General features: G+C 43.6%; 2 protein-coding genes across 2 annotated transcripts in view; both read right to left on the bottom strand.

Moving 5' to 3' along the window:
* Nucleotides 1-11,144: 11,144 nt before the first annotated feature.
* LOC124042170 (inhibin beta A chain-like) lies at nt 11,145-34,910 on the bottom strand. Its single transcript, XM_046360560.1, has 2 exons — nt 33,678-34,910; nt 11,145-13,913 (listed from the first exon to the last, which is right to left on the bottom strand). The coding sequence occupies exons 1-2, from the start codon at nt 34,168-34,170 to the stop codon at nt 13,081-13,083; spliced, it is 1,326 nt and encodes a 441-aa protein (XP_046216516.1). The 5' UTR covers nt 34,171-34,910; the 3' UTR covers nt 11,145-13,080.
* A 19,820-nt stretch (nt 34,911-54,730) lies between these two features.
* Nucleotides 54,731-71,282, bottom strand: part of LOC124042169 (myosin heavy chain, fast skeletal muscle-like) — a 26,592-nt gene continuing 10,040 nt past the window's right edge. The window contains exons 13-41 of the mRNA XM_046360559.1: nt 70,896-71,014; nt 70,586-70,735; nt 70,321-70,491; nt 69,790-70,093; nt 67,719-67,783; nt 67,538-67,625; nt 67,304-67,421; nt 67,045-67,168; nt 66,033-66,169; nt 65,370-65,625; nt 64,949-65,191; nt 64,419-64,595; nt 64,192-64,337; nt 63,951-64,041; nt 61,355-61,744; nt 61,107-61,233; nt 60,351-60,469; nt 60,007-60,203; nt 59,702-59,885; nt 59,403-59,568; nt 58,630-58,754; nt 57,992-58,300; nt 57,581-57,784; nt 57,346-57,471; nt 56,930-57,100; nt 56,534-56,638; nt 56,343-56,438; nt 55,167-55,298; nt 54,731-54,850 (exon numbers count right to left, since the gene is read on the bottom strand). Coding sequence (XP_046216515.1) covers nt 54,830-54,850; nt 55,167-55,298; nt 56,343-56,438; nt 56,534-56,638; nt 56,930-57,100; nt 57,346-57,471; nt 57,581-57,784; nt 57,992-58,300; nt 58,630-58,754; nt 59,403-59,568; nt 59,702-59,885; nt 60,007-60,203; nt 60,351-60,469; nt 61,107-61,233; nt 61,355-61,744; nt 63,951-64,041; nt 64,192-64,337; nt 64,419-64,595; nt 64,949-65,191; nt 65,370-65,625; nt 66,033-66,169; nt 67,045-67,168; nt 67,304-67,421; nt 67,538-67,625; nt 67,719-67,783; nt 69,790-70,093; nt 70,321-70,491; nt 70,586-70,735; nt 70,896-71,014 — 4,661 coding nt within the window. The 3' untranslated portion in view covers nt 54,731-54,829. The remainder of the gene's footprint in view (nt 54,851-55,166; nt 55,299-56,342; nt 56,439-56,533; nt 56,639-56,929; nt 57,101-57,345; nt 57,472-57,580; nt 57,785-57,991; nt 58,301-58,629; nt 58,755-59,402; nt 59,569-59,701; nt 59,886-60,006; nt 60,204-60,350; nt 60,470-61,106; nt 61,234-61,354; nt 61,745-63,950; nt 64,042-64,191; nt 64,338-64,418; nt 64,596-64,948; nt 65,192-65,369; nt 65,626-66,032; nt 66,170-67,044; nt 67,169-67,303; nt 67,422-67,537; nt 67,626-67,718; nt 67,784-69,789; nt 70,094-70,320; nt 70,492-70,585; nt 70,736-70,895; nt 71,015-71,282) is intronic.

The raw sequence follows: 71,282 nt of genomic DNA, 5'->3' as shown, positions 1-71,282 counted from the left end.
ACAGGAGGTTAGTACAGGAGTACAGGAGGTTAGTACAGGAGGTTAGTACAGGAGGTTAGTACAGGAGGTTAGTACAGGAGTACAGGAGGTTAGTACAGGAGTTTATTACAGGAGGTTAGTACAGGAGGTTAGTACAGGAGTACAGGAGGTTAGTACAGGAGGTTAGTACATGACTACAGGAGATTAGTACAGGAGGTTAGTACAGGAGTACAGGAGGTTAGTACAGGAGTACAGGAGGTTAGTACAGGAGGTTAGTACAGGAGTACAGGAGGTTAGTACAGGAGTACAGGAGGTTAGTACAGGAGTACAGGAGGTTAGTACAGGAGTACAGGAGGTTAGTACAGGAGGTTAGTACAGGAGGTTAGTACAGGAGTACAGGAGGTTAGTACAGGAGTACAGGAGGTTAGTACAGGAGTACAGGAGGTTAGTACAGGAGGTTAGTACAGGAGTACAGGAGGTTAGTACAGGAGTACAGGAGGTTAGTACAGGAGGTTAGTACAGGAGTACAGGAGGTTAGTACAGGAGTACAGGAGGTTAGTACAGGAGTACAGGAGGTTAGTACAGGAGGTTAGTACAGGAGTACAGGAGGTTAGTACAGGAGTACAGGAGGTTAGTACAGGAGTACAGGAGGTTAGTACAGGAGTACAGGAGGTTAGTACAGGAGTACAGGAGGTTAGTACAGGAGGTTAGTACAGGATGTTAGTACAGGAGGTTAGTACAGGTGTACTACTGTAGTACGTCACTTACACTGGTTAGTACAGGAGGTTAGTACAGGAGGTTAGTACAGGAGTACAGGAGGTTAGTACAGTAGTTTATTACAGGAGGTTAGTACAGGAGGTTAGTACAGGAGTACAGGAGGTTAGTACAGGAGGTTAGTACATGACTACAGGAGATTAGTACAGGAGATTAGTACAGGAGGTTAGTACAGGAGTACAGGAGGTTAGTACAGGAGGTTAGTACATGACTACAGGAGATTAGTACAGGAGGTTAGTAAAGGAGGTTAGTACAGGAGTACAGGAGGTTAGTACAGGAGGTTAGTACAGGAGTACAGGAGGTTAGTACAGGCGGTTAGTACAGGAGGTTAGTACAGGAGTACAGGAGGCTAGTACAGGAGGTTATTACAGGAGGTTAGTACAGGAGGTTAGTACAGGAGTACAGGAGGTTAGTACAGGAGGTTAGTACAGGAGTACAGGAGGTTAGTACAGGAGGTTAGTACAGGTGCGTCAAAGCTGGGAGACTGAAAAAAAACAGCTTTTGTTCAACAGCCGTCACTAACACTGTAATTCTGATCTCAAGGCCATCAGACTGTTCAACAGCCATCACTAACATAGAGAGGCTGCTGCCAACATACAGACTCAACTCTCTGTCTCCAAGGCCATCAGACTGTTCAACAGCCATCACTAGCATAGAGAGGCCGCTGCCAACATACAGTCTCAACTCTCTGTCTCCAAGGCCATCAGACTGTTCAACAGCCATCACTAGTATAGAGAGGCCGCTGCCAACATACAGTCTCAACTCTCTGTCTCCAAGGCCATCAGACTGTTCAACAGCCATCACTAACATAGAGAGGCTGCTGCCAACATACAGACTCAACTCTCTGTCTCCAAGGCCATCAGACTGTTCAACAGCCATCACTAACATAGAGAGGCTGCTGCCAACATACAGACTCAACTCTCTGTCTCCAAGCCATCAGACTGTTCAACAGCCATCACTAGCATAGAGAGGCTGCTGCCAACATACAGACTAAACTCTCTGTCTCCAAGGCCATCAGACTGTTCAACAGCCATCACTAGCATAGAGAGGCCGCTGCCAACATACAGTCTCAACTCTCTGTCTCCAAGCCATCAGACTGTTCAACAGCCATCACTAACATAGAGAGGCTGCTGCCAACATACAGACTCAACTCTCTGTCTCCAAGGCCATCAGACTGTTCAACAGCCATCACTAACATAGAGAGGCTGCTGCCAACATACAGACTCAACTCTCTGTCTCCAAGCCATCAGACTGTTCAACAGCCATCACTAGCATAGAGAGGCTGCTGCCAACATACAGGTCCTAATCACAAGCCACTTTAATGAATACATTGATTTAATAAAGGTATCAATAGTCACTTTTAAATAATGCCACTTTAATGATGTTTACATATCCTACATATCTCATACTGTGTTTCAAACCATCTGTGCCGCACGGCCATCGCTCGCCCATTAATTTATATGTACATACTCTTCTTATTCGGCAGCGTAGCCTAGTGGTTAGAGCGTTGGACTAGTAACCGGAAGGTTGCGAGTTCAAACCCCCGAGCTGACAAGGTACAAATCTGGCGTTCTGCCCCTGAACAGGCCGTCATTGAAAATAAGAATGTGTTCTTAACTGACTTGCCTGGTTAAATAAAGGTAAAATAAATAAAATAAAATTATTCCATCCCTTTAGATTTGTGTGTATAAGGTAGTTGTTGTGAACTTGTTAGATTACTTAGATATTAGATATTACTGCACTGTCGGGAACTAGGAGCACAAGCATTTTCGCTACACTCGCATTAACAACTGCTAATCATGTGACCAATAACATTTTGATTTGATATCACCTACCTGAACGCATTGAGTTGCACTCTGGATAAGACTAAATCAACACGATGAAAATGAACATTTGTATAAAACTTGCATCATGTAAAGCGCCTGGACCTGTTAACCTTTCAACTCAATTAATCAATTAAAAACTCAATGAATAAACTCATAAACCCCAATGACTGTGATGTTAAAGGGGATGTTCAGTATTTTACAATATTTTTTTTACATTTTTTTTTATCCTCGATTAAATCAGATCGAGCATTATTAACCTGCGCTGGCTGAAGTCCGTGGTATCTGGTGTCACAAGATTAGGATGGGGGTGGGGAATTATAGAGTATCAGTCATGTTTATTAGGATGGGGGGGGAATTATAGAGTATCAGTCATGTTTATTAGGATGGAGGGGATTTATAGAGTATCAGTCATGTCTATTAGGATGGAGGGGATTTATAGAGTATCAGTCATGTCTATTAGGATGGAGGGGATTTATAGAGTATCAGTCATGTTTATTAGGATGGAGGGGATTTATAGAGTATCAGTCATGTTTATTAGGATGGAGGGGATTTATAGAGGATCAGTCATGTTTATTAGGATAGAGGGGGGGATTTATAGAGTATCAGTCATGTCTATTAGGATGGAGGGGATTTATAGAGTATCAGTCATGTTTATTAGGATGGAGGGGATTTATAGAGTATCAGTCATGTCTATTAGGATGGAGGGGATTTATAGAGGATCAGTCATGTTTATTAGGATGGAGGGGATTTATAGAGTATCAGTCATGTCTATTAGGATGGAGGGGATTTATAGAGGATCAGTCATGTTTATTAGGATGGAGGGGATTTATAGAGGATCAGTCATGTTTATTAGGATGGAGGGGATTTATAGAGGATCAGTCATGTTTATTAGGATGGAGGGGATTTATAGAGGATCAGTCATGTCTATTAGGATGGAGGGGGATTTATAGAGTATCAGTCATGTTTATTAGGATGGAGGGGATTTATAGAGTATCAGTCATGTCTATTAGGATGGAGGGGATTTATAGAGGATCAGTCATGTTTATTAGGATGGAGGGGATTTATAGAGGATCAGTCATGTTTATTAGGATGGAGGGGATTTATAGAGGATCAGTCATGTTTATTAGGATGGAGGGGATTTATAGAGGATCAGTCATGTCTATTAGGATGGAGGGGGATTTATAGAGTATCAGTCATGTTTATTAGGATGGAGGGGATTTATAGAGTATCAGTCATGTCTATTAGGATGGAGGGGATTTATAGAGGATCAGTCATGTTTATTAGGATGGAGGGGATTTATAGAGGATCAGTCATGTCTATTAGGATGGAGGGGGATTTATAGAGGATCAGTCATGTTTATTAGGATGGAGGGGATTTATAGAGTATCAGTCATGTCTATTAGGATGGAGGGGATTTATAGAGTATCAGTCATGTCTATTAGGATGGAGGGGATTTATAGAGTATCAGTCATGTCTATTAGGATGGAGGGGATTTATAGAGGATCAGTCATGTTTATTAGGATGGAGGGGATTTATAGAGTATCAGTCATGTTTATTAGGATGGAGGGGATTTATAGAGTATCAGTCATGTTTATTAGGATGGAGGGGATTTATAGAGTATCAGTCATGTCTATTAGGATGGAGGGGATTTATAGAGTATCAGTCATGTCTATTAGGATGGAGGGGATTTATAGAGGATCAGTCATGTTTATTAGGATGGAGGGGATTTATAGAGTATCAGTCATGTCTATTAGGATGGAGGGGATTTATAGAGTATCAGTCATGTTTATTAGGATGGAGGGGATTTATAGAGTATCAGTCATGTCTATTAGGATGGAGGGGATTTATAGAGTATCAGTCATGTTTATTAGGATGGAGGGATTTATAGAGTATCAGTCATGTTTATTAGGATGGAGGGGATTTATAGAGTATCAGTCATGTCTATTAGGATGGAGGGGATTTATAGAGTATCAGTCATGTCTATTAGGATGGAGGGGATTTATAGAGGATCAGTCATGTTTATTAGGATGGAGGGGATTTATAGAGTATCAGTCATGTCTATTAGGATGGAGGGGATTTATAGAGTATCAGTCATGTTTATTAGGATGGAGGGGATTTATAGAGTATCAGTCATGTTTATTAGGATGGAGGGGATTTATAGAGTATCAGTCATGTTTATTAGGATGGAGGGGGGATTTATAGAGTATCAGTCATGTTTATTAGGATGGAGGGGGATTTATAGAGTATCAGTCATGTCTATTAGGATGGAGGGGATTTATAGAGTATCAGTCATGTTTATTAGGATGGAGGGGATTTATAGAGTATCAGTCATGTTTATTAGGATGGAGGGGGGATTTATAGAGTATCAGTCATGTTTATTAGGATGGAGGGGGGATTTATAGAGTATCAGTCATGTCTATTAGGATGGAGGGGATTTATAGAGTATCAGTCATGTTTATTAGGATGGAGGGGATTTATAGAGGATCAGTCATGTTTATTAGGATGGAGGGGATTTATAGAGTATCAGTCTAATGGTTGTGTACACAATAGAATGTCACGCATTCAAGCGTTTTCATTTCTAACGTTTCAGCTGCGTGGGATTATAATGTGGGGTGGTTTCATTGCATCCAATGGCAGTGTCTGCAATAAAGATAATAATAACAATAATGCACAAGTAGCTGCTTGTGGATTTGACAGCTCTAACACAGTCAGGCACTGCCAAAACTAATCTAGCCGCTAATCTAGGCTAATCTAGACGCTAATGTTCGATGGTTTCTCACCCTGAAAATAGTCTATGGGCAAGGAGAAACTAAAATCCATGGTTTGGTTTTCTTTAAAACTGGAAACCTCAATTGGTTAAACTGACACGTTATTTTGGGTTTTAACAACAAGAAAGAAGTTACTGTTTTTCCACGAGTCTTAAAGCACAGCAGAAACCACACTGCTAAATGCTACTCTCCCCTGTTTTCATCAACAAAACAAAAACAAAATGGTGCTGGGAGCAAACAGTGGCCCGGTTTCCCCTACTGCGGATTCAATCTTTAAACAGCAATTACTAACTTCAGCTAACTTTAGTGATAGGGGTATGCGGCGAACATCAGCTTGTTGTTAGTTGCTTTGCTACGTGGAAACAAATCTTCTCATTTTTTTGTTGAGTTTTCTCACCAGATAAAGTAATTTAATAAATACGTCAAAATTGAGGTGTATTGGCCTCCCGAGAGGCACAGTGGTTAAGGGCGCTGTACTGCAGTGCCAGCTGTGCCACCAGAGACTCTGGGTTCGCGCCCAGGGTCTGTCGTAACCAGCTGTGACCGGGAGGTCCATGGGGCGATTTACAATTGGCCTAGCGTCGTCTGGGTTAGGGAGGGCTTAGCCGGTAGGGATGTCCTTGTCTCATCACGCACCAGCGACTCCTGTGGCGGGACTGGCACAGTGCGCGCTAACCAAGGTTGCCAGGTGCACGGTGTTTCCTCCGACACATTGGTGCGGCTGGCTTCCGGGTTGGATGCATGTCCTCCTCCTTACAAGGGGGTATCAGGGAGCATGTCCTCCACCTCCTTACAAGGGGTATCAGGGAGCATGTCCTCCTCCTTACAAGAGGGTATCAGGGAGCATGTCCTCCTCCTACTTACAAGGGGGAATCAGGGAGCATGTCCTCCTACTTACAAGGGGGTATCAGGGAGCATGTCCTCCTCCTCCTTACAAGGGGGAATCAGGGAGCATGTCCTCCTCCTCCTTACAAGGGGGTATCAGGGAGCATGTCCTCCTCCTCCTTACAAAGGGGAATCAGGGAGCATGTCCTCCTCCTTACAAGGGGGAATCAGGGAGCATGTCCTCCTCCTCCTTACAAGGGGGTATCAGGGAGCATGTCCTCCTCCTCCTTACAAAGGGGAATCAGGGAGCATGTCCTCCTCCTTACAAGGGGGTATCAGGGAGCATGTCCTCCTCCTTACAAAGGGGAATCAGGGAGCATGTCCTCCTCCTTACAAGGGGGTATCAGGGAGCATGTCCTCCTCCTTACAAGGGGGAATCAGGGAGCATGTCCTCCTCCTTAATTTACATGTTTTTTTATTTCACCTTTATTTAATCAGGCAAGTCAGTTAATAACAAATTCTTATTAACAATGATGGCCTACCCCGGCCAAACCCTAACCCGGACGACGCTGGGCCAAGAGGGTATCAGATGGTATCAGGGAGCACTCGAGTCTCTTGTCCTTGAAGCTGTGGAATGTTTGCTACTCTCCTTGTTTATGATCAGACAGCCCTGCGACTAAGGCTCAATGTCATTCACAAGCATCCAGCTGACTAGCCTTGTGGCAGGGCCAGTCTGTCTGCCAGGAAGTGTCTCTCTCGGGTTCCAATCTCTACTTTGTGTCCATGACTGATTGCGTCTGCATTTTCAACCCTTCTCCCCAATCATGGGTTTAAAAGCATTGGATTTGGAGTAAGCATTGGCTGGAGGGAGTCTCTACCAAGTCCATGACAGGAAGTATGCAAGTGCACAGGATATAGTCTTGACGGGACAGTGTCTTAACCTTCTTACCTTGAAATTAGTCCATGAATGATTTATCACAGCCATCAAATGTATGTGTATAGTAGTTTGTCTTGTTAGCATATAGCTTACGTTAGCACCTAATTAGATTTCATGAATCACTCTAGCCACTGTTGGTGCCATAGCTGTGAAGTTCTCGTCAGGATCCGACCGTGTTCACAAATGCAGCCGGAACAGGAAAAGCATCATTGCCTCCACAGCTGGTCCACTTCCTCCTAAACCAAAGGCAGTCAGCCAATATACGATTTCTATTTTCTACAAATGTGTCTACACCAGAATAAAGTATACTGTGCATGGTGCTATTGGTCCTGGACTAAACAGCATGCTGCATGAAGAATCTCTATTGAAGTAGCTTCACCAGCAGCAGAGGAGTGTGAGTAAAATCACTGGAGAAACCAAGCCAGGAAATAAGCCATATTACAGCCTATGTGTTGTGATAATTGCGTTGTTTGCTCTATAACCTGTTCATATGCCTTCCCCCCGTTATGTGTAGGCCTAAGGCCCGTGAAAACTAGAATAAATCCCCCCGTTATGTATAGGCCTAAGGCCCGAGAAAACAATAATAAATTCACCTGTTATGTATAGGCCTAATGCCCGAGAAAACTAGAATAAATTCCCCCGTTATGTGTAGGCCTAAGGCCGAGAACTGGAATAAATCCCCGTGTTATGTGTAGGCCTAAGGCCCGAGAAAACTAGAATAAATTCCCCCGTTATGTGTAGGCCTAAGGCCCGAGAAAACTAGAATAAATTCCCCCGTTATGTGTAGGCCTAAGGCCCGAGAAAACAATAATAAATCCCCGCGTTATGTGTAGGCCTAAGGCCCGAGAAAACTAGAATAAATTCCCCCGTTATGTGTAGGCCTAAGGCCCGAGAAAACAATAATAAATTCCCCCGTTATGTGTAGGCCTAAGGCCCGAGAAAACAATAATAAATTCCCCCGTTATGTGTAGGCCTAAGGCCCGAGAAAACTAGAATAAATTCCCCCGTTATGTGTAGGCCTAAGGCCCGAGAAAACAATAATAAATTCCCCCGTTATGTGTAGGCCTAAGGCCCGAGAAAACTAGAATAAATTCCCCCGTTATGTGTAGGTCTAAGGCCGAGAAAACAATAATAAATTCACCCACACCTTTGTTTCATCACAAAACCCGAGAGCAACATCTGTCCAGTGGAGTCCACAAAGCATATTGCATGTTACAAACAGTTACATGACCTACAACACGGTCAATCAAGTTAATGTTTCCTACATTATCGTACTACTAAACAACTATTGATTTAGAACACCAGAGTGTTACCGCAAGTCACAAAGATAACAGGCGCTGCCTCCACTATTCCAGCACCATTTCAAATTTCAACATATCAATATCATCAAATCACCTATGCTTAGTCTAATAGTTACAACTATTTATTTCAATCAACGTAAGTTAAATATCATGTGTCTGTCCATGGTTGTCCATGGTCCATGGTTGTCCATGGTTGTCCATGGCTGTCCATGGTCCATGGTTGTCCATGGTTGTCCATGGTTGTCCATGGTTGTCCATGGTTGTCCATGGTTGTCCATGGTCCATGGTTGTCCATGGTTGTCCATGGTTGTCCATGGTGTCCATGGTTGTCCATGGTTGTCCATGGTTGTCCATGGTTGTCCATGGTCCATGGTTGTCCATGGTTGTCCATGGTTGGCTGTCCATGGTCCATGGTTGTCCATGGTTGTCCATGGTCCATGGTTGTCCATGGTTGTCCATGGTTGTCCATGGTTGTCCATGGTCCATGGTTGTCCATGGTTGTCCATGGTTGTCCATGGTTGTCCATGGCTGTCCATGGTTGGTTGTCCATGGTCCATGGTTGTCCATGGTTGGCTGTCCATGGTTGTCCATGGTTGTCCATGGTTGTCCATGGTTGTCCATGGTCCATGGCTGTCCATGGTTGTCCATGGTCCATGGTTGTCCATGGTTGTCCATGGTTGTCCATGGTTGTCCATGGTTGTCCATGGTTGTCCATGGTTGTCCATGGTCCATGGTTGTCCATGGTTGTCCATGGTTGTCCATGGTTGTCCATGGTCCATGGTTGTCCATGGTTCTGATTTATGTGTGTGTTGACTCACCCTAGAGAAACGTCAATGACATCATATCCTTTCTATTGGTTAAACAGTCTATGAGTCTGTCATACAGTACACCCTTTTAGTTTTTTGTTATCCTAGGCTACCTGGCTAAAATACTTGCTCGCTAGCCTACCTTCCTTTCATAGGCAACGATGAACCAGCTCGTTAATATTAACCTTCTCCATCTAGCTACATATTAAACGTCCATCCTCTCAGGCCAGGGGAACAATTTCTGAATTTATGGTTGGATCAGAATCCCCTTTATAATCATTGGCCAGTATGGAGAATGAAGTAAAACATCCAAATCCCTATCTCCATCCATGGCTAATTTAAAAAAGGGAACATTTTAGCTAGCTAGCCACGGGAGAACACCAACACAATGAGATGCAGAAGTTCAAGTTCTTTCTGTCAATGATGTCATGTGATTGGTGTGAAGCCTTTTAAACTTTTTTTTTTTGGTGCACAAGGACCCTTCAGTTATTTTTTAAATGTTTTAAACAAGGGAGGCCAAATGCTCACTGGCTTCCCTTACATTCAGTGCTACAGGTGGCAACAATGTAATACTCAATTTGACCAGACAGCATCAGATACATGGGCTACACATACAGAGACAGAGGGGCGCTGTTTCCCTTTCTCGGATGCTTTCTCTGTTGAGATACATTATGAAACACAGAGAGACCAAAGATAAATTATTTTACATGTTTTTTTCTTGGTATTTGTTTGTGGGGGGGGGGCTGTCTTCCCTTGATATCCATGAATACACCCCACTTCTTACTAGGCTTCACCTGTGTTTCGGTACCTGGCTTTATGAGTACAGCCCAGGACCTCCACATCCGGCTTCCTCACCTGCGGGATCGTCTGAGACCGGTCACCTGAAACTGTGGGTTTGCACAACTGAAGAATTTCTGCACAAACTGTCAGAAACCATCTCAGAAGCTGAATTGCATGCTAGTTGTCTTCACCGGGGTCTTTGACCTGACTGCAGTTCAGCGTCATAACCGACCTTCGATGGTCACTGGCCTCGTCGTGGATGAATCCCAGTTTCAACTGTACTGGACAGATGGCAGACAGTGTGTATGGTGTTGTGTGGGCAAGCGGTCTACTGATCTCAATGTTGTGAACAGAGTGCACCATGGTGGCGGTGGGGTTATGATATGGGCAGGCATAAGCTACGGACAACAAACACAATAGCATTTTATGGCAATTTGAACACAAATAGATACCGTGACGAGATCCTAAGGCCCATTGTCGCGCCATTCATCCGCCGCCATCACCTCATGTTTCAGCATAATGCACGACCCCATGTCACAAGGACCTGTACACAATTCCTGGAAACTGAAAATGTCCCCGTTCTTCCATGGCCTGCATACTAACCAGACATGTTACACATTGAGCATGTTTGGGATGCTCTGGATTTATGTGTACGACAGCATGTTCCAATTCCGGCCAATATCCAGTAACTTTGCATAGCTTGAAGAGGAGTGGGACAACATTCCCCAGGCCACAACAGCCTGATCAACTCTATGCGAAGGAGATGTGTCGCGCTGCGTAAGGCAAATGGTTTGTCACGCCAGATACTGACTGGTTTTCTGATCCACACACCTACCTTTTTAGTTGATTTTTTAAAACTTCTGTGACCAACTGATGCATATCTGCATTCCCAGTCATGATGAAATCCATGGATTAGGCCCTAATGAATTTATTTATCAATGTATTGATTTCCTTGTATGAACTGTAACTCAGTAAAATCTTTGAAATTGTTGTTGCGGTTATATTTTTTTTGTTAGAACCATTTAAAAAACGAAAGCATTCTGATGTTTCCATGACTGCGTTATAGATCCATTTCCGGGATGCTTGAAGTAAAGTGTTACTGAAAATGTAAATGAAACACAATACAGAACTTGTACAACTCATTGTGTTTAATAATGAAGCAACAATTTCTGCCAAATAAATTATATAAAAACATATCCACAAGTGACATTTGTGGTTTGTACAACAAAGTAATATAACACCTCATGTTCAGTAAGAGTACGTAAAGTTGTCCAAATGTTTTCAGAGTCTTCTCTTTTGTCAAAGGAAGAATAATTCACCAAATTAAAACACATTCAATGATCTTTATATATTTGTTATTTATGACATTTCATGTTATACAGTATGTTTATTATCATATTTGTTACATGTCTACAACTACACTGTTCTCCAATTTCAATTTGTCATTTAGAACAAGAAAAATGGCAGTGAAAGAATTGTTGAAGAAAGAAAATTATGGGAAAAAAATCATAATAATTTAACCGTCGGATTTTATTTGTATTTTTGTTAAACTTTTAAGTGTAAGTTTCATGGTGTTCCTACATCAAAGTGTTTTTTGTCTTTGTCATCACTAGTTGTTAGGAATATTAATCGAGAGGCTTCAGTAGAGATTGTCCTTCTGGTAAACTGCTCAACTTGAAAGCTCATGGTGCTCCTATCTTTGGTGTTACTTTGATTGAGAGACTATGATCTGTAACTGTAGTGTGTATATGAAGAGTTTATTTCCAAAACAATGTTATATCCACCAATTTGTTCACATTTGTGTGTTTTTTTTTCATCAGAAATAATTGTTTATGGGTACCTTCACGTGTAAAACAATGACTGTTTATGAATATATATATATATATATATATCTCCATTATTTAGGTGGAATGGAACTTTCAGATCCTGTATATTTGACTGTGATATGTGGTTGTCTCACCTAGATATCTTAAGATAAAGTCACTCTGGATGAGAGTATCTAAAAGGTCAAATGTAAATGTTTTACACACACATATTACATACATCATATTACTCTACTGATTTGTATTGTTTCATATATTTAAGTATTGATGTCATACGTAACATGTGTACAGTTCATTATAAATATATATATATATATATATACATAAAAACATAGTTATTTGTTCCATTTGACTGTGTAAAACCTAGCAATACTACTTTTAGCTAAACTACATGATTATTTGTCACTGAAATAAACCATCAAGTGATAGATTTCTGTCATGGAACTCCATGCCATGATTAGGATAGACTCAACCGCATTTCTTTCAAATATACAACTTCTTTTTTACAGTGTTGGAAAAAAAACTCTTCATATGTTTTTGCTTGAGAAGTTTGTTTCTTTTCATCTGTTTGGTGTTTTACCGTCAATGCGATCAAGTTGGCAAGAATGTTGGTATAGTGCAAATTTCACCATTAATAATTGTTTTTCATGTAAAAAAAACAAAATAGTTCAGAAATATTAATAATAATTAAAAAAAAACCTTGTTATTAATTATAAAAGTGTTTGGCTCCAGTAGCTGGTCAAACCTATTTCTTTCAAGTATCTCTCAACAGTAACAATACAAAACAACTGAAACAAAGAAGCACATTTGAACAAAAACAAACAAAAAAAAAACATTTGCAAAAAAAAGTCTTCCTTTTATACAAATGAAAAAATAAATCAAAACACCAATAATGTGTAAAGAGACATTAAAAAGCCCACACGGTAATACTTGATCAGTTGCATAGGTTTTTCTTTCAGGGAAAATTGTTCCCAAGTTCATTGTCGTGCAGAGAAGCAGGAATCACATAAGTAGTCCCACTCTTGCTCTCCATTCAACAAAAATATATTCTGTATTCCCTTTTTTAAAATCTGAAATAGAGACTTCACAATTTCCCGTCGGATAATCAGACAAAACGGACAGATGAGTCAGTCAACAATTATTTTACATGATTCCCCCCAAAAAAGGTATTGTTTTTGTTTGAAGGGATAAACGGCCCAACGGGTGTCTTCTTGTTATTGGTGAGTCTATATATATATATATCTGCTCTCTATCATTGTCTCTTATGAGCAGCCACACCCGTCCACAATCATGTTCTGGATATCCTTCTTGATGATCTTCTGCTCCTCGTTGTAGTAGAGCATAGACATGGCGCGTAGCCGCGTGGGCACGCAGCACGACTGGGTGTTCTGGAAGGGCGCGTAGCCCCGCATTCGGTAGTGGTTGATGACAGTGGAGTGGAAGGACAGCGAGGAGCCCGTGATGCTGGCCACATGGCTGGGGCAGTCGCCCTCGCAGTAGTTGGCGTGGTAGCCCGGCGGCGCGATGATCCAGTCGTTCCAGCCGATGTCCTTGAAGTTGACATAGAACTGCCGCTTGCAACAGATGTGCATCTTTCCATCGCACTCCAGGCCGCGTTTGACGCGTCGGCGAGCGTGTTCCTCCATGCCGGGCCGCAATACGACCATGAGGAAAGGCCGGTGGGATTGGTCCCTCTCCCGTCCTGGTTGCTCGCCCTCGGTGTGGACCAAGATGGGTGTGGCGCCCGCCTCAGTGCACTGCGGGCAGGAGACTCGTAGATCGATAACGCTGCCACCGGTGTCCAGGAGGGACTGGATGCTGTGCGACACGGGGAGCGTGTGCCAGCCGCTGCGCCTCGTGTCCACCATCTTCTCAGACACCAACTCCTCCTCCTCGCCCTGGGTCTCGTTGAAGGCAAAGCCTGGTGCTTTGGTCTTCTGCTGGCGGCGCTGCAGAAGCTGTATGTTCACCTTGCCCCTGCCTCGCCCTTGCCCCTTGGCCAGCTTGAGGAAGAGCCACACGTTGGCCTGCTCCACCACTGAGAGCTCACTGCCCTCCTTGGAAATGTCAAAGGTCACAGCGGATGTAGTGTCGCCTAGAGGAGAAGAGGGAAAAGGTTGTTTATTCATCACAATGAGAGCAATGCTTCAAATGTGCATAATCATTTTTGGTTAGACGACGCAGGTTTTTCTTTGTTCTTCTACAATAAAACCTAGTATGTTTAAAAGAGGCTGTACAGGAATGTAATTGCTGACTGGAGGTGTGCCCCTCTTTGTCCAAAAATGTAATTTCTGGACGAATCTGTGTGTCTGTCCATTTAGGGGACTTCTTTTGGCTTAAGAGCACCCCTAGAGGCAAAAGCCCCATAGCCTCCTTAAATATATTCAAATGCTTACTCTAAGTTTCAAATAGAGCTATAGACTGAAGGAGAGATATTGTACATGCTTTTGACCATAGACAGTCCATTCTATTCCAAATCCATACTCTGTTTGTACAAGAATGCATTTGTTCAAGGTCTTCCGTGTCTGACGAGGTTTGGCTCGGCTTTATCTTCCCCAGTCACTCTGTTTAGTTAGGAAAGCAACGGGCGTCAGGTTACACTTTATAATAACCTCCTAGTGACTTTCATTAATACGTCTTTATAAATACTTGTGTAGAATTGAGTCCTGGAGATGCAGTGATTGGACTAGTGTATGATGTCCATATTAGGACATCCTCATGGATACCAGACATTTATTGTCTGATATTGTACACAGTTGCCCCTAATAAAAATATTTTATTTTAATTTTTTTATATCGGTTATAATAAATGTTTCCAAAAAATATATAATATAGAGAGCTACCATGAAGTCTCTCTGGCCAATGGTCAACGTTGTGCAATCCATCACCTAATAACACACATCTCCAACACACCCTCATTGCTCATTAAGCTCATTAAGAAACGCTAGCGGCCATGACTGAAGTCAAACAAGAGTTGTCTTGGGGGTGTGGTTTGATGTGGGTGTGTTATTTGCACATATCGTACCCTGGCGGAGACTGTTGTTTGTCCCCCCTGAGTCACCGTAGCAACAACATAGCCACCTCCTCAAAATAGTCTGAATTAATTTAGGATAAATTAAGAAGTCTGTGATTACAATAATTTTGACACTTTTGCAGTGGTCTTAGTCTCGCAATTTTACACTTAACTAAGGTGTTTGGTGTAGTATTTATCATGCTAAAAAATATGCATGCATTCTAGTCAAGTCTGGAAAGTCGGGAAAATCTGTCTGCGCTCTCAGGACTGATTTCTGAGAACAATAACACGTCTACAACTTCCTCATCAGCTGTCCAACTATCGTAAATAAGCACAAGCTTCAGGCTGTTTATCAGTGCCCAAAATCACTAGCTCGCTAGCTAAGTTCCAACTCAATAAAGCTAGCAAGTAGTAGTTACTGTAGCAGACACATTGAACAGCCAGGCCACGATCAGTTTATCAAGTCACTGGCGAGTAACGACGTGTGTGCTTAGGTGACGTTTTTCAAATATATATTTTTTACAACTTTCTCACTATCTATTACCAAAGTGTGCGTCTGTCTGGCAGTGTCCGTGCATAGCTGGTTCTCTGTGGTTTTTGTCGGTTTTGGAGAAACATGTCCTGGGAATCTCATTGAATTTAATCACAAACAAACAGGAGTGTAGTGTAACACCTAGTGTAACTAAACAAAGACAAACAGTCTGTCAAGGTTGGTCGGAATTATTCAGTACTTTTGGGGGATTTATCTGTTAATTAGGTATCATAAACCATAAATATATTGAAATGGGAGCAACTCATATCGCATATGCATATGCATGTACAGAAAAGCCCACCAACACTAAATTACATTCATACAATTCATTCACACGCTACCCTCTCTATCTCTTCTCCTCCTCTATCTCTTCTCCTCCTCTATCTCCTTTTCTCCTCTATCTCTTTTCTCCTCTATCTCTTCTCCTCCTCTATCTCTTCTCCTCCTCTATCTCTTTTCCTCCTCTATCTCTTCTCCTCCTCTATCTCTTCTCCTCCTCTATCTCTTTTCCTCCTCTATCTCTTCTTCTCCTCTATCTCTTCTCCTCCTCTATCTCTTTTCCTCCTCTATCTCTTTTCCTCCTCTATCTCTTCTCCTCCTCTATCTCTTCTCCTCCTCTATCTCTTCTCCTCCTCTATCTCTTCTCCTCCTCTATCTCTTCTCCTCCTCTATCTCTTCTCCTCCTCTATCTCTTTTCCTCCTCTATCTCTTCTCCTCCTCTATCTCTTCTCCTCCTCTATCTCTTCTCCTCCTCTATCTCTTCTCCTCCTCTATCTCTTCTCCTCCTCTATCTATCATTCCCTCTCTAGTCCTCTCTGTTCTTTCCCTCTCTAATCCTCTCTGTTCTTTCCCTCTCTAGTCCTCTCTGTTCTTTCCCTCTCTAGTCCTCTAGTCCTCTCTGTTCTTTCCCTCTCTAGTCCTCTCTGTTCTTTCCCTCTCTAATCCTCTCTGTTCTTTCCCTCTCTAGTCCTCTCTGTTCTTTCCCTCTCTAGTCCTCTAGTCCTCTCTGTTCTTTCCCTCTCTAGTCCTCTAGTCCTCTCTGTTCTTTCCCTCTCTAATCCTCTCTGTTCTTTCCCTCTCTAGTCCTCTCTGTTCTTTCCCTCTCTAGTCCTCTAGTCCTCTCTGTTCTTTCCCTCTCTAGTCCTCTCTGTTCTTTCCCTCTCTAGTCCTCTAGTCCTCTCTGTTCTTTCCCTCTCTAGTCCTCTAGTCCTCTCTGTTCTTTCCCTCTCTAGTCCTCTCTGTTCTTTCCCTCTCTAGTCCTCTAGTCCTCTAGTCCTCTAGTCCTCTCTGTTCATTCCCTCTCTAATCCTCTCTGTTCTTTCCCTCTCTAGTCCTCTAGTCCTCTAGTCCTCTCTGTTCTTTCCCTCTCTAGTCCTCTCTGTTCTTTCCCTCTCTAGTCCTCTAGTCCTCTCTGTTCTTTCCCTCTCTAGTCCTCTCTGTTCTTTCCCTCTCTAGTCCTCTAGTCCTCTAGTCCTCTAGTCCTCTAGTCCTCTCTGTTCTTTCCCTCTCTAGTCCTCTCTGTTCTTTCCCTCTCTAGTCCTCTAGTCCTCTAGTCCTCTCTGTTCATTCCCTCTCTAGTCCTCTCTGTTCATTCCCTCTCTAGTCCTCTCTGTTCTTTCCCTCTCTAGTCCTCTAGTCCTCTAGTCCTCTAGTCCTCTCTGTTCTTTCCCTCTCTAGTCCTCTAGTCCTCTAGTCCTCTAGTCCTCTCTGTTCTTTCCCTCTCTAGTCCTCTCTGTTCATTCCCTCTCTAGTCCTCTCTGTTCTTTCCCTCTCTAGTCCTCTAGTCCTCTAGTCCTCTCTGTTCATTCCCTCTCTAGTCCTCTCTGTTCATTCCCTCTCTAGTCCTCTAGTCCTCTAGTCCTCTAGTCCTCTCTGTTCTTTCCCTCTCTAGTCCTCTAGTCCTCTCTGTTCATTCCCTCTCTAGTCCTCTCTGTTCATTCCCTCTCTAGTCCTCTAGTCCTCTAGTCCTCTAGTCCTCTAGTCCTCTAGTCCTCTAGTCCTCTAGTCCTCTAGTCCTCTAGTCCTCTAGTCCTCTCTGTTCTTTCCCTCTCTAGTCCTCTCTGTTCTTTCCCTCTCTAGTCCTCTCTGTTCTTTCCCTCTCTAGTCCTCTCTGTTCTTTCCCTCTCTAGTCCTCTAGTCCTCTAGTCCTCTAGTCCTCTCTGTTCATTCCCTCTCTAGTCCTCTCTGTTCTTTCCCTCTCTAGTCCTCTAGTCCTCTAGTCCTCTAGTCCTCTAGTCCTCTAGTCCTCTCTGTTCTTTCCCTCTCTAGTCCTCTAGTCCTCTAGTCCTCTAGTCCTCTCTGTTCTTTCCCTCTCTAGTCCTCTCTGTTCATTCCCTCTCTAGTCCTCTCTGTTCTTTCCCTCTCTAGTCCTCTAGTCCTCTAGTCCTCTCTGTTCATTCCCTCTCTAGTCCTCTCTGTTCATTCCCTCTCTAGTCCTCTAGTCCTCTAGTCCTCTAGTCCTCTCTGTTCTTTCCATCTCTAGTCCTCTAGTCCTCTCTGTTCATTCCCTCTCTAGTCCTCTCTGTTCATTCCCTCTCTAGTCCTCTAGTCCTCTAGTCCTCTAGTCCTCTAGTCCTCTAGTCCTCTAGTCCTCTAGTCCTCTCTGTTCTTTCCCTCTCTAGTCCTCTCTGTTCTTTCCCTCTCTAGTCCTCTCTGTTCTTTCCCTCTCTAGTCCTCTCTGTTCTTTCCCTCTCTAGTCCTCTCTGTTCTTTCCCTCTCTAGTCCTCTCTGTTCTTTCCCTCTCTAGTCCTCTCTGTTCTTTCCCTCTCTAGTCCTCTAGTCCTCTAGTCCTCTAGTCCTCTCTGTTCATTCCCTCTCTAGTCCTCTAGTCCTCTAGTCCTCTAGTCCTCTCTGTTCTTTCCCTCTCTAGTCCTCTAGTCCTCTATTCCTCTAGTCCTCTCTGTTCTTTCCCTCTCTAGTCCTCTCTGTTCTTTCCCTCTCTAGTCCTCTCTGTTCATTCCCTCTCTAGTCCTCTCTGTTCTTTCCCTCTCTAGTCCTCTCTGTTCTTTCCCTCTCTAGTCCTCTAGTCCTCTAGTCCTCTCTGTTCATTCCCTCTCTAGTCCTCTCTGTTCTTTCCCTCTCTAGTCCTCTAGTCCTCTAGTCCTCTAGTCCTCTAGTCCTCTCTGTTCTTTCCCTCTCTAGTCCTCTAGTCCTCTAGTCCTCTAGTCCTCTAGTCCTCTAGTCCTCTAGTCCTCTAGTCCTATCTGTTCTTTCCCTCTCTAGTCCTCTAGTCCTCTAGTCCTCTAGTCCTCTAGTCCTCTCTGTTCTTTCCCTCTCTAGTCCTCTAGTCCTCTAGTCCTCTAGTCCTCTAGTCCTCTAGTCCTCTAGTCCTCTAGTCCTCTAGTCCTCTCTGTTCTTTCCCTCTCTAGTCCTCTAGTCCTCTATTCCTCTAGTCCTCTCTGTTCTTTCCCTCTCTAGTCCTCTCTGTTCTTTCCCTCTCTAGTCCTCTCTGTTCATTCCCTCTCTAGTCCTCTCTGTTCTTTCCCTCTCTAGTCCTCTCTGTTCTTTCCCTCTCTAGTCCTCTAGTCCTCTAGTCCTCTCTGTTCATTCCCTCTCTAGTCCTCTCTGTTCTTTCCCTCTCTAGTCCTCTAGTCCTCTAGTCCTCTAGTCCTCTAGTCCTCTCTGTTCTTTCCCTCTCTAGTCCTCTAGTCCTCTAGTCCTCTAGTCCTCTAGTCCTCTAGTCCTCTAGTCCTCTAGTCCTCTCTGTTCATTCCCTCTCTAGTCCTCTCTGTTCTTTCCCTCTCTAGTCCTCTAGTCCTCTAGTCCTATCTGTTCTTTCCCTCTCTAGTCCTCTAGTCCTCTAGTCCTCTCTGTTCTTTCCCTCTCTAGTCCTCTCTGTTCTTTCCCTCTCTAGTCCTCTCTGTTCCTTCCCTCTCTAGTCCTCTAGTCCTCTAGTCCTCTCTGTTCTTTCCCTCTCTAGTCCTCTCTGTTCTTTCCCTCTCTAGTCCTCTCTGTTCTTTCCCTCTCTAGTCCTCTCTGTTCTTTCCCTCTCTAGTCCTCTCTGTTCTTTCCCTCTCTAGTCCTCTCTGTTCATTCCCTCTCTAGTCCTCTCTGTTCTTTCCCTCTCTAGTCCTCTCTGTTCATTCCCTCTCTAGTCCTCTCTGTTCTTTCCCTCTCTAGTCCTCTCTGTTCATTCCCTCTCTAGTCCTCTCTGTTCTTTCCCTCTCTAGTCCTCTCTGTTCTTTCCCTCTCTAGTCCTCTCTGTTCTTTCCCTCTCTAGTCCTCTCTGTTCATTCCCTCTCTAGTCCTCTCTGTTCTTTCCCTCTCTAGTCCTCTCTGTTCTTTCCCTCTCTAGTCCTCTAGTCCTCTATTCCTCTAGTCCTCTCTGTTCTTTCCCTCTCTAGTCCTCTAGTCCTCTATTCCTCTAGTCCTCTCTGTTCTTTCCCTCTCTAGTCCTCTCTGTTCATTCCCTCTCTAGTCCTCTCTGTTCTTTCCGTCTCTAGTCCTCTCTGTTCATTTCCTCTCTAGTCCTCTCTGTTCTTTCCCTCTCTAGTCCTCTCTGTTCTTTCCCTCTCTAGTCCTCTCTGTTCTTTCCCTCTCTAGTCCTCTCTGTTCTTTCCCTCTCTAGTCCTCTCTGTTCTTTCCCTCTCTAGTCCTCTCTGTTCTTTCCCTCTCTAGTCCTCTCTGTTTTCCCTTTCCCTCTCTAGTCCTCTCTGTTCTTTCCCTCTCTAGTCCTCTCTGTTCTTTCCCTCTCTAGTCCTCTCTGTTCTTTCCCTCTCTAGTCCTCTCTGTTCTTTCCCTCTCTAGTCCCTCTGTTCTTTCCCTCTCTAGTCCTCTCTGTTCATTCCCTCTCTAGTCCTCTCTGTTCTTTCCCTCTCTAGTCCTCTCTGTTCTTTCCCTCTCTAGTCCTCTCTGTTCTTTCCCTCATTCCCTCTCCTCTAGTCCTCTCTGTTCTTTCCCTCTCTAGTCCTCTAGTCCTCTAGTCCTCTAGTCCTCTCTGTTCTTTCCCTCTCTAGTCCTCTCTGTTCTTTCCCTCTCTAGTCCTCTCTGTTCTTTCCCTCTCTAATCCTCTCTGTTCTTTCCCTCTCTAGTCCTCTCTGTTCATTCCCTCTCTAGTCCTCTCTGTTCTTTCCCTCTCTAGTCCTCTCTGTTCATTCCCTCTCTAGTCCTCTCTGTTCTTTCCCTCTCTAGTCCTCTCTGTTCTTTCCCTCTCTAATCCTCTCTGTTCTTTCCCTCTCTAGTCCTCTCTGTTCATTCCCTCTCTAGTCCTCTCTGTTCTTTCCCTCTCTAGTCCTCTCTGTTCATTCCCCTCTCTAGTCCTCTCTGTTCTTTCCCTCTCTAGTCCTCTCTGTTCTTTCCCTCTCTAGTCCTCTCTGTTCTTTCCCTCTCTAGTCCTCCTCTGTTCTTTCCCTCTCTAGTCCTCTCTGTTCTTTCCCTCTAGTCCTAATCCTCTCTGTTCTTTCCCTCTCTAGTCCTCTCTGTTCATTCCCTCTCTAGTCCTCTCTGTTCTTTCCCTCTCTAGTCCTCTCTGTTCATTCCCTCTCTAGTCCTCTCTGTTCTTTCCCTCTCTAGTCCTCTCTGTTCTTTCCCTCTCTAATCCTCTCTGTTCTTTCCCTCTCTAGTCCTCTCTGTTCATTCCCTCTCTAGTCCTCTCTGTTCATTCCCTCTCTCTTTTTTCCTTTCCCACCTTCCTCCCATATCTCTCCCTTTCCATATCCTTCTCTCACTTTGCTCAGGCTCTTTCAAAGACCTCTCCATCCAACCCCATCGCCACATATAGCTTCCACACTGCCTAAAAGTAATTATTGGGGCTCATATTTGGATGAATGAAGTGATTATACACGGCCAGGAGCCCCCTCCGATTCGCCTCCATGCCCCCCCCCACCCCACACAATCGTTAACACCCCCCCCTAATTCCACCAACTCATTATTGTCCCTTTCTTTAATCGAAGGTTCATTCAAAAGGGTGGTTATTTATAGTGCCAAGCCATTATGATGCACATTTATGTAAGCAAACAAGTCAGGGAAGAATGCGCTTATTGCACCGCTCTGCAGTATACATTGGCCGACCCTCAATCAAGAAAGCCTCCAGAATCGGAGCACCCCCCCCCCCTCGTTGGGTTGGCGTGCAGCGCGTGACAGCGTGCTGTGGTACATGGATACACGTTGTTGTTCCTATGCATTATATTAAACCTTTTGCATCTTTGTCTGATTATCATCTTTGATTCACCCACTTCACACCTGAATATGACAATTCTTTCCAACACTAGATATGTACGTGGTTGATGTACACTATATACATATACAAAAGTATGTGGACACCCCTTGAAATTAGTGGATTTGGCTATATCGGCCACACCATTCCGTTGCTGACAGGTGTATTAAATCGAACACACAGTAATGCAATCTCCATAGACAAACATTGGCAGTAGAATTGCCTTACTGAAGAGCTCAGTGACTTTCAACGTGGCACCGTTACAGGATGCCACCTTTCCAACAAGACAGTTTGTACAATTTCTGCCCTGCTAGAGCTGCCCCCCGGTCAACTGTAAGTGTTGTTATTGTGAAGTGGAGCAGCAACGTCTCAGCCGTGAAGTGGTAGGCCACACAAGCTCACAGAATGGGACCGGCCAGTATTGATGGGCGTAGCACTGAAATATCATCTGTCCTCAGTTGCAACACACTACAGAGTTCCAAGCTGTTTCTGGAAGGAAAGTCAGCCCAAGAACTGTTCATCGGGAGCTTCATGAAATGGGTCTCCGTGGCCGAGAAGCCGCACACAAGCCTAAGATCACCATGTGCAATGCCAAGAGTTGGCTGGAGTGGTGTAAAGCTCGCTGCCATTGGACTCTGGAGCAGTGGAAACGCATTCTAAGGAGTGATGAATCACACTTCACATTCTGGCAGTCCGACGGATGAATCTGGGCTTGACGGATGCCAGGAGAACGCTACCTGCCCCAATGCATAGTGCCAACTGTAAAGATTGGTGGAGAAGGAATAATGGTCTGAGGCTGTTTGTCATGGTTTTTAGCTAGGCCCTTTTCCCTTAAGGGAAATCTTAACGCTACAGCATACAATGACATTTTAGACAATTCTGTGCTTCAAACTTTGTAGCATATGTTTGGTGAAGGCACTTTCCTGTTTCAGAATGACAATGCCCCCGTGCACAGAGCGAGGTCCATACATAAATGGTTTGTCGAGATCGGTGTGGAAGAACTTGACTGGCATGCACAGAGCCCTGACCTCAACCCCATCGAACACCATTGTGAATGAATTGGAACGCCGACTGCGAGCCAGTCCGAATCGCCCAACACCAGTGCACGACCTCACTCATGCTCTTGTGGCTGAATGGACGTAAGTCCTCGCAGCAATGTTCCAACATCTAGTGGAAAGCCTTCCCAGAAGAGTGGAAAGGGGGGGGGGGTCAACTACATATTAATGCCCAAGATTTTGGAATGAGATGTTCGACGAGCACATACATTTGGTGATGCAGTGTATCTGAAGCAAGAAGTCTGCAAAGTCGAAGCGTCTGTATAAAGCTATCCCTGATGCAGTGATAATAATAATAATAATGAAACAGTTATGTAAGTTTTATGCAACATATTTTTGAGGGCGGACCATCACACAGAAAACGGTTATCTAAATGTACGGGTTTTACTCACCAACCTTCTGGATGGTGCCTTTTGATGAACCGCTGTTGTAAAAGGATGAAAACCGAGGCCTGAAATCCAACAACTTGGTCTACTTTCAGTTTAGTTTAGTTTAGTTTAGTTTATTTTATTTTTACAGGGACAGTGCACATTAATCAACGTTTCAGTAAAAGTGCCGGTTTTAGCCAGCCGGCTAATTTTCAACCTCAGTCCCTGGGCAGGTTATTAAAAACAATTACAATATAGACAATAGCACCATAGAACAAGCAAGACATAGCAACATAGGACAAGCAAGACATAGCATACAGACAGAGCAACATAGAACAAAAAGCAGCAAAACAGTTCCTCTGAACATAGAGACATTAGGGTACAGTTGTACAGTGCAGTTTTCTGCGTTGACACAAAGTGCTTGAGAGAGAGAGAGAGAGAGAGACACAGCTGGGGAACACGTGTCTCTGCTACCTCTCTGCTACTTGTCGGAGGATACAGTCTCTCTCTCTCTCTCTGTCTCTCTCTCTGTGTTACGGTCTCTCTCTCTCTCTCTCTCTCTCTCTCTCTCTCTCTCTCTCTCTCTCTCTCTCTCTCTCTCTGTCTCTCTCTCTGTGTTACTCTCTCTCTCTCTCTCTCTCTCTCTCTCTCTCTCTCTCTCTCTCTCTCTCTCTCTCTCTCTCTCTGTGTCTCTCTCTCTCTCTCCCTCTCTCTCTCTCACTCTGTGTCTCTCTCTCTCTCTCTCTCTCTCTCTCTCTCTCTCTCTCTCTCTCTCTCTCTCTCTCTCTCTCCTGTGTCTGTGTCTCTCTCTCTCTCTCTCTCTCTCTCTCTCTCTCTCTCTCACTCTGTGTCTCTCTCTCTCTCTCTCTCTCTCTCTCTCTCTCTCTCTCACTCTCTCTAGCTCTCTCTCTGTCTCTCTCTCTAGCTCTCTCTGTGTCTCTGTCTCTCTCTCTCTCTCTCTCTCTCTGTGTGTCTCTGTCTCTCTCTCTCTCTCACTCTCTCTAGCTCTCTCTCTGTCTCTCTCTTTAGCTCTCTCTCTGTTTCTGTCTCTCTCTCTGTCTCTCTGTCTCCGTCTCTATGTCTCCATCTCTGGCTCTCTCCCTCTCTGGCTCTCTCTCTCTCTCTCTCTCTCTCTGCCTCTCTCTCCCCGTCTGATGATAACATTTAAGCTCTGAAAAGTTCCTTCTGTGTCCTGTTCTTAATATCCACAACACAGCATTTCTATGACAGCAAGATTGTCTGAACGTTTCTTTTGGTTGTCCCCTTAAGACATCCCTTTGCAGAAACCCTTTTTGGTTCCAGGTAGAATGATTTTAGTATAACCCTACATGGAACCAAAAAGGGTTCTACCTGGAATCAAAAAGGGTTCTACCTGGAACCAAAAAGTGTTCTACCTGGAACCAAAAAGGGTTCCATGGGGACAGCCGAAGAACCCATTTTGGAACCAGAGTGTAGAGCTGACAACTCCTGAGTGCACATTCCCCCTCACATACGAACCCCAGACCTGTCAAATACCTGTTTCTGTGTTCCTCTTTACTGTCATCATACCTCTCTGTGTGTTCCTCTTTACTGTCATCATACAGTACCTCTCTGTGTGTTCCTCTTTACTGTCATCATACAGTACCACTCTGTGTGTTCCTCTTTACTGTCATCATACCACTCTGTGTGTTCCTCTCTACTGTCATCATACAGTACCACTCTGTGTGTTCCTCTCTACTGTCATCATACAGTACCTCTCTGTGTGTTCCTCTCTACTGTCATCATACCTCTCTGTGTGTTCCTCTCTACTGTCATCATACCACTCTGTGTGTTCCTCTCTACTGTCATCATACCTCTCTGTGTGTTCCTCTCTACTGTCATCATACCACTCTGTGTGTTCCTCTCTACTGTCATCATACCTCTCTGTGTGTTCCTCTCTACTGTCATCATACCTCTCTGTGTGTTCCTCTCTACTGTCATCATACCACTCTGTGTGTTCCTCTTTACTGTCATCATACAGTACCACTCTGTGTGTTCCTCTTTACTGTCATCATACCTCTCTGTGTGTTCCTCTCTACTGTCATCATACAGTACCTCTCTGTGTGTTCCTCTTTACTGTCATCATACCTCTCTGTGTGTTCCTCTGTGTGTTCCTCTCTACTGTCATCATACAGTACCTCTCTGTGTGTTCCTCTCTACTGTCATCATACCACTCTGTGTGTTCCTCTCTACTGTCATCATACAGTACCTCTCTGTGTGTTCCTCTCTACTGTCATCATACAGTACCTCTCTGTGTGTTCCTCTCTACTGTCATCATACCTCTCTGTGTGTTCCTCTCTACTGTCATCATACCTCTCTGTGTGTTCCTCTCTACTGTCATCATACCACTCTCTGTGTTCCTCTCTACTGTCATCATACAGTACCACTCTGTGTGTTCCTCTCTACTGTCATCATACCACTCTGTGTGTTCCTCTCTACTGTCATCATACCACTCTGTGTGTTCATCCTCTCCTCTACTGTCATCATACCTCTCTGTGTGTTCCTCTCTACTGTCATCATACATACCACTCTGTGTGTTCCTCTCTGTCATCATGTTGTTCCTCTCTACTGTCATCATACCTCTCTGTGTGTTCCTCTCTACTGTCATCATACCACTCTGTGTGTTCCTCTCTACTGTCATCATACCTCTCTGTGTGTTCCTCTTTACTGTCATCATACCTCTCTGTGTGTTCCTCTCTACTGTCATCATACAGTACCACTCTGTGTGTTCCTCTCTACTGTCATCATACAGTACCTCTCTGTGTGTTCCTCTTTACTGTCATCATACCACTCTGTGTGTTCCTCTCTACTGTCATCATACCTCTCTGTGTGTTCCTCTACTGTCATCATACCCACTCTGTGTGTTCCTCTCTACTGTCATCATGTCATCCTCTCTATACTCTGTGTGTTCCTCTCTACTGTCATCATACCACTCTCTGTGTGTTTCCTCTCTACTGTCATCATACCTCTTTACTGTCATCATACAGTACCACTCTGTGTGTTCCTCTCTATCATACCTCTCTGTGTGTTCCTCTCTACTGTCATCATACCACCATCCTCTGTCATCATACCTGTCATCATACTGTGTGTTCCTCTCTACTGTCATCATACCTACTGTCATCATACCACTCTGTGTGTTCCTCTCTACTGTCATCATACCACTCTGTGTGTTCCTCTCTACTGTCATCATACAGTACACTCTGTGTGTTCCTCTCTACTGTCATCATACCTCTCTGTGTGTTCCTCTCTACTGTCATCATACCACTCTGTGTGTTCCTCTCTACTGTCATCATACCTCTCTGTGTGTTCCTCTCTACTGTCATCATACTCTGTGTGTTCCTCTCTACTGTCATCATACCACTCTGTGTGTTCCTCTTTACTGTCATCATACCTCTCTGTGTGTTCCTCTCTACTGTCATCATACCTCTCTGATGTGTTCCTCTTTACTGTCAGTATGGGGTTTCTGTGTGTTCCTCTCTACTCTAGAACGTCAACCTCACTATAAATATACAGTAGTATGGGGTTTCTGTGTGTTCCTCTCTACTCTAGAACGTCAACCTCACTATAAATATACAGTAGTATGGGGTTTCTGTGTGTTCCTCTCTACTCTAGAATGTCAACCTTTCTGTGTGTTCCTCTCTACTATATATAAATACACAGTAGTATGGGGTTTCTGTGTGTTCCTCTCACCTCTAGAACGTCAACCTCACTATAAATATATAGTAGTATGGGGTTTCTGTGTGTTCCTCTCTACTCTAGAACGTCAACCTCACTATATATAAATATACAGTAGTATGGGGTTTCTGTGTGTTCCTCTCTACTCTAGAACGTCAACCTCACTATATATAAATATACAGTAGTATGGGGTTTCTGTGTGTTCCTCTCTACTCTAGAACGTCAACCTCACTATATATAAATATACAGTAGTATGGGGTTTCTGTGTGTTCCTCTCACCTCTAGAACGTCAACCTCACTATAAATATACAGTAGTATGGGGTTTCTGTGTGTTCCTCTCTACTCTAGAACGTCAACCTCACTATAAATATACAGTAGTATGGGGTTTCTGTGTGTTCCTCTCTACTCTAGAACGTCAACCTCACTATATATAAATATACAGTAGTATGGGGTTTCTGTGTGTTCCTCTCACCTCTAGAACGTCAACCTCACTATAAATATATAGTAGTATGGGGTTTCTGTGTGTTCCTCTCTACTCTAGAACGTCAACCTCACTATAAATATACAGTAGTATGGGGTTTCTGTGTGTTCCTCTCTACTCTAGAACGTCAACCTCACTATAAATATACAGTAGTATGGGGTTTCTGTGTTCCTCTCCTCTCTACAGTAGTATGGGGTTTCTGTGTTCCTCTCCTCTCTACAGTAGTATGGGGTTTCTGTTTTCCTCTCTACTCTACAGTAGTATGGGGTTTCTGTGTGTTCCTCTCTACTCTACAGTAGTATGGGGTTTCTGTGTGTTCCTCTCCTCTCTACAGTAGTATGGGGTTTCTGTGTGTTCCTCTCTACAGTAGTATGGGGTTTCTGTGTGTTCCTCTCTACTCTAGAACGTCAACCTCACTATATATAAATATACAGTAGTATGGGGTTTCTGTGTGTTCCTCTCACCTCTAGAACGTCAACCTCACTATAAATATATAGTAGTATGGGGTTTCTGTGTGTTCCTCTCTACTCTAGAACGTCAACCTCACTATAAATATACAGTAGTATGGGGTTTCTGTGTGTTCCTCTCTACTCTAGAACGTCAACCTCACTATAAATATACAGTAGTATGGGGTTTCTGTGTGTTCCTCTCTACTCTAGAACGTCAACCTCACTATAAATATACAGTAGTATGGGGTTTCTGTGTGTTCCTCTCTAGAACGTCAACTATAAATAGTAACGGGGTTTCTGTGTGTTCCTCTCTACTCTAGAACGTCAACCTCACTATAAATATACAGTAGTATGGGGTTTCTGTGTGTTCCTCTCCTCTCTACAGTAGTATGGGGTTTCTGTGTATTCCTCTCCTCTCTACAGTAGTATGGGGTTTCTGTGTGTTCCTCTCTACAGTAGTATGGGGTTTCTGTGTTCCTCTCTACTCTACAGTAGTATGGGGTTTCTGTGTGTTCCTCTCCTCTCTACAGTAGTATGGGGTTTCTGTGTTCCTCTCTACTCTACAGTAGTATGGGGTTTCTGTGTTCCTCTCTACTCTACAGTAGTTTGGGGTTTCTGTGTGTTCCTCTCCTCTCTACAGTAGTATGGGGTTTCTGTGTGTTCCTCTCTACTCTACAGTAGTATGGGGTTTCTGTGTGTTCCTCTCCTCTCTACAGTAGTATGGGGTTTCTGTGTGTTCCTCTCCTCTCTACAGTAGTATGGGGTTTCTGTGTGTTTCCTCTCTACTCTACAGTAGTATGGGGTTTCTGTGTGTTCCTCTCCTCTCTACAGTAGTATGGGGTTTCTGTGTGTTCCTCTCCACAGTAGTATGGGGTTTCTGTGTTCCTCTCTACTCTACAGTAGTATGGGGTTTCTGTGTGTTCCTCTCCTCTCTACAGTAGTATGGGGTTTCTGTGTTCCTCTCCTCTCTACAGTAGTATGGGGTTTCTGTGTGTTCCTCTCCTCTCTACAGTAGTATGGGGTTTCTGTATGTTCCTCTCTACTCTACAGTAGTATTGGGTTTCTATGTGTTCCTCTCCTCTCTACAGTAGTATGGGGTTTCTGTGTGTTCCTCTCCTCTCTACAGTAGTATGGGGTTTCTGTGTGTTCCTCTCCTCCCTACAGTAGTATGGGGTTTCTGTGTGTTCCTTTCCTCTCTACAGTAGTATGGGGTTTCTGTGTGTTCCTCTCCTCTCTACAGTAGTATGGGGTTTCTGTGTGTTCCTCTCCTCTCTACAGTAGTATGGGGTTTCTGTGTGTTCCTCTCCTCTCTACAGTAGTATGGGGTTTCTGTGTGTTCCTCTCCTCTCTACAGTAGTATGGGGTTTCTGTGTGTTCCTCTCTACTCTACAGTAGTATGGGGTTTCTGTGTGTTCCTCTCTACTCTACAGTAGTACGGGGTTTCTGTGTGTTCCTCTCTACTCTACAGTAGTATGGGGTTTCCGTGTGTTCCTCTCTACAGTAGTATGGGGTTTCTGTGTGTTCCTCTCCTCTCTACAGTAGTATGGGGTTTCTGTGTGTTCCTCTCCTCTCTACAGTAGTATGGGGTTTCTGTGTGTTCCTCTCCTCTCTACAGTAGTATGGGGTTTCTGTGTGTTCCTCTCCTCTACAGTAGTAGGGGTTTCTGTGTGTTCCTCTCCTCTCTACAGTATGGGGTTCTGTGTGTTCCTCTCTACTCTACAGTAGTATGGGGTTTCTGTGTGTTCCTCTCTACTCTACAGTAGTATGGGGTTTCTGTGTGTTCCTCTCTACTCTACAGTAGTATGGGGTTTCTGTGTGTTCCTCTCTACAGTAGTATGGGGTTTCTGGTTCCTCTCTACAGTAGTATGGGGTTTCTGTGTGTTCCTCTCCTCTCTACAGTAGTATGGGGTTTCTGTGTGTTCCTCTCCTCTCTACAGTAGTATGGGGTTTCTGTGTGTTCCTCTCCTCTCTACAGTAGTATGGGGTTTCTGTGTGTTCCTCTCCTCTCTACAGTAGTATGGGGTTTCTGTGTGTTCCTCTCCTCTCTACAGTATTATGGGGTTTCTGTGTGTTCCTCTCTACTCTACAGTAGTATGGGGTTTCTGTGTGTTCCTCTCTACTCTACAGTAGTATGGGGTTTCTGTGTGTTCCTCTCCTCTCTACAGTAGTATGGGGTTTCTGTGTGTTCCTCTCCTCTCTACAGTAGTATGGGGTTTCTGTGTGTTCCTCTCTACTCTACAGTAGTTTCTGGGTTCCTCTTTCTGTAGTGGGGTTTCTGTCTGTTCCTCTCTACTCTACAGTAGTATGGGGTTTCTGTGTGTTCCTCTCTACTCTACAGTAGTATGGGGTTTGTTGTTCCTCTCTACAGTAGTATGGGGTTTCTGTGTGTTCCTCTCCTCTCTACAGTAGTATGGGGTTTCTGTGTGTTCCTCTCCTCTCTACAGTAGTATGGGGTTTCTGTGTGTTCCTCTCCTCTCTACAGTAGTATGGGGTTTCTGTGTGTTCCTCTCCTCTCTACAGTAGTATGGGGTTTCTGTGTGTTCCTCTCCTCTCTACAGTAGTATGGGGTTTCTGTGTGTTCCTCTCTACTCTACAGTAGTATGGGGTTTCTGTGTGTTCCTCTCTACTCTACAGTAGTATGGGGTTTCTGTGTGTTCCTCTCTACTCTACAGTAGTATGGGCTTTCTGTGTGTTCCTCTCCTCTCTACAGTAGTATGGGGTTTCTGTGTGTTCCTCTCTACTCTACAGTAGTATGGGGTTTCTGTGTGTTCCTCTCTACTCTACAGTAGTTTGGGGTTTCTGTGTGTTCCTCTCCTCTCTACAGTAGTATGGGGTTTCTGTGTGTTCCTCTCCTCTCTACAGTATTATGGGGTTTCTGTGTGTTCCTCTCTACTCTACAGTAGTATGGGGTTTCTGTGTGTTCCTCTCTACTCTACAGTAGTATGGGGTTTCTGTGTGTTCCTCTCCTCTCTACAGTAGTATGGGGTTTCTGTGTGTTCCTCTCCTCTCTACAGTAGTATGGGGTTTCTGTGTGTTCCTCTCTACAGTAGTATGGGGTTTCTGTGTGTTCCTCTCCTCTCTACAGTAGTATGGGGTTTCTGTGTGTTCCTCTCTACTCTACAGTAGTATGCGGTTTCTGTGTTCCTCTCCTCTCTACAGTAGTTTGGGGTTTCTGTGTGTTCCTCTCTACTCTACAGTAGTATGGGGTTTCTGTGTGTTCCTCTCCTCTCTACAGTAGTATGGGGTTTCTGTGTGTTCCTCTCCTCTCTACAGTAGTATGGGGTTTCTGTGTGTTCCTCTCCTCTCTACAGTAGTATGGGGTTTCTGTGTGTTCCTCTCCTCTCTACAGTAGTATGGGGTTTCTGTGTGTTCCTCTCTACAGTAGTATGGGGTTTCTGTGTGTTCCTCTCTACTCTACAGTAGTATGGGGGTTCTGTGTGTTCCTCTCTACTCTACAGTAGTATGGGGTTTCTGTGTGTTCCTCTCCTCTCTACAGTAGTATGGGGTTTCTGTGTGTTCCTCTCCTCTCTACAGTAGTATGGGGTTTCTGTGTGTTCCTCTCTACAGTAGTATGGGGTTTCTGTGTGTTCCTCTCCTCTCTACAGTAGTATGGGGTTTCTGTGTGTTCCTCTCCTCTCTACAGTAGTATGGGGTTTCTGTGTGTTCCTCTCTACTCTACAGTAGTATGCGGTTTCTGTGTGTTCCTCTCTACTCTACAGTAGTATGGGGTTTCTGTGTGTTCCTCTCCTCTCTACAGTAGTATGGGGTTTCTGTGTGTTCCTCTCCTCTCTACAGTATTATGGGGTTTCTGTGTGTTCCTCTCTACTCTACAGTAGTATGGGGTTTCTGTGTGTTCCTCTCTACTCTACAGTAGTATGGGGTTTCTGTGTGTTCCTCTCCTCTCTACAGTAGTATGGGGTTTCTGTGTGTTCCTCTCCTCTCTACAGTAGTATGGGGTTTCTGTGTTCCTTCCTCTCTACAGTAGTATGGGGTTTCTGTGTGTTCCTCTCTACTCTACAGTAGTATGGGGTTTCTGTGTGTTCCTCTCCTCTCTACAGTAGTATGGGGTTTCTGTGTGTTCCTCTCCTCTCTACAGTAGTATGGGGTTTCTGTGTGTTCCTCTCCTCTCTACAGTAGTATGGGGTTTCTGTGTGTTCCTCTCCTCTCTACAGTAGTATGGGGTTTCTGTGTGTTCCTCTCCTCTCTACAGTAGTATGGGGTTTCTGTGTGTTCCTCTCTACTCTACAGTAGTATGGGGTTTCTGTGTGTTCCTCTCCTCTCTACAGTAGTATGGGGTTTCTGTGTGTTTCCTCTCCTCTCTACAGTAGTATGGGGTTTCTGTGTGTTCCTCTCTACAGTAGTATGGGGTTTCTGTGTGTTCCTCTCCAGTAGTATGGGGTTTCTGTGTGTTCTACAGTAGTATGGGGTTTCTGTGTGTTCCTCTCCTCTCTACAGTAGTATGGGGTTTCTGTGTGTTCCTCTCCTCTCTACAGTAGTATGGGGTTTCTGTGTGTTCCTCTCTACAGTAGTATGGGGTTTCTGTGTGTTCCTCTCCTCTCTACAGTAGTATGGGGTTTCTGTGTGTTCCTCTCTACTCTACAGTAGTATGGGGTTTCTGTATGTTCCTCTCCTCTCTACAGTAGTATGGGGTTTCAGTGTGTTTAGCGTTTCTCTCCTTTACTTTTCTCCTGTAATGTAGTGCCTGAACAGAGACAGCAACCAGGCTCGGGGTTTCCCCCATTCTCAACCAATTTGAAAAATAAAATTGACTTTTTTTGTGAGGCGACAGTAGCAAAGGCTGATTCATTTAGTCTACAGACATATTCATTTAATCTATAGTCCATATTCATTTAGTCTATAGTCCATTTTACTTTAGTCCATAGTTCATTTTCATTTAGTCCATAGTTCATTTTAATTTAGTCTATAGTTCATTTTAATTTAGTCTATAGTCCATATTAATTTAGTCTATAGGCCATATTCATTTAGTCTATAGCCATATAGTCCATACACACAATTGGCGTGTCACATAATTTACAATTCCTTTTTCTTAATCTCATACCAACCTTTCATTTAACCTTTATATAACGCGGCAAACCAGCTAATAACAACTTATTTATTTTCAATGACGACCTCCCAAACGTATATTGAATGTGCCCCTCCAGCAGCTGCGTTTGTAATGTCTCGCCGAAATCATCTAGTCAAAGCTGCAGTTGACATTCTCTGAAGCGTTGGGAACTCGTGCTAGCTGAGGATGCACATAACCCCCAAACTAAGAAACTGAAAAGGGATGTCAATAAGTTTCATATAAGCCGTGTTGACCATAAGTTCGGATCCTCAAGAGAAGCACCACAGACACTTGTTAACTTCAAAATGTTTCCAGACCTAGGCAGACCACACATTTCACACACGCAGGTAGTGTGGGTTTCAGGTAGCGTGGGTTTCAGGCAGAGTGGGTTTCAGGTAGCGTGGGTTTCAGGTAGAGTGGGTTTCAGGTAGTGTGGGTTTCAGGTAGCGTGGGTTTCAGGTAGTGTGGGTTTCAGGTAGAGTGGGTTTCAGGCAGAGTGGGTTTCAGGTAGAGTGGGTTTCAGGTAACGTGGGTTTCAGGTAGCGTGGGTTTCAGGTAGCGTGGGTTTCAGGTAGAGTGGGTTTCAGGCAGAGTGGGTTTCAGGTAGCGTGGGTTTCAGGTAGCGTGGGTTTCAGGTAACGTGGGTTTCAGGTAGAGTGGGTTTCAGGTAGCGTGGGTTTCAGGTAACGTGGGTTTCAGGCAGAGTGGGTTTCAGGTAACAAGGGTTCTACATGAAACCCCAAAAGGGTTCTACATGGAACAAAAAATGGTTATCTTATGGGCTAGCAACATATAAATTGCGCTAATGTTTCTAGCCTATGAGGACAGCTTGGGAACCTTTTATTTAAATGAAGACGAAACAGGGGGTAGTTTCTGGTTCTTTTTCAAACCATTCAACATTAGTAATAACTACCTTGTACCTTACCACTACCGAGTGGTGTTTAAATCAACCAAAACATACCCAGAAAGTAATTCATGTTATTACTGTAACATTTAACATGTCATTTCTTAGTACCTAGGAATACACTTTAAATGAAACGCTACACACACCTGGCTCGGCGAAGGTGATGATCTCGGAGGGCGGCTCCGCCCCCACGCCGCCCCCCGGCCCCTCCTCCTGGATCTCCACGCTGCCATCCTTGCCCACGCGGCCCACGTGTAGTTTCTTGATGGCGTTGAGCAGGGCGGCGCGCGGCACCGGGTGGGTGACATTGGGCCTCGCGCTGAGATGGAGCATGTCGAGGATGTGCTGCTTCACCGCTTCCACCATGTCCGTCTGAGCCGAAGTCTGAGCCGATTCAGATGCTGACTCAGATCCAGGAGGGGCCGGGACAGAACCCGGGTCCGAGCCCAGGTAGTCACTCCTCATCTGGGCCAGCACACAGGAAGGACAGGGGGTCACCTGGATCTCCTCCACCTCCTGTCCCCGTGTAGCTCCATCCACCGCCGCAAGTGATCCCGCTACCGTAGCGGAGCCACATCCTGTCTGCAGCCCAGGGAGAAGCAACGCCAGCACCCGAGCCAACGCGGCTAACGAGGGCATCCTGTGCTACAAAAGCGCAGACAACTCACAGACACACACACACTCACACATACACACACTCCCTGGAGAGGGTGATGAGAGGACTGCGGCAAGGGGTGACTGAATGAGAAGCAACACACCGGAGAGCTCTCTTCACCTTACCTCTGTTTCCCTAAAAGAACAAGTTTGAGAAAAGTACAATCCTTCTTTGAGAGTGGTGCTATAGCTTCTTCTTTGAGAGTGGTGCTATAGCTTCTTCTTTGAGAGTGATGCTATAGCTTCAAAAAGTTGGATGTTGGAAAGTGGAGATGGAGGTTTTGAGTCCAGGCTCTTTAGTTTGGTCCTCATAAACCAGGCTCTTTACTTTGGTCCTCATAAACCAGTCATCCTATCAAGTCCAGGAAAGCAGGTGTCTCCTCTCAGCTTTGTCTCCTCTCAGCTTTGTCTCCTCTCAGTTTTGTCTCCTCTCAGTTTTGTCTCCTCTCAGTTTTGTCTCCTCTCAGCTTTGTCTCCTCTCAGCTTTGTCTCCTCTCAGTTTTGTCTCCTCTGTTTTGTCTCCTCTCAGCTTTGTCTCCTCTCAGTTTTGTCTCCTCTCAGCTTTGTAAAACCATTCCTCTTCTTTTTGTCCAGTTAGTAATGTCTCTTGTCCACTCTCTCCAGTCTCGTGTTTGGTAGAGAGTGTCCACGCTACTTTAGTCCTTGAACAAAGTGACTGGGAGACAGAGCATTGTGTTGAGCTGCAGTAGTGATGGTGTCCTTTCCTGCTGATGTACACAGAGCACTGGAGAAGCTTCACTATGTCGGAGTTGAATGGCTTTGTAAAAGTGGGCAGGGTTAGAGTGCTCTCTCTCTCTTTCTCTTTCTCTTTCTTTCTCTCTCTCTCTCTCTCTCTCTCTCTCTCTCTCTCTCTCTCTCTCTCTCTCTCTCTCTCTCTCTCTCTCTCTCTCTCTCTCTCTCTCTCTCTCTCTCTCTCTCTCTCTCTCTCTCTCTCTCTCTCTCTCTCTCTCTCTCTCTCTCTCTCTCTCTCTCTCTCTCTCTCTCTCTCTCTCTCTCTCTCTCTCTCTCTCTCTCTCCTTTCTTTCTCTCTCTCGCTCTCTCACTCTCTCTCTCTCTCTCTCTCTCTCTCTTTCTTTCTTTCTGTCTTTCTTTCTTTCTTTCTTTCTATCTTTCTTTCTCACTCTCAACTCTCTTTTTATCCATCCCTCTCTACCCCCCATTACTACTGTATATTTCACTAATTCCTCCTCTCTACCCCCTCCCCATTACAACTGTATATTTCACTACTTCCCCCTCTCTACACCCCTCCCCATTACTACTGTATATTTCACTACTTCCTCCCTCTCTACACCCCCCCATTACTACTGTATATTTCACTACTTCCTCCCTCTCTACCCCCTCCCCATTACTACTGTATATTTCACTACTTCCTCCCTCTCTACCCCCACCCCCATTACTACTGTATATTTCACTACTTCCTCCCTCTCTACCCCACCCCCCATTACTACTGTATATTTCACTACTTCCTCCCTCTCTACCCCCCCATTACTACTGTATATTTCACTTCTTCCTCCCTCTCTACCCCCCCATTACTACTGTATATTTCACTACTTCCTCCCTCTCTACCCCCCATTACTACTGTATATTTCACTACATCCTCCCTCATCCCCCCATTACTACTGTATATTTCACTACTTCCTCCCTCTCTACACCCCCTCCCCATTACTACTGTATATTTCACTACTTCCCCCTCTCTACCCCCATTACTACTGTATATTTCACTACTTCCTCCCTCTCTACCCCCATTACTACTGTATATTTCACTACTTCCCCCTCTCTACACCCCTCCCCATTACTACTGTATATTTCACTACTTCCTCCCTCTCTACCCCCTCCCCATTACTACTGTATATTTCACTACTTCCTCCCTCTCTACCCCCATTACTACTGTATATTTCACTACTTCCTCCCTCTCTACCCCCCCATTACTACTGTATATTTCACTACTTCCTCCCTCTCTACACCCCTCCCCATTACTACTGTATATTTCACTACTTCCTCCCTCTCTACCCCCCCCCATTACTACTGTATATTTCACTACTTCCTCCCTCTCTACACCCCTCCCCATTACTACTGTATATTTCACTACATCCTCCCTCTCTACCCCCCATTACTACTGTATATTTCACTACTTCCTCCCTCTCTACCCCCTCCCCATTACTACTGTATATTTCACTACTTCCTCCCTCTCTATCCCCCTCCCCATTATTACTGTATATTTCACTACTTCCTCCCTCTCTACCCCACCATTACTACTGTATATTTCACTACTTCCTCCCTCTCTACCCCCATTACTACTGTATATTTCACTACTTCCTCCCTCTCTACCCCCCATTACTACTGTATATTTCACTACTTCCTCCCTCTCTACCCCCACCCCCATTACTACTGTATATTTCACTACTTCCTCCCTCTCTACACCCCTCCCCATTACTACTGTATATTTCACTACTTCCTCCCTCTCTACCCCACCATTACTACTGTATATTTCACTACTTCCTCCCTCTCAACACCCCTCCCCATTGTTACTGTATATTTCACTACTTCCTCCCTCTCTACACCCCTCCCCATTACTACTGTATATTTCACTACTTCCTCCCTCTCTACACCTCTCCCCATTACTACTGTATATTTCACTACTTCCTCCCTCTCTACACCCCTCCCCATTATTACTGTATATTTCACTACTTCCTCCCTCTCTACCTCCCCCATTACTACTGTATATTTCACTACTTCCTCCCTCTCTACCCCCCCCCATTACTACTGTATATTTCACTACTTCCTCCCTCTCTACACCCCTCCCCATTACTACTGTATATTTCACTACTTCCTCCCTCTCTACCCCCCATTACTACTGTATATTTCACTACTTCCTCCCACTCTACCCCCCATTACTACTGTATATTTCACTACTTACTCCCTCTCTACCCCCTCCCCATTACTACTGTATATTTCACTACTTCCTCCCTCTCTACCCCCATTACTACTGTATATTTCACTACTTCCTCACTCTCTACCCCCATTACTACTGTATATTTCACTACTTCCTCCCTCTCTACACCCCTTCCCATTATTACTGTATATTTCACTACTTCCTCCCTCTCTACCTCCCCCCATTACTACTGTATATTTCACTACTTCCTCCTCTCTACCCCCATTACTACTGTATATTTCACTACTTCCTCCCTCTCAACACCCCTCCCCATTGTTACTGTATATTTCACTACTTCCTCCCTCTCTACACCCCTCCCCATTACTACTGTATATTTCACTACTTCCTCCCTCTCTACCCCCCATTACTACTGTATATTTCACTACTTCCTCCTCTCTACTCCCACATTATTACTGTATATTTCATTACTTCCTCCCTCTCTAACCCCCATTACTACTGTATATTTCACTACTTCCTCCCTCTCTACCCCCCTCCCCATTACTACTGTATATTTCACTACTTCCTCCCTCTCTACCCCCACCCCCATTACTACTGTATATTTCACTACTTCCTCCCTCTCTACACCCCTCCCCATTACTACTGTATATTTCACTACTTCCTCCCTCTCTACCCCCTCCCCATTACTACTGTATATTTCACTAATTCCTCCCTCTCTACTCCCCCATTATTACTGTATATTTCACTACTTCCTCCCTCTCTACCCCCCCCCATTACTACTGTATATTTCACTACTTCCTCCCTCTCTACCCCCCCCCATTACTACTGTATATTTCACTACTTCCTCCCACTCTACCCCCCCCATTACTACTGTATATTTCACTACTTCCTCCCTCTCTACCCCCCCTCCCTATTACTACTGTATATTTCACTACTTCCTTCCTTTCCTCACCATGGAGGAGGAGGAAGAGTCACTGTGTCACCCTGATTCATTCTTACCACACACCAACACACACACACACACACACACACACACACACACACACACACACACACACACACACACACACACACACACACACACACACACACACACACACACACACACACACACACACACACACACACAGGGATACAGTAAGCTATACTCATGACTCAGCATGACATCATCGTGAGTTAAAGCATGCCGCGTGTCATCACACCACTGGTATACACATGTTGGAATGAATTCTCTAGGGAATTTCTCTTCACCCCCCAGAGTCAGTTTCTTGGGCAGTGGTTTCCCTGAGGATAAGTCGCTGATAAACGTGACCTGTTGGCCTGTTGACTTGGGACTAGTGGCGGTCAGATAAAACAGTGAACACATCACATGGTTACATCTGTGGGGTTCTGACAAGTCCAGTGTGCTGAGTGAGTTGTTGTTACATCTGTGGGGTTCTGACAAGTCCAGTGTGCTGAGTGAGTTGTTGTTACATCTGTGGGGTTCTGACAAGTCCAGTGTGCTGAGTGAGTTGTTGTTACATCTGTGGGGTTCTGACAAGTCCAGTGTGCTGAGTGAGTTGTTGTTACATCTGTGGGGTTCTGACAAGTCCAGTGTGCTGAGTGAGTTGTTGTTACATCTGTGGGGTTCTGACAAGTCCAGTGTGCTGAGTGAGTTGTTGTTACATCTGTGGGGTTCTGACAAGTCCAGTGTGCTGAGTGAGTTGTTGTTACATCTGTGGGGTTCTGACAAGTCCAGTGTGCTGAGTGAGTTGTTGTTACATCTGTGGGGTTCTGACAAGTCCAGTGTGCTGAGTGAGTTGTTGTTACATCTGTGGGGTTCTGACAAGTCCAGTGTGCTGAGTGAGTTGTTGTTACATCTGTGGGGTTCTGACAAGTCCAGTGTGCTGAGTGAGTTGTTGTTACATCTGTGGGGTTCTGACAAGTCCAGTGTGCTGAGTGAGTTGTTGTTACATCTGTGGGGTTCTGACAAGTCCAGTGTGCTGAGTGAGTTGTTGTTACATCTGTGGGGTTCTGACAAGTCCAGTGTGCTGAGTGAGTTGTTGTTACATCTGTGGGGTTCTGACAAGTCCAGTGTGCTGAGTGAGTTGTTGTTACATCTGTGGGGTTCTGACAAGTCCAGTGTGCTGAGTGAGTTGTTGTTACATCTGTGGGGTTCTGACAAGTCCAGTGTGCTGAGTGAGTTGTTGTTACATCTGTGGGGTTCTGACAAGTCCAGTGTGCTGAGTGAGTTGTTGTTACATCTGTGCCATTCGAGCTTCACAAGCATTTTTTTTCCTTCATTTTTTACTTTGTCTGTGAACTACTGTGAAAACCTTTCGTATAAAGCAAGTCTGATTGGGCTTAGTCAGAGTAATTCATTTCTTAATATATGGCTCTGGGCTTTGGCTATATCACAGCCTCTGCCATAGAAACAAACAGAGCATAGGGTCAGTGATTGGACCTTTAAAATGCAATATCTAGCACAAACTGTTCAAAATGAAATACCTATTTACAAGAGCTAGGTAAAAAAAGAAAGAGGCTATCAGGTTTAAGGTATGACCCATGTGCAGACTGTGTTGAAGTAACAATGTTTATTGTACCAACAGGAGACGGCAACTGACAGGTCAAGGCGGGCAGGAGTCGGTAAACCACAGTAGGGGGCAAAGGTACAGGACGGCAGGCAGGCCCAGGGTCAGGTCAGATAGAGGTCGGTAAACCAGAGTAGGGGGCAAAGGTACAGGACGGCAGGAAAGCCCAGGGTCAGGTCAGGTCAGATAGAGGTCGGTAAACCAGAGTAGGGGGCAAAGGTACAGGACGGCAGGCAGGCCCAGGGTCAGGTCAGGTCAGATAGAGGTCGGTAAACCAGAGTAGGGGGCAAAGGTACAGGAAGGCAGTCAGGCCCAGGGTCAGGTCATATATATGCCATTTAGCAGATGCTTTTATCCAAAGCGACTTACAGTCATGTGTGCATACATTCTACGTATGGGTGGTCCCGGGGAATGAACCCACTACCCTGGTGTTACAAGCACCATGCTCTACCAACTGAGCTACAGAAGGACCACGGTAAGTCGCTGTAGGGGGCAAAGGTACAGGATGGCAGGCAGGCAGGGTCAGGCAGAGTGGTCAGAGTGGTCAGGCAGGCGAACTCGGAGTCAGGACAGACTGGGGTGAAAACCAGGAGGGCTAGAAAAGAGAGACAGGAAAAAACAGGAGCTGAGACATAAAACGCTGGTAGGCTTGAACAAACATGACGAACTGGCATAGACAGATGGAAAACACAGGTATACATTCCCAGGGGATAAGTGGGGAAGATGGGCGACACCTGGAGGGGGGTGGAGACAAGCAGCCCTCTAGGGGTGCCACCCGGCGTCCTACCTGGCTGAGCGGGGTGCTGGCGCTGGAACTCAAAGATGAGGCCTGGGTCCAGGATGTCCCTAGCGGAGACCCAGCACCTCTCCTCCGGGCCATAACCCTCCCATTCAAAATAGGTACTGGAATCCCCTGCCCCGAGGTCGAACCTTCAGGAGACGTCTCACCCTGTATGCCGGTCGGCCGTCGATGAGACGGGGTGGGCCTGGAAACAGGAGATAAGGGGCAGTCAGACATGGCTTTAATTCTAGACACAGAAAAGGTAGGAACAATATGGAGGGTAAGGGACAACAGAGGACAAACAGCAGAGGGGATAATGATCTTGGAGCGCGGGGGAAAAGGTCTCGGTTTCCGGGGATGTAGGACAGGTTCCAGCCCACGATGGCACCAGTAGCCCAGTCAATGGAGGGATTGTATTGCTGGAGCCAAGATAATCCCAATACCACGGGAACCTGCGGAGAGTCAACCAGCAGGAATTGGATTGTCTCGCTGTGGTTCCCTGACACTCGTAGGTTGACCGGGGTGGTCTGGTGGGTGACCCGTCCGACAGAGCGCCCGTCCAGCGCTTAAACACCCATGGGAATGGAGATGGGTTGATTTGGGTTGCCAAGCTTGGACGCCAGGGTAACATCCATGAGACTCACATCGGCCCCACAGTCAATGAGTACCTGGAGAGACTTGGACTGGTCGCCCCACCGCAGGATGGCACGGAGAGGGGGGCAAGCAAGAGGAGAAGAAATATGAACTTTACGACCCACCAGAGGTGTACTCACTCCAAGGAATGAGCTAGGACTCTCGAAGGGACCGATAGACACATAAGGACCGACAGTACCGCGATACAGACGACTCTGGGTCTCAAGTCTGCGTACGCCTTTGGCTGGAGACAGCCTAGCCCTGCCAAGCTGCATCGGCTCGGGAAGAGGTGAATCGGCAGTCTCCGGAAACTCTTGGAAGGACTCAAGTAAGCTTGGATCCTCTCGGGGACAAAAACACTGGGGACTTCCAGAGTTCATCAGATGCAAGGTGGGATCCCTGAGAGAGCGATGCGGACCGCAATCGTACCTCTTCTCCCTCCAACGTTCCTGTAGCTGACCATCGATCCGGATGGTTAAAGCGATGAGTGCGTCGGGATCGGTTGGTAGTTCTCGGGCTGCCAGCTCATCCTTTATCTCCTCCGATAATCCGTGCAGGAACATGTCGAACAGCGGTTCCAGGTACCCTCTGCTGCTAGCGTGCGGAACTCCACCGCATAGTCTGCCACACTGAGGGTGTCCAGCCGAAGCTGGAGTAACTTCCGGGCAGCATCTCTCCCACAGCTAACTACTGTATATTAAATGTCAGTCTTATTGAATATCTGATCTGTAATAAACCATATCAGGTCCTTTCTACTAGAACGGGATCACAGCTAACTACAGTATATACTGACCTACGTCTAGTTGTAATGGTATAAATCTAAGCGGACTATGAACAGATGTCCAGGTTTGAGGTCAATTACCCTTATTGCTTTTCATGAAGGAAAATTTGACAAATGTTCATTTTTTTTGTTTACTTCCTGAACATGACTAAAATGGAATGGAATTGGCCCCAGCCCTGATTTCATATCTCTATGATTTTGCTATGTTCTCTTAAATCATTCTCTGTAAGCAGACATGACTTTTCCCTCTTTGATTTTATATTTCTTTCTTTCTTACTTTCTTTTTTAATTTTGTTTCTTTCCCTTTCTCCTCCACTTTATTAGTCTCTTCACCTCCTGTACCCTCTCTTTCATCCCAAGCATTTTTGTCTCTCCCACGTTTTGTCTTTGCCTTCTCCGTGTAACATGATGAACAGCTTTTCACCTCTGTCTGTATTATAACGATGAATTGGTTTTGTGTAACGTGATACCTAAAGCTCTCTACCGGAGAACAGTGTGTTTTCCTCTATGTCTATCCACTGTGGAAAGATACAGCTGGTCGTTGTTGGTGTTACATAATCATCAAGGGGGGATTGATGTTAAGAATCGTACCGCTGTCAAAGGTTATACGGTGACAAATAAGACACAGGTCCAAGGACCTCTTACCAAAACAGAAGAAAATGCTCCAAAACAGAGTAAAGTTGGAAGGTAATGAACTCACTGGAGCACCCATCGGTGTATCTTCAATTGAACAGACCCTCCACTACCTAACACCAATAAGAGGAGAGGACATCAGACCCTTCACTACCTCACAGCAATAAGAGGAGAGGACATCAGACCCTCCACTACCTCACACCAATAAGAGGAGAGGACATCAGACCCTTCACTACCTCACACCAATAAGAGGAGAGGACATCAGACCCTTCACTACCTCACACCAATAAGAAGAGAGGACATCAGACCCTTCACTACCTCACAGCAATAAGAAGAGAGGACATCAGACCCTTCACTACCTCACACCAATAAGAGGAGAGGACATCAGACCCTTCACTACCTCACACCAATAAGAAGAGAGGACATCAGACCCTTCACTACCTCACAGCAATAAGAAGAGAGGACATCAGACCCTTCACTACCTCACACCAATAAGAGGAGAGGACATCAGACCCTCCACTCCCTCACACCAATAAGAGGAGAGGACATCAGACCCTTCACTACCTCACAGCAATAAGAAGAGAGGACATCAGACCCTTCACTACCTCACACCAATAAGAGGAGAGGACATCAGACCCTTCACTACCTCACAGCAATAAGAAGAGAGGACATCAGACCCTTCACTACCTCACACCAATAAGAGGAGAGGACATCAGACCCTTCACTACCTCACACCAATAAGAGGAGAGGACATCAGACCCTTCACTACCTCACACCAATAAGAAGAGAGGACATCAGACCCTTCACTACCTCACACCAATAAGAGGAGAGCACAGGGTGCATCTTAATAGTCTCAAGTGGTTTCCTCGGCTCCTCTCCTGTCTCTCATCTTCACCGAGCTGAAAACATACAGTGGGACATGTAAAAGCAAGATGGCCGATGCCTTCACTACAATGGAAATGTGTTTCCTCTGTCTTGTTATATTCCTGATCAGACCTGTGACAACTACTAATGGAAAGGAGACTTGGAGAGGAAGCCGTTTTTAGACTGTTGAAATGCACCCTGGGCCCATTCATCCTGTTATTAATGGTACCAAATTGTCCATAAAGATCTAAACAGACCAATCTAGACAACTTTGGTGATTGTTGGCGGTGTTGTGCTACGTGATGGACACGGTTCACTCAAGTGCTTTGTCACTTTGAAAGACAGCGGAGCTCGGCAGGAGGCGCTAGTTTATAGCTACGCTACGCTGTAAAACAGTCCATGTGGACCAAAGCCTGCAGCTGCACCGGTCCCCCCTTCAGCAGTGAGGTAATGGGAGCTGCTACCTGACTAAAACCTCGGATAAACCGCAGGTAGTAGTTGGCAAACCTTATGAACCGCTGCACCTCCTTTACCGTGGTGGGATTCGGCCAATTACGCACGGCTGAGATACGGTCACTCTCCATCTCCATCCCTGAGGTGGAAATGCAATGACGGACTGTTGAAAGAACAGACATTTCTCAGCCTTGGCATACAGGTCACGCTCCAACAGTTGACCAAGCACCCTGCGTACCAGGGACACATGCTCGGCGCATGTAGCGGAGTATATCAGTATGTCGTCGATATACATCACTACACCCTGCCCATGCAGTTCTCATGCAGGTCCCGAAAAATCTCATCACAAAGGTCTGGAAGACTGATGGAGCATTCATCAACCCGTACGGCATGACGAGATACTCATAGTGCCCTGAGGTGGTACTAAATGCCGTCTTCCACTCGTCCCCCTCCCGGATATGCAACAGGTTGTAAGCGCTCCTGAGATCCAATTTTGTGAAGAAGCCCCGTGCATTGACTCTATCACACTGGTGAACCCCATCCTTATTCTTCACAAAAAAGAAACTTGAGGAGGCAGGTGAAGTGGAGGGCTGAATGTATCCCTGCCCCAGGGATTCAGAGACATTTGTTTCCATAGCCACCATCTCCTCCTGTGACAGAGGATACACGTGACTCCTGGGAAATGCTGTGTCTTATCCCCCCGTTGATGAGGTGGTAATTTAGTCGCCCTCTTCTTACAGAAGGTGAGAGCCAAATCTGCATATTCTAAGGGGATGTGCATGGTGGAGACCTGGTCTGGACTTTCCACCGTAGTCGAACCGATGGAAACCCCCGCACACCTCCCTGAGCACCATTGTGACCACCCCTTGAGAGCCCTCTGTTGCCACAAAATTGTGGGGTCATGACAGTCCAACCATGGGAAACACAGGAGAATCAATAAGGAAGAGATTGATTCTCTCCTTATGACCCTCCTGCGGAACCATGTCAAGTGGAGTGGTGGCCTCCCTAATCAACCCTGACCCTAATGGTCAACTATCTAGGGCATGCACAGGGAAGGGCATATCCACAGGAACAAGGGGAATCCCTATGAGCAAATGAAGGGGCAATAAAATTCCCAGCTGCGCCTGAATCTACTAGCGCCTTATGCTGGGAATGCGGGGAAAACTCAGGAAATGAAATAAACACATACATGTGAGCAACAGGGGGTTCTGGGTGAGCCTGGTGCCGACTCACCAAGGCGAAATCCTGCGCGCTCCTCGTCCCCTGTCTCAGGTGGAACACTCCAGGGCTTTGCCTGAGATGCAGGCGATGAGGGTAGACACACTCTCACGCCCCGAAGGAGCCGGGTGGACGGTCGCCAGGTAGAGCTCCAGCTGTAGTAAAAACCCCTGGCATCTGGCAGCCGTTCCATCATATTCCTTCGGGAGCGCGAGTCAAAGACCAGGTGAAAGAGGGTTGGATAGTGGGACCTGTTGTAGTGGGGCTGGTGGAGGCTCTGAATTTCCTCCTCCTCTCCCTCAACAATCCATAGTCTGCAGGACACGATCCGTGGCTGTGCCCAAACGTTTCAACATGGTTGCGTGCTGCTGAACGCGCGCCTCCACTGCAACTAGGTCTGCTCCTGCTGACTGCATTCTTGAGGTGAGTGATTCTGGAATGCGTGTATAAGTGCCAAAAACACGGGCTAAAACAAAAGTGCCACGCCTGACAATCATCCAAATAACAAATAACAATCACTCACAAATACAACATGGGGAAGAGAGGGTTAAATAATAAACAATTGATTGGTAAGTGAATCTAGGTGTGATAAGACAGATGATAAGACAAAGACAGAACAAATGGAAAATTAAAAGTGGATCGGCGGTGGCTAGAAAGCCAGTGACGTCGACTGCCGAACGCCGCCCGAATAAGGAGAGGGACCGACTTTGGCTGAAGCCGTGACAGTCATGTGCAAAACAAAAAGTTTACGGTTTGTTGGTGTTCAAAACATTGGCGTCTCTAGACAATGAATGGAGAGAATATCCTTGGGTGCGAGAAACCTCTGTGAAAGAAAGAGAAGGAAAGTATGTTTGTAGACCTACAGATGTAGGCTCTTAATTTGATCACCCTGTTGCAGGCAAACTTTCCTGCAATGCAGCAAATTAAAAACTTGTAGCGTATTTTTAAAAACTTCTGAAGTTTGTAATTTCGACTTTGAAATTTCAGACTTGATTTCCACTTATGAAACTTTTATCAACACCCACAAAAAAATGTATATTATTTACAATCCACATAATAATTCACATTCTCTTTTGCTGCAGGATTATTTCCCTGCTGTAGTAAACTGGCTCAAATGAAGATCCTACATCTTTATACTCCTATGTGATTGTAAAGCTCTGCTCCAGGATCTGATCCCACCCGCATATGTGCGGCATATATTTTCCTCAAGGAGCAACCAAACTATCATCACTGTCTGCTATTGAAATATAATGAATAGTTTTTATGTGTGTGTAACTATGTGCGAGGGAAAGAGAGAGAGAGTGAGAGAGAGAGCGAAAAAGAGAGAGCAGAGAGAAAGAAAGAGAGAGAGGAGATAGAAACCAAAGAAGGCATATGATCTGAAGCACATTGGCTGACCTACTTTAGTCCTCCTGATTAGTCTGTGTGAGAATGTCTGCTAAATTACTAAAATATAAATCCGTTTCACACCCTTACAGCTTCTCTCTTATTGCTTTCAGTCTTGACTGAAATCTCTGGTTGCTGTTTGTTGTGAGTTCGGTGTCCTCGATGCAATTGTTTTTGCTACAATTTTGAAGTACATTTCTGCTTCTACCAGTCTTACATCTGAGACTTTCCTGTGAAATTCAAACACAATAACTGAATTTTCCCACTTGTGTTTGTTCAGTATTGAATTGTCCATAAGAAACAGTGACTCGTGACATGACATCTACAGGCCTACTTTAGGCTAAAGCAGAGGCTCTCAACCTTCCCCATTCTGAGAGCCACTTTCCCCCTGATTTTTCCAGGAACCCCTTCCCTTGAAAGCTCACTGAGGTCCCCCAGGGTTCAGTCCTAGGTCCCCTGGTTTAGAATCACTGGGTACCAGAGTGTGCTTCCCTGATTCCTCGTTCAGAGAGTTTCAGCTCTGTGTACAGTAGAACACGGTGACATTCTCCAGGGATAGCCGGCCTTTGTAGAAGAGGATCATAGCCTTTGTGAAGCCCGTATGAATGCAGTCACTGTGCCGCCTCACTCGTATGACTGTCTGCCTTGTCCAAAACCATGGAGTCCGACACAGCTCCCAGCCCCAACCAGGTTGGAGCTCTCTGAAACTAGCAACTAGCAAAATTGGTTGAAATGACATCACCAGAACCATTCTGGTTGACATTACGTCATGACGTCATTATGATGCCATTTTAACCAGTCTTGCCCATTGTTTTGACCATTGAGGAGACCCCTTGAGCAGAGCACGATATTTGAGAGTGAATTCAGTGTGATGTCAACCATAAGACATAATACAAATATCAACTTGCAATTGTTTACTTAAATGCACTGTTTATGAATGTGGAATTTCAGGTGGCTATATATGGGTTCCTAATTTGTTATTGTTATTAACCATTAGGCAGGTAGCCTAGTGGTTAGAGTGTTGGGCAAGTAACCAAATGGTTGCTGGATTGAATCCCCAAACTGACAAGGTAAAAATATGTTGTTCTGCTCCTGAGCAAGGCAGTTAACTCACTGTTCCCCAGGTGCTGAAGATGTGGATGTTGATTAATTAAGGCAGCCCCCTGCACCGCTCTGATTCAGAGGAGGTGCAGAAGACACAAAATGCAGAAGACACATTTCAGTTGAAGGCATTCAGTTGTACAACTGACTAGGTATCCCCCTTTCATTCACTTGTACAACTGACTAGGTATCCCCCCTTTCATTCACTTGTACAACTGACCAGGTATTCCCCCTTTCATTCAGTCGTACAACTGACTAGGTATCCCCCTTTCATTCAGTCGTACAACTGACTAGGTATCCCCCCTTTCATTCAGTCGTACAACTGACTAGGTATCCCCCTTTCATTCACTTGTACAACTGACTAGGTATCCCCCTTTCATTCACTTGTACAACTGACTAGGTATCCCCCTTTCATTCACTTGTACAACTGACTAGGTATCCCCCCTTTCATTCACTTGTACAACTGTCTAGGTATCCCCCTTTCATTCACTTGTACAACTGACTAGGTATCCCCCTTTCATTCACTTGTACAACTGACTAGGTATCCCCCTTTCATTCACTTGTACAACTGACTAGGTATCCCCCCTTTCATTCACTTGTACAACTGACTAGATATCCCCCCTTTCATTCACTTGTACAACTGACTAGGTATCCCCCCTTTCATTCACTTGTACAACTGACTAGGTATCCCCCTTACGCAGCCTACATAATAGTGTACTGTTCAAGAAAAAGCTTTCATTCCCGAAATAAGCTCGGATGCACAGCGCCAGCCAATGGCCATCACCTGCAATTCAGGAGCCCATACTTCCTTCGGGACCACTGAGACAGTCCTCATAAAACCTTTTCCACAACACACATTTTGGGACATCATATGAACAAGATATGAGTGGCATATATCGTGTGAAAGCAGCTATACAAATAATATTTTTTTTAAATACATCTAGTGTTTAATTATCTCTGTTTCAAACCACCAACTCATGTTTTACCACACCTCTACAATACTACCATGTGTTTTTCAAGCAAGCTGGCTTTATATCTATCTACAACTTGAGTGAGTTTCATTACACACGGATCTGTTGAAACTGTGACGCATGTTGATGATGTAATGCTCTGACATCATAGGCCTTACTTACCTGAACCGGACTAAGGAGGAACCTTTGTGTTTATCTCCTTGTTATTATTTGACTTGCCGTCCACTGCTATATGAACCGTGGGTACCATGCAAAAAAATGTCAGAAGACTGGGAAAAGGAAGAATTTATTCATCAAAAGTGGAAATGTTTATTTAGCTTTGTGTATTACTGCTTTAAGGCTGGTTTATAACTTGCTCGTTCTGATGACATGTCTGTCGACAATTAGAAAGCGACAAATGTCATCGGTCAAAACTACATTTAATTTATACTCCGGTAGAATGACTATAGACCTTCGCTGAGACTCACAACCATAAGCTATTTTCTGTAGTTATCTCGCCATTACCTTGTAAATAATAATAATAATAAACAAATAAGAACATAAATAATGATCTCGTTGTGATTTATCTTCCTGTAATAATGAATAGAAATGAGCTAACGTTAAGACGTTGTCAGCTACTGTATGCTCTGGTCATTATTAGCTAGCTAGCTAAATAGCTAGAAACCAACGAGAAGTTGCTTTTTAGTTGCCTGGTTTGCTAGATTGACATAACTAGACTAAATAAATGTTTTAGCGGATGGGATTATTGGCATTAAAATACATCTATTTGGACCACCAGGCTGCTGATTTCTTGCAGCCAGTCATTTTTTTTTGTGCTTTATACTTTTTTTCATAATGACAACGACAAGTTTAATGTCAGATGACCAAATACTTTTCAAGATGTCAACAAACGTGTCGATACACAGACTTTAAACCCGCCTTTTACACAGACAAATGAGTCAGCAAACTAGAGGAAGCCCTCTCTGCCTTTCTCAATGAATCTACATATATGCAAATGAGCTCTTTAAATCCCTCTACTCCTCTTAAAGGGGAAGTTCAGTGTTTTACAACTTAAGGACAGATGGGTGTTCATCCTCAAAGTGGTCTATATGCCAGTTTAAACTATTATCCATGGTTAGATTTTCTTTCAAGAGCCACTACAAACTTTGGCTAATTTAAACCACTGGCAGAATATTTCCTTTCCCTTTGACATGACTCCAGTACCATTTTCACAGAGCTGAGACGAACCAAGCATGAGCTGTGCTGAGCTGGCCTGCTTACACATCCATGATAGTTGCTGGAACTGTGCTGAAAAGGACAATGTAAAATATAAAATAATACCTCTATGTTAATGTGGATGCTGCCATGATTAATAATCATGAATGAAATGTGAATAATGATGAGTGAGAAAGATACACAGGTGTTAATACTCCACCCCCCCCCCCAAAAAAAACAAATGCTAACCTCCCCTGTTATTGGTAATAGTGAAAGGTTAGCATGTTTGGTTGGTATGATCTTTGTCCCTCTGTAACTTTCCCACTCATCGTTATTCACATTTCATTCATGATTATACTTATTAATCATGGCAGCATCCACATTAATGTACGGAAATATATTCCACTCTTATTTACAATTAAAAGTGACTCCAAAATGACACAATACATTATTTACCATTCATTTGTATTGGTCATTTACATTTAAGTCATTTAGCAGACGCTCTTATCCAGAGCGACTTACTAGTAGCTCTAACTAACAGCTCTAACAGTTCTAACAGCTCTAACAACTCTAACAGCTCTAACATATCTAGTAGCTCTAACATATCTAACAGCTCTAACAGCTCTAACATATCTAGTAGCTCTAACATATCTAGTAGCTCTAACAGCTCTAACAGCTCTAACATATCTAACAGCTCTAACAGCTCTAACAGCTCTAACATATCTAGTAGCTGTAACAGCTCTAACAGCTCTAACAGCTCTAGCAGCTCTAACAGCTCTAACATATCTATTAGCTCTAACATATCTAATAGCTCTAACAGCTCTAACAGCTCTAACATATCTAGTAGCTCTAACATATCTAACAGCTCTAACAGCTCTAACAGCTCTAGTAGCTCTAACAGCTCTAACAGCTCTAACAGCTCTAACAGCTATAACAGCTCTAGTAGCTCTAACATATCTAGTAGTTCTAACAGCTCTAACAGCTCTAACAGCTCTAACAGCTCTAGCAGCTCTAACAGCTCTAACAGCTCTAGTAGCTCTAACATCTCTAGTAGCTCTAACATATCTAGTAGCTCTAACATATCTAGTAGCTCTAACAGCTCTAGCAGCTCTAACAGCTCTAGCAGCTCTAGCAGCTCTAACAGCTCTAACATCTAGTAGCTCTAACATATCTAGTAGCTCTAACAGCTCTAACAGCTCTAACAGCTCTAATAGCTCTAACAGCTCTAACAGCTCTAACAGCTCTAATAGCTCTAACAGCTGTAGCAGCTCTAACAGCTCTAACAGCTCTAGTAGCTCTAACATATCTAGTAGCTCTAACAGCTCTAACAGCTCTAACAGCTCTAACAGCTCTAACAGCTCTAATAGCTCTAACATATCTAGTAGCTCTAGCAGCTCTAATAGCTATAACATATCTAGTAGCTCTAACATATCTAATAGCTCTAACATATCTAACAGCTCTAACAGCTCTAACAGCTCTAATAGCTCTAACATATCTAGTAGCTCTAACAGCTCTAACAGCTCTAATAGCTCTAATAGCTCTAACAGCTCTAACATATCTAGTAGCTCTAACAGCTCTAACAGCTCTAATAGCTCTAATAGCTCTAACATATCTAGTAGCTCTAACAGCTCTAGTAGCTCTAATAGCTCTAACAGCTCTAATATATCTAATAGCTATAACAGCTCTAATAGCCCATTGATAATCCGTTATCATATTGAAAATCATATTAAAAACTGCAAATATTTGCCATTCCCCTATGGCAAAATTGGAGGAAATAGCTGTAAAAAATAAATACATTCTCTTTCCCTGATGCAAAATGAGTAGAATTGCAGCCAACTGTAGATTAGAAATTCCAAAAAGGATTTTTCGGCTGTTCCCATAGGTCACAGGAGAACCCTTTTGTGTTCCAGATACAATTATTTTGGGTTCCATGTAGAACACTCTGGGGAAAGGGTTCTACATGGAATCTGATAGGGTTCCTCAAAGGATTCTTCTATGGGAACAGCGGAATGAATTACTTTAGGTTCTAGATAGCACCTTTTTTTCCTAAGAGTGTAGAGCGTGCTACTTATAACGTCAGGAGAGTGGGTTTGATTCCCCGCACCACCGTATGGAAAATGTATGCACGCATGACTGTAAGACTGTAAAAGTGTCTGCTTCATGGCATATATTATAAATGAATGAATTATTATTATGTAATTACTTGGATTTGCAGCAATGTGTTTGCCTCAACTCCAAATGAATGGAACAAATTATTAACAGATGAAAACCAGGTAATTATATGGTGCTGGGATGTGGACTGGGGCATATAGCTGGGATCTGAACAGCAGATGTCCTGGGATGTAAACTTAACCTACTCTTGAGGTATAAAACATCTAATCTCATGCACATTTAAAAAAAAAAAAAAAAAATGTTTGAGTACATTCTGTATTTTTTATTGGTATAGATAGTTTTCACCACAAGAGTGACTGATAGAGACCAGAGTCACTAGTGGTCTCTGAAACATTCAGACCTTTTGATTCACCCAATGGACCAGTGATCGGCGGCCACATCCACGAGTTACGTTTTATTATGTCCTCACAGTTTCTTTTATATATATATATTTTTTTTTTATAGGTGCTAACCTTTAAAGGAGGAAACTGACGCTTTCGCTATTTTAATCATCTGATCTCAGATCTCCACTATGCCACATACATAGTGGAGACTTCAGACATTTATGAGACAGCTAAACATAGAATCAAGTGAGGCAGGAAGAGATGGCTTCAAGGCCAAGCAGACAGTTGTAGTTAAAATAACACATGGTGTTTGAAGGTTGTTTTTTTATAGTTCACCTCGGTGTACATTGTTTGTGTGAGAACCATTGTGAGAACCTGTAACGTCGTTCTTCGTTTGTAGAAGGAGAGTCGGACCGAAATGCAGCGTGGTGGTTACTCATGATCTTTAATGAAGGATCGCGATACATGACATAACTATTACAAAATACAAAACAACAAACGGAACGTGAAACCTATTACAGCCTATCTGGTGAAACTACACAGAGACAGGAACAATCACCCACGAAATACACAGAGAAACCCCGTCTACCTAAATACGGTTCCCAATCAGAGACAACGAGAATCACCTGACTCTGATTGAGAACCGCCTCAGGCAGCCAAGCCTAACAACACCCCTACTCAGCCGCAATCCCAAATACTACAAACCCCAATACGAAAATACAATAACCCCATGTCACACCCTGGCCTGAACAAAATATATAACGAAAACACAAAACACTATGACCAAGGCCCCACCTCTTTAAGGAATACCTAGGATAGCATAAAGTAATCCTTCTCACCCCCCCCCCCCCTTAAAAGATTTAGATGCACTATTGTAAAGTGGCTGTTCCACTGGATGTCATAAGGTGAATGCACCAATTTGTAAGTCGCTCTGGATAAGAGCGTCTGCTAAGTGACTTAAATGTATGTAAATGTAAGGCGTGACAGAACCATTGTTCACAAACACACAAACTCCACAAATAATTATCTTGGGGATCTAAGAAAATCAGAGAAGATCCTAATTCAGGGACATAAAAATGACGGTCTAATGTGGATGATGTCATTTCCACGTCAATTGGAAGTGTAGGTGGTAAGACTGACAAGTATAATGCAATATTATCTGTTATAAGCATGTATGAGCCTTTATAATGTATTCTTATAAATCACTAATCAGGATCATTAGGAGATGACAGTAAGACCTTATGAGGCGTTATAACCACATTATGATGCATTATACGTCATAGTTTCAGATACAGCTATCGGAGTGTTCAACTAGTAACTACGAGGTAAGAAAATGTTTCAAAAGTTGAGAGGAAGATTTTATATAGATAACTTGAAATGCTATGTGGACAGTTATTATGATAGTTTTGACAGTTAATTACAGTCAGTCCCTCAGAAATTGGCTCTGTTCGTGGGGTGGATTTCAGGACTAAATAGATCCTTTCATCACATCTTCAATCAAACTGGTATCCTCAGTGTCCAACAGAAACAACAGCTGCCATAGCGGTCAAGGCAATAGAACTATTACTGAACACACCAAGCACTCAGGGACAACTTCCTAGTCAACTCAGTTAAGAAATAACCATTGGTAAAAAGTACTTAAGTAAAAATACTTTAGAGTACTACTTAAGTAGTTTTTGGGGGGTATCTGTACTTTACTTTATTTTACAATCAATATTTTTGACATCTTTTACTTTACAACATTTCTAAAGAAAATGTATTTTTTACTCTGTATGTTTTCCCTGACACCCAAAAGTTGTTACATCTTGAATGTGATATTAATGTGTAATGGTAGGATGATATTAATGTGTAATGGTAGGATGATATTAATGTGTAATGGTAGGATGATATTAATGTATAATGGTAGGATGATATTAATGTGTAATGGTAGGATGATATTAATGTGTAATGGTAGGATGATATTAATGTGTAATGGTAGGATGATATTAAAATGTGTAATGGTAGGATGTTATTAATGTGTAATGGTAGGGTGATATTAATGTGTAATGGTAGGATGATATTAATGTGTAATGGTAGGATGACATTAATGTTTAATGGTAGGATGGTATTAATGAGTAATGGTAGGATGATATTAATGTGTAATGGTAGGATGATATTAATGAGTAATGGTAGGATGGTATTAATGAGTAATGGTAGGATGGTATTAATGTGTAATGGTAGGATGGTATTAGCTGGTCTATTTGATAATATATAAACAACGCTTTATGCCATAGCTACACATAGACCGCATCGTTGTTTTTGGAATATTAGATTGCGCCTTAAATTAAAGTACAATGTTTGTACGATATAAAACAGCTGTTTGCTGAGTAATGAGTCCACAGTCACAAAAGTGTAAATGTAGGCCTACATGTGTTTGCTGAGTAATGAGTCCACAGTCACAAAAGTGTAAATGTAGGCCTACATGTGTTTGCTGAGTAATGAGTCCACAGTCACAAAAGTGTAAATGTAGGCCTACATGTGTTTGCTGAGTAATGAGTCCACAGTCACAAAGAGAGTATGTAAGCCGACACGTTTTTATTCAAAGTTAAACATTTTACTGTGAAAATCATATTTTATGCAACACAGGAAAATGATGTAAGACGTTGGGTCTTGTTTATTCAGCAACTTCTTTGCCCTGTAAGGAAGACAGAAAGAAAATAATGGATGAGTATTAATAATGAACATGTAAAATATATGAATATATGAACAGTTAGAGATAATGTAATGGATGAAGCATTAAAGGCTGAGCTTTGATTTTCAATGTTGAAGTACCATCTTAGTTTTGAATTAATCTATTTTGACCCTACCTGAAATGTGCTTCTTAGATCTTAAATACATTTTAGTGAGTGTAAAAGGTCAGTATTGACCTCTGAGAAAACTATATCATAGGTTGTGTTGATGTGGCCATATTTGAACATGAGTCAGGTTTAGGTTTAGTAGCAGCTCCGTACCTTTCCAGTGTCGCGGGTCTTGGCTCTGAGCTTGTTGACTTGAGACTCAGCGATGTCAGCACGCTCCTCAGCCTCCTCCAGCTCATGCTGAACCTTCCTGAACTTAGACATGTGGCCGTTGGCTTGTTCCTCCTGGGTGCGGAAAAGAGAGGGGGAGCATAAAATCAGCATTCAAAGTTTGAAGCTTCAGGTAGCAAATTAATATGATTTTTTCTTAAGGTATTTTAAAGTACTTTTTTATTGACAGATTTAGGATAACAATGTATATATGGAGATAGATGATCCAGTAGAGAGAATGAGTGGTGAAATGGGGGATCAAACCACTGCCTCCAGGGATGTTCAGTGTCTAAAACAAGTATTCACACCCCCTTGGATAACATCACATTTTATAGTGTTACAAATTCAGATTAAAATGGATTTAAATTTGTTTTCTTTTGTCAACGATCTACAAAACATACTCTGTAATATCAAAGTAGAAGAACAATAAAAAATAAAAAAAACATTGGTATTAATAAAAAATGTATAAATAAAAACTATGTCAGGACTAGATAGGTATTCACATCTTTAGCTGTGTCTTTGTGTCTTTATGTCTAAATCTCTGGATTGTGCAATACTTTCATCATTCTTCAAGATCTGTCCATTTGGATGTTGACCTGCCATACAGACATTTTTAAGTCTCGCCATCATTTTTCAAGAAGATATAAGTCAAAATCCTTCTCATTAGCTACCCACAGTTAATGCTACGCCACAGATAGCCTAGCGGTTAAGAGCATATGGCCAGTAATCGAAAGGTTACTGGTTTGAAACCCCCCAGACAATGAGGTGAAAGTCTGTCGGTGTTCCCTTGAGCAAGGCACGTAACCCTAATTTCTCTGGATGAGTGAGTCTGTTTAAAGAATGTGTTTGGAGCGAGTATTAGTCTCCCATTGTCTGGTGAAAAGCAGACTGAATATATTTTTTCTTCATCCTGATAAACTCCCCAATCCTTGCAGATATAAAGCATTCCTGTAACAAGTTAATTCCTTTGCCATTTTTTTTACCTATCTACCAATCAGTGCTCTTCTTTGCGAGGCATTGGTTAAAGCCTAAACTAAACTGTATAGATATTAAGGTTTGTAATGTCTACAAGGGAAAAAATATGTTTGTCAATGTACGCTGACAAAGTATGTGACTCACCGCTTCCTCAGCCTGCCTCTTGTAGGCCTTGACTTTCATCTGCAGCTTATCTACCAGGTCCTGAAGTCTGACAACATTCTTCTTATCCTCCTCAGTCTGTGGGACAAGATCAAAGAATCAATGCACCAACGTTTTATACACAAACCTGTCTGTGTTAGTGTCAAGTTTGGGATGAAGGCACTTTCTGTTACCTGGTAGGTGAGCTCCTTGACTTTGCGCTCATACTTGCGGACTCCCTTGACCGCATCTACACCTCTTCTCTGCTCGGCCTCCACCTCATTCTCGAGCTCACGCACCTTTGTGGAAGAAATTAACACACAAATTTGTTTCAGGTGGTGAAATCAGATGTAACAAATCTTAGTACAACAGAGGTATATTCTTCTACCCAGTCAAGGAGGCACAATTGTTTTCTGTTCCTATGTACTTTCACAATTTAAATAAAGGGATCTGTAATGATACAATTTCATTATCTACGTGGGGTATTGAGAGAAAGTCATTACACAATGCTCCTGTGTATTTGTATGATTAAATACATTTCCAGCAATCAGTATTTCAATCCACCCTAATCCACCCAACTGTTAACTCACCCTGGACTCCAGTTTCTGGAGCTGCTTCTTGCCTCCCTTCATGGCCAGATTCTCAGCCTCATCCAGACGGTGCTGCAGGTCCTTGACTGTGACCTCCAGGTTCTTCTTCATCCTCTCCAGGTGAGAACTGGTGTCCTGTTCCTTCTTCAGCTCCTCAGCCATCATGGCCGCCTGGAATGGTAGTTTATTTAATTTCTGCACCATTTGGCACCAATCACAACGTTCCTCTGAGATCTTTGTTCTGTTAAACCATCCCAGATACCATTGGCCTTTGGATACAAATCAAGTTAAGGCAGTTAACCCACTGTTTCCGAGGCCGTCATTGAAAATAACAAGTTGTTCTTAACTGGCTAGTTAAATAAAGGTAAAATACATTTTAAAAAGTGAATGCAATTGACCAGATCACAAGGACTCACGTCAGTGATGGCCTTCTTGGCCTTCTCCTCTGCATTCCTGGCCTCCTGGACAATGTCTTCCACCTCTCCCTGCACCTGCACCAGGTCAGACTCCAGCTTCTTCTTGGAGTTCAGAAGGCTGATGTTCTGGAGGAGAAGTAAGAAACAACATGTGACTCTCAAGACAACTTTCAGGTAACATGGCAGAAACGGTATGCTTGGTTGAGTTTCATTAGAAATGGCTTTTGACCCATACCTGGGAGTGCAGCAGTCCAACACGCTCGCTGGCGTCTACCAGTTCAGTCTCAGCAACTTTGCGGCTTCTCTCTGTCTGCTCCAGAGCAACTCTCAGCTCCTCGATTTCAGCCACCATCAGACCGTTCCTGCGCTCTACCATAGCTGCCTGCTCCTTCATGTCATCTGCGGCGCGGACGGCGTCATCAAGGTGCAACAGGGCATCCTGGGGTTCACAATGACACGGGTTCATTAGGATTTGTGGAAGTAGAGGTGATTGGGTCAGTGAAATAAATGTTAGTTAAGAATTTCCCCAATATCTCTACTTTTCGACACGATATTAATCAAATCTATTAAGGTCTTTTCTACAGATTCACAAACAAATCTCTCCCTAACCTTCAGATTGTTTTGCCTGATATCCCGGTCCCTTTACCTTGAGCTGTCCCTGGACGTTCCTTAGCTGTTTCTGGGCCTCAGCGGCCTGCCTGTTGGCGTGGCTCAGCTGAACCTCCATCTCGTTCAGGTCTCCCTCCATCTTCTTCTTCACCCTCAGGGCATCATTCCTGCTCCTGACCTCAGAATCCAGGGTGCTCTGCATGGAGTCAACCATCCTCTGGCTGTTCCTCTTGATCTGCTCCATCTCCTCGTCCTTCTCAGCCAGCTTCCTGTCCACCTCACCCTTGATCTGGTTCAGCTCCAGCTGCACACGCAGAATCTTGGATTCCTCGTGCTCCAGTGTTCCCTGGACAAAGAGAAGCAGTCAGGCCAATTGCGTTAAATACATTTGGATGTGTATAACACAAGGAATGAAATATATATGACTACAATAAACACCAATACAGGGATTGTGGGACTGTAGCTGGCGTTGGCTAATGTACTACTTTAGTTGTATTGTTTGTATATCGTATTTTACATTTGTGTGACTGTCCTTGTCTATCAGTGTTTTGTTATTTGTTGTCTTGTGTTTTTTGTGGACCCCAGGAAGAGAAGCTGATGATCCGGCAAAATCTCATGGGGATCCAAATGATGAAATGAACACTGCTTTTCCCATCAAACAGCTGCAGTTTGTACCTCAGCCTCCTCCAGAGCGGTCTGGATCTCAGACTTCTCTGTCTCCACGGTCTTCTTGGCCTTCTCCAGCTCATGGATGCTCTTGCCAGTCTCTCCGATCTGCTCAGTCAGGTCACCGATCTCCTCTGCACACACCAAACACAGGAGCAGTTTAGACTTGGGAGATTTTCAGTGGGTATTGTCAATGCAATGAAGTTGACATTGAATCATAATAATTACTGGGGCCGAGCTTCCTGCCATCCAGGACCTCTATACCAGCCGGTGTCAGGGAATGCCCTAAATATTGTCAAAGACTCCAGCCACCCAAATCATTGACTGTTATCTCTGCTACCGCATGGCAAGCAGTACCAATGCATCAGGTCTGGAACAGACAGGACCCTAAACAGCTTCTACCCCAAGCCATAAGTCTGGGTAGCTATTGGTTACTATGTAACGATTTACAGATCTACACATCGACTCGGTACTGGTGTCTTGTGTACATGGTCAAGTTATCGTTAATCATTGTGTATTTATTCCTGGTGTTATTTTTTCACTATTATTTCCTTTTTTTCTCGCTGCATTGTTGTGAAGGGACGTTGTGTTTTCTACGAAGCAGGTAACAAATACAATTTGATTCATGAATTAATCATCACTTCACAGGTTCTTGTAAATCTAAATGCCCCCACTCCTTTGGGTTGTTCAAAGGAATACCGATTAGAAGTTGAAAAAAATGTAAATGTTGATGTTTACACTAGTCAAACATGAGCCCAATAGAACTGCTGTCAAATGCTCACGTTGCAGGTTCTTGTTCTCTCTCTTCAGAGTCTCCAGATGATCCAGAGCCTCCTCGTAGGAGTTCTTCATCTTGAAGAGTTCAGTGCTCATTGAGCGAACCTCCTTCTGAGCTCCTTCCAGCTCAGCCTGGCCCTCCTCATACTTCTGCTTCCACTCTGCCAGAACCTAGGGAAATCCATGGTATATTCATTATGTCTTGATAAATATTTTAGAATCAGAAATATGCTAGAATTATGCTACATTTGATCATACAGCAGACATAAAATATCCCTCTAGGTTGAGGATAATTAATTTTCACCTTGTCAAAGTTCCTCTGCTTCTTGTCTAGGTTGGCGGCCATGGCGTTTGCTCTCTCAACGTCAATCATGAGGTCCTCCACCTCTCCCTGCAGCCTCTGCTTGGTCTTCTCCAGGGAGGCGCACTTGGAGTTGGTCGCCTCAATGGTCTCCTCAGCCTCCTGCAGACGCTGGGCCAGCTTCTTCCTGTTTGATGACAGAGGGTTTACAAACGTTACAATACATCTCAACGTGACCTTTTTTTAGAGTTCCCTACCACTCACTATCCACACCCTATATTTGAGTTTTGTTGTTCCGTGCGACTCACTTGGACTCCTCCAGCTCTTCTGTGCGCTGGATGGCATCAGTTTCATACTTAGTCCTCCACTGAGCCACCTCACTGTTGGCCTTGGACATGCCGCGTTGCAGCTCTGCCTTCGCCTCCTGCTCTTCCTCAAACTGCTCTCTCAGGAGGTCACAGTCATGGCGGGCAGACTGGACACCGTGGGCCAGTGCGTTTTTAGCCTTTTCGAGACAAATATAGAGAAATGTAAAGACTAAGAGAGATAGTAAAACATATGACAGTAGAAGTCTCTGAGGGTGGCCTGGTTACCGTCTATATCAGGTGTGGGCAATCATTTTGTCTCGAGGGACACATTGGGATTCCCTTACCTTGACCTCCTCCTCAATCTGCCTCTTCAGCTCCTCCACCTGCTGGGTGAAGGCCTGTTTGCCTCTGGTCAGCTGAGACACCAGAGATTCCTTCTCCTCCAGCTGGCGGCCAAACTCACCTGCAGGGACAGAGGGACATCTTGTTAAAAGGGTCTTTGTTCTCTAAGATTGAACATGTATTTCAAGGAAACTAGGGCAATGTCAGGCGCTGAATATTCGGGGTTTGGTAGGTTACTTTCTAAATGTAGCCCATTACAGTTACTAATTACCTGTCAAATTGTAATCAGTAACGTAACTTTTGGATTACCCAAAATCAATAATGTAATCTGATTACTTTACATTACTTTTGGATTACTTTCCCTTACGAGGCATTAGAAGCAGACAAAAAACATCCATCAAACCCATTTGGTGAGTCATCAAAGTGGTCTCTGAATTGTGGTCAGACTCGCTCAGGTGGAACTAACAAACTTGCTAGAAAACTAAATGAAGTCGATGTATTTTTTGCCAAACATCATTTCTCAATTTAAAAGTAATCAAATAAGTAATCATCTAGTTTTTCAAAAGTATTAGTAAAATATCTGAATAAATTATTTTTTTCTGATAATGTAACAAATGGCTCTAAAGTGAGACCATTACAGTTTAAGTCAGAACAGTAGAAACTCTGTGGACTGGAATACGTGGATACAGCCCCCAATACTTGTTATTGTGTTTTACTGAAGAATGAATTGGTTTGTTGTTCATTGTTGATGATGGTACCATTTTCTGTCAGGAGTCTGGCCCTCTGTCCACTGATGTCGTTGATCTGGCGAACATTCTCATCATTCTTAGTCTTGATCTCGCTCAGTTGGTCCTCAAGAGTACGGCACATCTTCTCCAGATTGCCCTGTTAGTGAAACATGTCCCATCATTACTTTATATATGAGACTCCTGTCAACTTCAGTTCACTTGAATGGTAATGTAGTTGACCCTCCTCAACATTGCTTGATCAAAACATCACTACTCACCTTAGCCTTGGCGACGGCCTCCATGTTGCTGGAGAGGTCATCAATCTCCATCTTGTACTCACTCTTCTCCTTCTCCAGCTTCTGCTTGACACGCTGCAGGTTGTCAATCTGCTCCCCGAGCTCAGCCACACTGTCGGCCTGCTTCTTGCGCAGAGCGGCGGCTGTGGCCTCATGCTGCAGGGTGGACTCTTCAAGATCACGACGCAGCTTCTGGAACTCATTCTCACGCTTCTTGTTCATCTCAATCTGAGCAGCAGTGGCGCCTCCAGCCTCCTCCAGCCTCTCGCTGATCTCCTCAAGTTCCCTGGAGAGATCGGCCCTCTGCTTCTCAACCTTAGCCCTGGCAGCACGCTCAGCCTCAATTTCCTCCTCCAGCTCCTCAATACGGGCCTAGAACAGGAAGCAGGAGCACAGTTGATGGATACTACAATACATAAAACATTAATAGTATATATATTTTTATTCAAATGTGTTCATACAAAACCAGTTACACTAATATATTCAGTAGATAGCATCCCATGTGGGAACCAAAACCAGTTACACTAATATATTCAGTAGATAGCATCCCAAAACCAGTTACACTAATATATTCAGTAGATAGCATCCCATGAACCAAAACCAGTTACACTAATATATTCAGTAGATAGCATCCCATGTGGGAACCAAAACCAGTTACACTAATATATTCAGTAGATAGCATCCCATGTTACACTAATATATTCAGGGAACCAAAACCAGTTACACTAATATATTCAGTAGATAGCATCCCATGTGGGAACCAAAACCATTACACTAATATATTCAGTTACACTAATATATTCAGTAGATAGCATCCCATGTGGGTTAACTAATATATTCAAAACCAGTTACACTAATATATTCAGTAGATAGCATTCCCATGTAGGGAACCAAAACCAGTTACACTAATATATTCAGTAGATAGCATCCCATGTGGGAACCAAAACCAGTTACACTAATATATTCAGTAGATAGCATCCCCATGTTCAGTAGATAGCATCCCAACCAAAAGTTACCAGTTACACTAATATATTCAGTAGATAGCATCCCATGTCCAAAACCAGTTACACTAATATATTCAGTAGATAGCATCCCATGGATAGCATCCCAACCAAAACCAGTTACACTAATATATTCAGTAGATAGCATCCCATGTGGGAACCAAAACCAGTTACACTAATATATTCAGTAGATAGCATCCCATGTGGGAACCAAAACCAGTTACACTAATATATTCAGTAGATAGCATCCAAAACCAGTTACACTAATATATTCAGTAGATAGCATCCCAAACCAAAACCAGTTACACTAATATATTCAGTAGATAGCATCCCATTACACTAATATATTCAGTAGATAGAAACCAAAACCAGTTACACTAATATTCATATTCAGTAGATTACACTAATATCCCCCATGTGGGAACCAAAACCAGTTACACTAATATATTCAGTAGATAGCATCCCATGTCCAAAACCATTACACTAATATATTCAGTAGGGAACCAAAACCAGTTACACTAATATATTCAGTAGATAGCATCCCATGCAAAACCAGTTACACTAATATATTCAGTAGATAGCATCCCAAACCAAAACCAGTTACACTAATATATTCAGTAGTAGCATAGCATCCCATAGCACTAATATATTCAGTCCCATGTTACACTAATATATTCAGTAGATAGCATCCCAACCAAAACCAGTTACACTAATATATTCAGTAGATAGCATCCCATGTGGGAACCAAAACCAGTTACACTAATATATTCAGTAGATAGCATCCCATGTGGGAACCAAAACCAGTTACACTAATATATTCAGTAGATAGCATCCCATGTGTTACACTAATATATTCAGTAGAAGCATCCCATGCGGGAACCAAAACCAGTTACACTAATATATTCAGTAGATAGCATTACACTAATATATTCAGTAGATAGCATCCCATGGAACCAAAACCAGTTACACTAATATATTCAGTAGATAGCATCCCATGTGGGAACCAAAACCAGTTACACTAATATATTCAGTAGATAGCATCCCATGTGGGAACCAAAACCAGTTACACTAATATATTCAGTAGATAGCGTCCCATGTGGGAACCAAAACCAGTTACACTAATATATTCAGTAGATAGCAACCAAAACCAGTTACACTAATATATTCAGTAGATAGGAAACCAAAACCAGTTACACTAATATATTCAGTAGATAGCGTCCCATCCAAAACCAGTTACACTAATATATTCAGTAGATAGCGGAACCAAAACCAGTTACACTAATATATTCAGTAGATAGCGTCCCATGTGGGAACCAAAACCAGTTACACTAATATATTCAGTAGAACCAAAACCACAACGGTAATAGAAACCACATCTTCCAAAAAATGTTTGCTACCAGAATATATTTTTAGGAGATGTTTCAGGCGTGGGAGCACCATGTAAACCAGTTACACTAATATATTCAGTAGATAGATCCCAGTGGGAACCCATATATTCAGTAGATAGAACCAAACCAGTTACACTAATATATTCAGTAGATTCTTTCCTGTACTGGAGCTTAGGTTCTGTACTGTACCTGGAGTTCCTTGATCTTCTTCTGTAGCTGAGCTCCCAGAGACTGTTCATCCTCTATTTTACTGAGGAGCTGGGATGTCTCAAACTCCTTCCTGAGAAACACAAACATGTTGATTGCAAAGTTGGTTTCGGTTCAATAGAGTTAGAGTATCATACGTATCGCATGTAAATGCTAATTCCTAATTACAAGAATTAGACAAGAACAACCATTATTGTCAATATGGCAGGTATTGTTTGTTTACTTCTTGATTTTCTCATCAGACTGCTGCTTGTCATTCTCCAGGTCCATTATGGACTCCTGTGCCAGTTTCAGATCTCCCTCCAGCTTTCTCTTGGCTCTCTCAAGGTCCATACGGACCTTCTTCTCTTGCTCCAGAGAACCCTCAAGCTACAAGATAAAAACACACATGTATTGTTCAAATCTAAACAACAGAAGATAATAACATCCAAAAAGTCCAACTCCACTCACGTCGTCCACTTGCTGTTCCAGCTTGGTCTTGGACTTGGTCAGAGTGTTGACTTTGTCCTCCTCTGCCTGCAGGTCATCCAGTGTCTGCTGGTGGGCCTCTTGGAGGGCTTTCTTCTCCTTGGTCAGCTTGGCAACACTCTCATCCATAGATGCCATCTCCTCTGTCAGGTTTTTAACCTGAAAACGGCCACCACATAATTAGCCTTTTGTTACTTCACATAAATGGGAGATTTAGTTTCATATGTATTGCATTAATTTAATTCAGATTAGAAATGTGTCAACAGGTACTGTTCTATAGATTCAACACTAGGTGGCAGTGTACTCCATGCCAGTGTACTGAATGGAAGTTATAAACGAGGGGCAGCTGAACATACAGTAAACGTGGGGATTACCACTATTCTACTATTTTGTGTCTTCATGTTTCCGCCACCCACAATACATCTGGAATTCCATTTCTGTTGAGTTATGTTTTGAGTTGATTATGGTATGAGTTATTGTTTGGTTAAACTGTCTTTGGTAATTCACAAGACCTTGTTTTCAGTGGCGTGCTTCTCCTTCTCCACTTTGGCCAGGGTGAGCTCCAGGTCATCAATGTCCTTCTTCAGCTCAGAGCATTCATCCTCCAGCTTCCTCTTCTTGGCAGTCAACTCAGCATTCATCTCCTCCTCATCCTCCAGCCTCTCTGTCGTTTCTTTGAGTTTGGCCTCCAGCTGGATCTTGCTCTTGATGAGCCCCTCACACCTTTCCTCAGCATCATTCAGATTCTCTGATTCCTGATTTCAGAACAGGAGAAAAATCAGCCTCCTCACTTTATCAAAATATGGAATTTATTTAGTCATAGAGTTCAGAGCAAATCAATATACATAAAATATATGTTTAACATGTCCAATAAAAAAATGGTGTATTCATGTGTATGAAAATATGACCTTATGAGGATCATGTCTCACTCACAGATGCAACTTGGAGTGCCAGGTCGTTCTTCTCTTGCAGAATGGACACCATCTTCTCCTCCAACTCCTTCTTCTTGGCCAGAGCCTTGGCCAGGTCTGTTTTCATCTTGTCATAGTTCTCCTTCATGTTGGCCAGCTCCTTCTCCGTCTCTGCGCTCTTCAGCAGGGGCTTGATCTTGAAGTACACCTTCATCCATGGCCAGGTTTTCACATTCATGAATGAACGGATGTTGTACTGGACGGTGAAGATGGCATCTCTGGTCGACAGAGAGGATAGAGTGACATGGTGAGTGACATGCTTAAAGCTACATTCTGGGATTTGAAGAACAACATCCCCCCCAACACTTTGATTATACAGCTGAGGAACGGAGCTAAGGAAATGGAACAACTCTTACATTCATAGACAGAGTTCTAGATGCAAGGACTGACAGGTCATGCTTAAATCAGGAGGCATTTTATGTTATTTAATAATGAATGGATAAATATCACCAATACAAATTACAACTGAACAGCTTTGCCAAATCCCAAACTGCAGCACTAATAGAGCATTATAAGACCTACTTTCTCATTCTGATCAACTCACAGCATATACAGTATGTGATCATAATGCATTACATTCAGGTGGTTCACAGAAAGCTTTGCCAAGATGTCTACTCTTCCTCACCTCCTCTCCATCATCTTGGTGAACTCTTTTCTCATGAGGAATCCACGGCTGAGAGCCTGGACCATGCCGACCAGAACAGCCAGCTTCTCATCTCTCATCTCCTCCAAGACACCCAGCAGACCGGCTTTGAAGAACACCTGAGACACAGGTCAACATGGCCATTGGAACCAGAGTCAGATGGTGACAGATAGAAAGGGTTGGATCAGAACAGGGGAACAACATCACTAGATTCATTTGAACAATATAAAGATTGCAGTGCTAACAAACAAACCATGGGACAGCTTGTGTAGAAGTTGGAAGTTATTGCAGAGTTGTACATGAATAATGTACATATATAACTGAAGCCATACCACTCTAACACAATGTACATAATAATGACAATAATACGAATTTGAATAAAACTTTGTCCACCTTTTTCACAAGTTTAAATGTCAATCAGCAGTTGAAGAAATAACAAAATGTACTCCCTGCCCATTTTTCAGTAAAACAACTGGGATGGGCCTGGAGAAATGCAACAACTCTCAAATTCATAGACAGGATGCAAGGACTGACCATCCATGCTATTAAATGATAGGTTTAACCATTTTTTGAGGCTATATAGTGTTAGTTTACATTTACTTAGTTTACAAACCATTAGAGTAAAACAAGCTTATCATTCGGGTTCCACAGTTGAACTGAGCTCATGAGGCATTTATACGTTATATTCTACATATCATGAATGTATCATTCAAAAAATATGGATGCAACTGCAGATTGACCCTTTAAATGAAGACGAAATGATGGATAGATCAACTGGAGAGATGTTGAATGGTTCATGTTTAAGTTATCATTAATGTATCATTAAAAAAAATGGATGCAACTGCTGATTGACCCTTTAAATGAAGAAGAAAGAATGAAAGGATGGATAAATCAACTGGAGAATGTTTGAATGGTTCATGTTTAAATTATTGAATTGAAGTAGTGTTTGGATGTCAGCATTTGCGGGAACAGGGGGGGGGGGTATTTGACTGACCTTGGTGTGTCCAAACTTGTAATCATCGTGATTTATATCAATGGACCCAAGCAGCTTCTCAGAAGCCTTCTTGTTGTCCATGAACTGGCCCTCAGGGATGACACTGGCATTCAGTACTTTATACCTGAATGAGGAGACATTTTTAACACATGTCAAGTTGTAGTAGGTCGGTTATATTTACATAAAAGCTTAGCCTATTCTGATGCTGGGAAAACCCTTGGAGCAGGTGTGTGTGTGTGTGTGTGTTGTGTGAGTGTACCTCTGCTTGAAGTCAGCATAGATGATTCTGCTGGGGAAGCCCTTTCTGCAGATCCTGATACCCTCCAGAACACCATTACACCTGAGCTGGTGGATAACCAGGAAGTTCTCCATCAGACCTGGAAAAACAAACCATGTCTCTTTAATACTTATTAACAGATTAAAGGATTGGGCTTGTTAAGGTTACTGATACTGTACTTTTAAGATGTCATATTTAACTCAATATTTCTTGTACCTGGAGTCTTTGACTCGTTGGGGATCAGGCAGCGCACAAAGTGAGGATGAGTGCTCCTCAAGTTGGTCATCAGCTTTTGTAAGTTCTCCTGGAAGAGGGTTACAAACCATTTTCTCAGAAATCATTTATGTCAATCAATGCTCCTTTTGGAAGACTGAAAATACACATTTCAAAAGCTCACCCTGAACTGGGACGACACAGTCTGCATGGAACCACCCTTCTTCTTGCCTCCTTTCTTGGTCGTATCTGTTCAAATGTAAATAAGTAAAAGATCATTGGAAATGAGAGAATCAAATGCTGCCAACTGGATTGTGCAAAATAACACCTATTGAACGAGTAAATGAACCCAGCAAATAACCCTGATAAATTGTGATTCATTCAAAGAATTTAAAGCATTGGTCACCAACATGTCGATCGGGATTTTAAAACGTTTCATGTCTGAAGGTAGAGAGCAAATCAACTGCACGTATAGGCCTACTGCTGACCAATCAGATAGCTCACAGCACCGTGCCTGTACAGTTTCCTCGAGCCATAGACTGGAAAAACAAGAATCGGACCCACAACAAAGTTACTGCTTTGAGATGTAAAAACGATATAAACTATGACAAGAGAGAGACTCGACAACTACAGCAGAGCGGTGCTGTTTTAATGAGTTAGTTCATGTTTAAGTTGTTATTCAACACTTTGTTCAACACTTTTATGAGACATAAAATGCGTGTTCTCCCTACTTCCACTCATGCTACAACCAGCACTGTAGCTGTAATGAATGACTACAACCTGCACTGCAGCTGTAATGAATGACTACAACCTGCACTGCAGCTGTAATGAATGACTACAACCAGCACTGCAGCTGTAATGAATGACTACAACCAGCACTGCAGCTGTAATGAATGACTACAACCAGCACTGTTGTAATGAATGACTACAACCTGCACTGCAGCTGTAATGAATGACTACAACCTTGCAGCTGTAATGAATGACTACAACCTGCACTGCAGCTGTTACTGCAGCTGTAATGAATGACTACAACCAGCACTGCAGCTGTAATGAATGACTACAACCTGCACTGCAGCTGTAATGAATGACTACAACCAGCACTGCAGCTGTAATGAATGACTACAACCAGCACTGCAGCTGTAATGAATGACTACAACCTGCACTGCAGCTGTAATGAATGACTACAACCTGCACTGCAGCTGTAATGAATTACAACCTGCACTGCAGCTGTAATGAATGACTACAACCAGCACTGCAGCTGTAATGAATGACTCAACCAGCACTCAGCTGTAATGAATGACACAAATGAAAGACTGCACTGCAGCTGTAATGAATGACTACAACCATCACTGCAGCTGTAATGAATGACTACAACCAGCACTGCAGCTGTAATGAATGACTACAACCTGCACTGCAGCTGTAATGAATGACTACAACCATCACTGACTGTAATGACAACCTGCAATGAATGACTCAGCTGCATCAGATAAAGCAAAGTGTTCTGATACACTTGTGTTGTTATTATTAGTGGCTTGTGTCTTATTTAATATCGAGGAATATTTCCGTTCTCTGGTCACAGCAGTAACAAAATGAATTGGTGCATGACGGAGAAGAATGGACAGTGAGTCGGGGGAGAGGCAGTCTCACCTCCGCTCCCTCCCTCCCCAGACTGACCATCAGATGGAAGACTGTGTCCCCTTTTCTCTTTACGGAGGGACGGAGAGCGGAGGGACAGTGAGTCGGGGAGAGGCAGTCTCACCTCCGCTCCCTCCCTCCCCCTCAGACTGACCATCAGATGGAAGGCTGTCAGTCCATTAAAAAAAGGAAACTATTATTCTCACTCAGCTGTGGCTCATAAGTAACGACAAATGATCTATTACCAGTGTGATCATATACCTATTTTCTTTATATATATATACAATTTCAAAATGGTCTGAAAAACATCACATTGGCAGGGCAATTGAAGTATAACCTGTATACAGTGATAATGTATTGGGCCTATAGCCTACTGAACAAACCTAATTGTTACATAACTGTTTTTAATTGGTTCATAGGATGTTCATGTTTAAAAGAAAGGCTTGTGTTTTCGAAGTCATGTTTAAAACAATTCTCAACAATAGATCTTAGCTTGCAATTTGACTCACAAAGTGATCTTGACTCTGAGAAGGTTGGTGGCCAGTGCTTTAAAACCAATGTGGGTCTGAGTTGTAACTATTGCTTATTAATTTAATATTTTGACTTGATGCTAGTCTTACCCTCAGGTGGGGCAGCGGGATACAGAGCAGCCAACAGTTTGACTGAGGACTTCCCGTACATCTGAATAACTGAGTCGTTCAGGGGGTCCTTGTTCTTCTCCAGCCAGCCAGTGATGTTGTAGTCCACAGTGCCGGCATAGTGCACCAGGGAGAAGTGGGCCTCTGCCTTGCCTTTGGCAGGCTTGGGTTTCTCATATGCCTTGGTTTTGCCAAGATGCTGATCGTTCAGCTTGTTCTTGAAGGTAGTGTCTGAAGCCTTGGGGAACATGCACTCCTCTTCAAGGATGGAGAAGATGCCCAATGGCTTTACAAAAAGAGATGTTTATCAAATTAGTGATTTTACATTTAGGATCACATTTATTTCTTTAGTAAACATACTTTTATAGGATTATATTCATTTAGGGGGACATAATAGGAAACATATTGAGTTCTCAACAGTCAGAACATTTTTACCATTGTGATAATATCTCTCAATGTGCTCCCTATGAGCTTTGATGTTGCATCCCATTACAATCCTTACAGACAATTTACCTTCTCAATAAGCTCAATGCAGGCAGCCAAGTCCATGCCGAAGTCAATGAAGGCCCAGACGATTCCCTCCTTCTTGTACTCCTCTTGTTCCAGGACGAACATGGTGTGGTTGAAAAACTGTTGCAGTTTCTCATTGGTGAAGTTGATGCACAGCTGCTCCATGCTGTTGTACTGTTGATGGAATTTCAGAAGGGATCATTTCATGATACAAGGCTGTAATCCTTCTGAATCACAACTAAATGTCTTGTTCTGGTCTCATACTCACATCAAAGATCTCAAATCCGGCAATATCGAGCACACCGATATAGAACTGCCTTGGATTCTTGGTGTCCAACATCTCGTTGATACGGATGACCATCCACAAGAACATCCTCTCATAGATGGACTTGGCCAGAGCCATGACTGCATTATAAACCTTCAATGATAATGCCTCAAATTAATACATGATATATTGACCATGTCCAGTGATAAGGTTGGGAAAAACAAACTAAGTATTTATAAAAAGCAATGCAATTGTCCCCAAAATAATTCATGTGGTCAGAAAATGTTTGATGCTGTGTATTTAACCGCTTCACCTGAGGCACAGTCTGTCCCTTGGTCACGTACTCGTTGCCGACCTTCACTCTGGGGTAGCACAGACATTTCAGCAACTCAGCTGAGTTCAGGCCCAGCAGGTAGCCGATTTTATCAGCCACTGGAGAGAGAACCAACAACCAACAACAGACCGCTTGATTCTGACGTCTTTTATCGGTTCACTTTTCATTTTCACCCACATCCATTATTCTAATCATTTCTGGAGGTTGGAATTTGATCTCCAAAATGTATATCCTGCCTGACGTTCATGTGGCACCGTCTGTCTTGGTCATTTCCTGTAAAAGGACCAATGAGCACCAACATGGGAAGTTCATAGGCGCATCTCAAATTGGGTGTCAAATGAAAGCAAAGAGAAATCTAGAAATTAA

Source organism: Oncorhynchus gorbuscha, linkage group LG08, assembly GCF_021184085.1.
Source record: "Oncorhynchus gorbuscha isolate QuinsamMale2020 ecotype Even-year linkage group LG08, OgorEven_v1.0, whole genome shotgun sequence".
Lineage (NCBI taxonomy): Eukaryota > Metazoa > Chordata > Actinopteri > Salmoniformes > Salmonidae > Oncorhynchus > Oncorhynchus gorbuscha.
Note: the sequence above shows the minus strand (reverse complement) of the source record. Positions and strands in the feature narration are given on the sequence as shown.

Bases quoted from the DNA above. Each gene is read 5' to 3' on its own strand.
- LOC124042170 (XM_046360560.1), bottom strand. From the start codon at position 34,170: ATGCCCTCGTTAGCCGCGTTGGCTCGGGTGCTGGCGTTGCTTCTCCCT. The intron at 13,914-33,677 runs GTGTGTGTAGCG...CTTCTCCTCTAG, and splicing joins CATCACCTTCGCCGAGCCAG to GCGACACTACATCCGCTGTG.